The following is a 72,089-nucleotide window of genomic DNA, read 5'->3' as shown; positions in this document are numbered from 1 at the left end:
CATGGATAAAGACCTGACACAAAGGCAGAAAGAGAAAAGATTGGGAAAAAATCTGGGAATCCCTCCTGAACCTACTGAACATTATTTAATCAATGGTGGAGGAAAACCCAGTGAAACTTCCATTTTAAAAATACCAATTCAAAACATTATAGGGAGACTGAGTATAAGTGCTAGCTACTAAAGTGATAGATAGCTATTGGTTTTCCAAGGGTCCAAAAAAGGACCCAAAAATGAATAAATAAAGGAAGAGCAATAGGAATCAAAAGAAAAGGCAAACAAATCATCAAGTAAGATAAGTTATGATGTAAATAAGTGCCGCTTATAAGACTAAAGGAGAATGACAAACTGGTTAAGATGTATGGAATATGTATGAGGATGTGTAAGGATCAGAATTATTTGTACTACATGTTTGAGAATGAGCCCTGGTTCTTCTTTGTTGAAATGGGTATGAATTGAAGTTTCCAAATCTATTGGTGCAATCCCTCATTCCTATAAAATAGAATATTGTCACATATAAATCATCTCCCAGACTAAAATTTAGCTTGCAATGACTCAGATCATTGAAATGCAACAGGACTAGTCATGCCAGCAGAAGGAATAGGAAGAATCTGGCTAGTTACATACGGAAATAAGAATGTATCTGTAAGAGCATAGGGGTTAGACAGCCTGGAACATAGTATAAACAAGTCAAAAGGTAAATCTTGTGATGACCAGCCAGCACTGTCCAGATGAAAGGCCTGGCCGAGGATCCTATTTTACCAAATGTGATGACAGACATGTCCTGGTGTGGAGATACAAGCATTAAATATCAAAATCTGGTATGATTAAATATTTGTATAATCCAGCTAACTCTTCTTGCTCTGATTCCCTGCTCATTAATGTTCGTGTTATCACTTGACTTCCCAGAAATCTTCCTACAGTGAAAGAATGAGTTACACTTATGTGGAAATTCAGGACACTTGACTGATTTTTTGTGGCAGTGTAGTAAATGGGTATCTTGATGTATGTATTTCCATCTAGAATCACTTTACTTAGTATCAAACAGCATTCCCTTATACAACCCACTCTGACACTCAAGAGACAATTGTGATGTCTAAAACACAGTAGATTCATCAAGGTAATGTCTCCTGAGAGACATTCAGCCTTCTCCAGAAGACACTTTTTACCACAAAGCATGCTTTGTCTAACCATAGGCAGTGACACAGTTTCTTAGTTAACATTTCTAAAAGAATCATGTTATTTTAATCTGGGACACCTAAATGTTAACATGGTACTTGGAAACTCCTGATATTAAAATAATAAAAATTCAGTATTACTCCAACACAATAAGGAGACTTCATAATACTTTTGGCATTTAAGAAATCCTTCTGTAAATAATAAATTGACTGAATACTTTCCTCATTGCCACTTTTATTTCTTTGTTCCTGAATGTATAGATGATTGAATTAAAAAAAGGAGTGAGAACTGCATCAAAAACAGCAAGGAATTTGTCTAGGTGTGATGTGGGGTGAGGCCAGATATAAGCAAAGATGCAAGGACCGAAGAACGAAATCACCACCATGACATGAGTTGACAAAGTGGAGAGGGCCTTAGATGAGCTACCTGAAGAGTGTTTCCAAACAGTGATCAGGATAAAAATGTAGGAGACAATCAATATGAAGAATGATCCCAGAGATATAAACCCACTGTTGGCTGTGACCATGAACTCTAGCCTGTAGGTATCTGCGCAGGCAAGTTTGATGAACCGGGGAAAGTCGCAGTAAAAGCTATCTATTACATTAGGGCCACAGAATGGCAATTTTATAACAAAAACCAATTGAACCACAGAGTGAATCAAGCCAATTACCCATGCAGCAACCAGAAACAGAATACACATTTTTTGGCTCATAATAGTCAAATAGTGGAGAGGCTTACATATGGCAATGTATCTGTCAAAGGCCATGGCTATGAGCAGCACCATCTCCACACCACCAATGAGGTGGATGAAGAAGATCTGAGCAATGCAGCCTCCAAAGGAGATGACTTTACGCTTTCTGAAAAGATCATAAATCATCTTGGGAGAAAAGATAGAAGAGACTCCCAGGTCAATGAAGGAGAGGTTGGCTAACAGAAAGTACATGGGGGAGTGTAAGTGAGGGTCAGTCATCACAGTGAGCAAAATAAGGGAGTTTGCCATCATGCTTGCCATGTAGAAAACAGAGGAGAACACAAAGAGGAGAAGTTGGATCTCCCAGGAGTTGGTGAGTCCCAGGAAAACAAATTCTGATACCACAGAGTGATTCATTCCGTCCATTGATTTACTACCTCGAATGTTTCCAGATCAATAAAAAGGAAAAGAAAATAAGAGTGTTGATAATGTTCTATATTGTAATGATTAATTATTCGAGGATATTATACTGTGAAGACTGTAAATCTCCTAAATTCCTTCCCAGGGCCATATCATCACTAAATAAGCATTTTACCTGTGGTCACCTGAAGCAGCTGAGTCACTTCCACATGCAATATCCCTTTCACCACAGCCTCCAGGGCTACTCATCTATAAGTGAGAGAATGGAACAAATATGATGACATAGTAGACATGCATCATAGAGATTTTTAGGGGCAGGGAAGGTGGTACAGTGCACTACAAAGAGAAAAAGAAAGAAGAGATGGAGATGGCATTTGCCAGAACACACTTATTCTATTTTTACATTGTTCATAAAACAATCCTTCAGCCATTCAAGTTGTGTCATTTCTCAACCTCACTCATCTTGGGCACATAATATGTCTCTTGAGTCATTTTATATCACTGCTTACAATCACATTTACAATTCACAGAAAGTCTACATAGTAGAGGTGAGCAGGAAAGAACCAGGAATAGGGCAAAGAGGTGACTCTGGACTATGACAGTTCCAAGGAAAGGATAGAACAGGTTTTCATGATACAGGGTATCTGCATGAGCACTTAGAAGTATAAGTGAAATACTAAGTAGAGTGGTTAGAAGCCAGGACATGGCTGAGATGTGCAAGGTAGGGTTGGTGGGGTTGGTGAGGTTTTGATATGGAAAGTCAAGGAAGTTAAGGAAGCCAATTTGATTTATCTCTCCTGAGTTTTCCCAGTCTCTGAGGTTTGCGATATAGCCTGCTTATAGCTATTGGACTCCTATTTTTAGAACTTGCTAGGGACGAAGAAATGCACATTCATGTCATAGTTGTCCTAGAACTACTGACCCTCTCCTGTCCCTCCCTCTCCCTTAGCCCCTTTTATCCTTCTTATCTCATGTTTCTGCTTTGGAACTCCCAAGTCTGGCTTCTGATGCCAAGTCTGATTCTTTCCTGACCATAATTTCGGGTACTACATGAACCTCTGTAGTTCTTACCCATTTTTGCAGGGAATAAACTGTTACCACATGGAAGATATATCCTCTTGCCTATGTGTCAAATACTTCTGTGTCAAGCCTTCCTGCTCCTATAATATTTAGATGTGCAGCTAAAAGCTGGAGTGAGTTGAGAAAGGGGGAGGCTGGAGGATAAATAGTAAAGGGCTTGTAAAACAAAGGTACATGAATGCACAAAAAGCCTCAGACCTGGAACTGAAGGAGCAAGAGAAACCCAGCAATAGAAAAAAAAGGATCCCAAAGCTTTGCCTTTTAATGTGATTGTTTATGTATACACACACCTCATTGTGCATGAGTGAAATTGGTCATAAAATTAGTATCCCCAAACCTCAGTAGTGATTATTTAGACCAAATGAGAAAATAGTGGTCCAGTGAGGAACATGCTACTACTTATAGACAGAGAATCTAGATTTTCTAGTCCACATATGGCTTCAGAGTCTACATACTAGAAACATAATAAAGTGAGAAGTTAAAGCCAAATCCTAGATCTGCTCAGTGCAAAACAGTAGCCACTAGTTACTTGTGGTTATTAAATGAAATTAAAAATCTATTTCCTCCGTTGCACTAGCCACACACTTACAGTGCTCAATAGCTACATGTAGCTAGTGCTTGTATAATGGATAGCACAATATAGAATATTTCCAACCACTATTCAGCCTTTAAAGGTAAATCAAAATACCATTTCCTCTATGAAAATTTCCCTAGTAACTCTACTTTATATTAATCTCTTCCCTCTATTATCCCTAGAACTCAGGAAACAAATTTTAATTGAGGAATAGTAATTCCCCACATAAAAATAAACCACAATGTATGGCATCAGAGGAGAAGCTCCAGGGGCTTGTTGTTGGCCAGGAAGGACACACGAGTCCACTGGGAAATTCAGAGACAGCTTTACAAAGGAGAAAGGACTTGATGCGAATTTTGAAGCATCAGTAGGAGTTTAATAAGCTGAGAGAAGAGGGGAAAGTGTTCTCAGAAAAGATAATAACTGATCCTTTATTTAGAGCATTTCCTTTGCTATTTATCATAATTCTTCAATACTTTTAATATTACAGATTCTCTCTCCCCAAATATACTGTAAGTTTGAGGAGGATAAAGACCAGATCTCCCAGATTTCTTCCAGCTCTTGTGTTTTTTAAAATACCGAATGGAATAAATAGCAAAGGTTTCTTACTGTTTGGTTAATGACATTTCTCTGAAGTAAGGTCATTTTTCAAGGTGCATAATTTCCACAGCTCCTCCTTTTCTATTCTACCATCTTTTCTCATTAATTCCAATAGGCATGAGGGAAGTTTCCAAAATCAAAAATGAGCATTAACACTTTTTGCAACCACCCCTAAGAGAATGCCTTATATTCTTGCTATAAATTTCCAGCTGTCTAGGAAGGAAGCCTCATCTGAAGGCTTATATTGTTGTCCAAGGTTTAACTTCTGAAACTTTGGAAAACAACAAGCACATAAGAAAAAAAGAGAGAGGAGGGTGCAAGGGGGAGAGAGAGAGAGAGAGAAAGAGAGATCTAAAGAGAAGCAATAGTACCAAGAGCAGCCCACATAGCAGGAAACTTAGTTTCCATCTCCCAGATTTCATAATATAATTAGTAGTCATTTTCCATGCTATTCTGAAAGTCAGAGAAGAAAACAGAGATATTTAAAAACTGTATGTTAAAAGTTACTAAAATAGTTAATGATGAAATTTTAGAGCTGGACAAGCATGCATTATCTGTATGGCACATATTTACTATGTACTTTCACATATTTGATCCTTATGATTACCTTTTGGGTGGATCTTTCCACAGCAGAATTACTTTCATCTATAGATGAGGAATCTCAAGTTCGGAAAAGGTAGAAGTTATCCCAGTATATAGAGTTAGTCTGGAAAAAAAACTCAAGCCTTCTGATTCCAAAGCTATTGCTATTTGAGTACATCAGGCAAATATGGATTTTTGTTCATCATCTAAAGCAATTATTCTTATTATGAATTTCCAATAAGAATTTAAAAGAATGTGTACCTGAAACTTACACAATGTTACATGTCAATTTTATCTCAATAAAGCTGGAAAAAAGAATCCCAATTTACTCAGAAGAATATCCCATCCTACACATGTAAACATTTAACACATATATAAATTAACTCTCCTAAGATTTCATAGCTACTAGTGGCAGAGCCTAGACTTAAATCCACATATTATTTCTGTAACTTAAGGGCAAGGGAGAAAGGCAGTTCCTTATTAGAATGGGAAAGAGCCAAAATACACCAAAGTTTTGGCACCAGTAAAAGATTCATCAAACTTAGGAGGCAATTTCTTCATAAAAAGCTGTAATAATTGACAGGCCAGAAATATCCAAATTAGAGACACAATTTGGAAGGTATCTACAATTTGAAGTCATGAGAAAAAAAGATTTGTTTAAAGGATAACATAGAAAAAGATAAAAGAAAGTTAACGGAGAAACCATATGTGGCCCCCGTAAATGAATACCTTGTATTTGTCATGATCATTTTTATATTAATATTACTACCATTTTTATATGTTATCTGCCTTTAAAAAGCCCTGTTTCTGAGCACAATAACACAAATCAAGGGAGAAAGAAATGTCAAAGAACAAACTAATGGCTGTCACTTTCATATGCTACAAGGAGATCAAAAAGAAAAAGACTAAGGAAAAGGCATGGATTTAGGGCTGAGATATCTTTGGTGCCATTAAGGAGAGCAGGTGGATTCAAAAGTAAAGAGAGAGCCAAGATTGTAGGGAGGTAACAAATGGTGACCAAGTGGAGAAAGCAAAATCAGAAGTGACAAATAATTTCAATAATATAAATAATTTTATATTAAAAATATTATGGATATTGATGATATTTGATAATTGATATGAATTGATAATTTATAATTAAAAATAATATCAATTTTTTGGGTGAAAATGTGGAAAATAAGGCAATATGCTATGTGCACAAAATTTGTAGAAGGCAGAAATCTATAAACAGTTAAAAGATAAATAAAACTTCCAAGCAACTGTGAGAATCTTGTTGAAGATGGGAATCATGAACTTGAACAAAAGCTGGGTGGAATATTTTTGAGGCACCATTAAGAAATACTCAGGGACTTAATACTTAGAATTTTCGAGCAGCACATTTGTTTGGTATAATAAACAGAATAGAGTATCAAATGAGACAGAGATCCTTGGGGGTTAGAGGCCACATTGAAATTGTTTAACCAAACTACACTATGGGCAATAGCAAGTGAAGCCAAAGATGACCTGACATATGGAGAAAACAGAATATGGATCAGAAATTGTAAAAGCAGGGACAGAATTGTAGCAATTGTAAGCTTATAGTAACTCTCTTTCTCCCCTATCTTGATTCTCAAATCTGAATTCTCATTAAAAATCAACTTCACTATAACGTGATAAGTATCGTTAACACTGCTGTAGGATATATAGGGAAGTTGTTAAGAGAGTAGATCCTAAGAGTTCTCATCACAAGGAGAGGTTTTTTTTCTCTTTTTATTTTACCTTTATGAGATGGTGGATGTTAAATAAACCTATTGCAGTAATGACTTCACAATATGTATAAATCAAACCATCATGTTTTACACCTTAAACTTATACAGTGGTGTATGTTAATTATTTTCCAATAACATTAGAAAAAAATCAGCCTCGTTTTCTTTCACGTGTCTTTCTCTTTACAATTTTACCAATTTCTGCTCCTGCTCATTCTGAGGCCTCCCTCTCCGGAAGCCTGGGAACCTGAGAAGGAGATGCTTCTCGTGTGGAGTACAGTCCACCAACCCCTCCACCCTACCTACCTAATCTATCAAAAGATCTCAGATGGCAGCATGGTCAGGGAGTCAGAGACGTTCCACAGAGTAAACTTCCTCTTGTGCATGAGCATTGCCCACATCCTTCCACCCCCTTCCCCAGGACCAGAAGCTATATAACACACTGCTCTTTTGAGAGAATTGACCAATTAGCTTTAGTAGAAGGTGGTGACCAAGTGATGCATTAGAGTTCTGGGATGCTCAGACTGAGGTCATCAGGCCAAGGGAATTGTCCCATAGGATTGTGAGGGAGGGAAAAAAAGCAGTGTATAATTTTCTTTTATAAGAAAAATAAATGTTTACCATTTTAGTTTTTTATATACTTTTTATCCTTATTTTATTATATGACCCAGGGGAATTTCTAATGAAAAGAATATGTATTTTCTCATTTTTAAATGGAAAAAAGTCGAACACATTCCTGAAAAAAACAGAACTTAGATATCTTGACACACTTTGTCAGCTAAGTCTCTTTGTGTGTCCAAAGGTCCAACAACAATTAGGAGCAACAATCATGAATGAATATGAAAGACTTAGAATAACGGGAAGTATGGGAATGCCTGAAGTAGAAACAGAGTAGGAAAGAGACTGTGTGGAAACAGAGATGGTGACAGAGAGATTTGTGCACATACCCTTTACTTCCTGGAGAAATGATAGGAAACCAGCCACAAGAATTGTTAGAGCTCAGCAAATTTGAAAAGTACAGGATAATTCACCAAAACACTGTTAACACAAGGACACACAATTGAGAAATATATTAAGGTTATTTAATTCAAAATAAGGGTCCTCAATATAATTTTATTGGATTTAAAATACATTAAGTATGAAAAGCATTAAAATAAAATACATTTAAAATAATATAGTACAATATAGCTGATCCACTGCTTTACTATGTATTTGCTTTTACCAGTGAGATTTTTATTTCATATATTTTCTTATTTCTAGCTGTGGTCTTTTCTTTTGTGTTTAAAGAAGATCCTTAACATTCTAATAAGGCTGGTTTAGTAGTGATAAACTCTCTTAGGGTTTGCTTGCCTCTGAAACTCTTCATGCATCCTTCAATTCTGATGACACTCTTGCTGGATAGAGCATTCTAGGCTGTAAGTTTTTTTTTTTAATTGAGGTTTCGTTTATTTCCAATATTATATAAATTTCAGGTACACAGTATAGTGATTCACAATTTTTGAAGGTTATACTCCATTTATACTTATTATAAAATATTGGCTACATTCCTGGTACAATGTATCCTTGTAGCTGATTTGTTTTATACATGGTAGTTTGCACCTCTTCTTTTTTAAGACTTTTATTGAGATATAATTAACATACAAGAAACTGCATATATTTAAAGTGTACAATTTGATATATTTTTTCTTACTAGTAATGTATACATGGCAATCCCAATCTCCCAATTCATCCCACCCACCCCCCCACCCCTTGGTGTCCATATGTTTGTTCTCTACATCTGTGCCTCTATTTCTGCCTTGCAAACCGGTTGATCTGTACCATTTTTCTAGACTCCACATATATGTGTTACTACACGATATTTGTTTTTCTCTTTCTGGCTTACTTCACTCTATGACAGATTCTGGGTCCATTCATGTTTCTACAAATGTTCCAATTTCGTTCCTTCTTATGGCTGAGTAATATTTCATTGTATATATGTACCACATCTTCTTTATCCATTCATCTGTTGATGGACATTTAGGTTGCATCCATGTCCTGGCTATTGTAAATAGTGCTGCAATGAACATTGGAGTGCATGTGCCTTGTCAAATTATGATTTTCTCTGGATATATGGCCAGTAGTGGGATTGCTGGGTCATATGGGAATCCTATTTTTAGTTTTTTAATAAACCTCCATACTATTCTCCATAGTGGCTGTATCAATTCACATTTCCACCAACAGTGCAGGAGGGTTCCCTTTTCTCCATACCCTCTCCAGCATTTATTGTTTGTAGATTTTCTGATGATGCCCATTCTAACTGGTGTGAGGTGATACCTCACTGTAGTTTTGATTTGCATTTCTCTAATAATTAGTGATGCTGAGCAGCTTTTCATGTACCTCTTGGCCATCCGTATGTCTTCTTTGAAGAAATGCCTCTTTAGGTCTTCTGCCCATTTTTTAATTGGTTGTTTGTTTTTTTGATATTGAGCTGCATGAACTGTTTATATATTTTGGAGATTAATCCTTTGTCTGTTGATTCATTTGCAAATATTTTCTCCCATTCTGAGAGTTGTCTTTTCGTCTTGTTTATAGTTTCCTTTGCTATGCAAAAGCTTCTAAGTTTCATTAGGTCCCACTTATTTATTTTTGTTTTTATTTCCATTACTCTAGGAGGTGGGTCAAAAAAGATCTTGCTGTGATTTATGTCTATGTTTTCCTTAAGAAGTTTTAAAGTATCTGGCCTTACATTTAGGTCTTTAATCCATTTTGAGTTTATTTTTGTGTATGATATTAGGAGTGTTCTAATTTCATTCTTTTACATGTATCCGTCCAGTTTTCCCAGCATCACTTATTGAAGAGGCAGTTTGCACCTCTTAATCCCCTACCCCTATTTTGCCCCTTCTTCCTTCCCTCTCCCAACTGGTTACAACTGGTATCTTTTCCATATCTGAAAGTCTCTCTCTCTCTCTCTTTTTTTTTGTTATAGTCACTAGTTTCTTTTATTTTTTTAGCTTCCACATATAAGTAAAATCATACAGTGTTCTTCTTTCTCTGACTTACTTCATAAAGCATAATGCCTTCTAAGTTTATCCATGCTGTTACAAATAGCAAATATTTTTTATGGCTGAGTAGTATTCCATTGTGTGTGTGTGTGTGTGTGTGTGTGTGTGTGTGTGTGTGTGTGTGTGTGTGTGTGTATCACATATCTTCTTTATATATTCACCTGTTGATGGACACTTAGGTTGCTTCCATAGCCTGCCTATTGCAAATAATATTGCTGTGATCATTGGGGGGCATGTATCTTTTCAAATCACGGTTTTCAGTTTCTTTGGATACATACCCAGGAGTTGATCTTATGGTAGTTCTATATTTAGATCTTTGGGGAACCTCCATACTATTTTCCCCAGTGGCTGCACCAATCTATATTCCCACCAATAGTGTACAAGGGTTTCCTTTTCTCAACATTTGTTATTTGTAGACTTTTTGATAATAGCCATTTTGACAGGTGTAAGGTGATATCCCATTGTGGTTTTCACTTTCATTTCTCTGGTGATTAAACATATTGAGAATCTTTTCATGATACTGTTGGCCATTTGTATGTCTTCTTTGGAAAAATGCCTATTCAGGTCTTCTACCCATTCTTAATTCAAATTGTTTATTTTTATTGATGTGTTGTATGAGCTATTATATATATTTTGGATATTAACCTTTTGTTGGTCTAATCATTTGCAAATATTTTCTCCCCTGCAGTACGTTGTGTTCTCCTTTGGTCAATGGTTTCGTTTCCTTTGTTGTGAAAAAGCTTTTAGATCCCATTTATTTTTGCTTTTATTTCCTTTGCCTTAGGAGTCAGATCCCAAACAGTTTTGCTATGATTAACGGCAAATAGTGTTGTGTAAGTTTTTTATTTCAGCATTTTAAATATATCCCTCCACTTCCTTTTGTCCTGTAAAGTTTCTGCTGGAAATCAGCTTATATTCTCACGGGGCTTCCTTTCTTTGTGATTAGTTGTTTCTCTCTTGCTACCTTTAAGATTATCTCTTTAACTTTCACCATTTTAATTATAATATGCCTTGGTGTGGTTCTCTTTGGGTTTCTCCTGTTTATTGCTCTCTGTGCTTCCTATATCTTGATGTCTATTTCCTTTCCCAGGGTTGTGACTTTCTTAGGCATTATTTATTAAGAGCAGTTTTTTGTCTCCTCTTTTCTCCTTCTGGGACCCCTATAATATGAATGTTACAACCTTGATGTTGTCTCAGAGTTCCCTGAAACTCTTGCCGTAAAAAAAATTCTGTCTTTTTCTCTCTTCTGATTGAGTGATTTCCACTCTTAAATCTTAGAGATTGCTTATCTGTTCTGTATCATTCAGTCTTCTGTTGATTCCCTCTCATTATATTTTATTTCAGTTATTGAATTCCTCAGATGTGATTGGTTATTTCTTATTTTCTATGTCTTTGTTGAAGTTCTCACTGAGTTCCTCCTTTCTTCTCTCGAGTTTGATGAACATGCTTATAACCATTTTTAGGGGAACTCTTTAACAGATAAATTACTTAGCTCCATTTTATTAGGTGTTTCTCTGCTGTTTCATTTTGTTCTTTTGTTTGGAACGCATTCCTCTGTCTTCTCGTTTGGTTTGACTAATGATTCTTGTTTATGTGAATTAGGTGAAACCACTACCTGTCCTGGTCTTGAAACAGTGGTCTTCTGTAGGAGCATCCTCTGAATGGACTGCTTGTGCCTTGGGTCTTTGGCAGTTGGGTTGGAGTGCAAGCATTTGGTCTGGGCGAAGTGCCTGGGGAGTGCTTCACCTGAAGCCACCTTGGAGGGAAGACTGGGGCTTGAAGAAGTGCAGACAGGGAGTCCCCAGGTGGGCAGTCAAAAATGGGACTTGTTAGCACTTCTGTCCTCCAGGAAGGCTTCATAGTTCCCTGCTTATCTGACAGATGATCTAAGGTTACTAAATGGATTTTTCCCCATACACTCTAGGTGCCCTTTAAACTGCTTTTTTTTCACTGTGTCTAACAGCGGGTGAGTCTGTATTCTGCCCCTCAGCTACATCTCTCTCTGAAGCAGGTTGCCATGATGGTTGTGGGGTTCCCTTGGGTACCATGTTCCATCACTCCTACCTGTTCTTATGTAGACTAACTGTGTGCAATAGGTATTCAATCAGTCCTCAGATCTTCAGCAATAATTGCTCTATATGTAAGTATAGATTCAGTGTTCCTGTGGGAGGGCAGGAGCTCAGGGTCTTCCTATGTTACCATTTGCCCTTCCCCCAGTCAGGGAATACTATAGCTGTACCCATCCCATGGATGGAAAGATGGCCTATGGTACACATCTTACTAATTTGTGGGCAGGGCTAATGGTTGGTTTCTTTGTTTAAGACCAAAGAAAGAACAAGAATATAAATTTCTTGAGATGGACACCAGGGGGAGTTATGTGGGTGGACTTTTCAGAGAGGGCAGAGAGAATGCCCATGTAAAAATCTATTAGAGATTATTCACAATACAGGAACAAGATGACTTGCCTCTGTGATGTACATCAGCCTCTTTTCCTTAGGCTAGTAGTGCTTCATTGATACCACATACTCTTCTTTCTTAATTGGCTCTAAAGAGTGGCTATAGAAGCATAGTTGAAGTTTCTGCATAGACACAACAACAAGAATTTCCCCTCACTGTGAGTGATCTAGCTACCATCATGACTGAGTGCCCAAGCTGGCAATGCAAAAGTAAAGCCTCGGGACACTGGATGGTGCCACACCTCACCATACTTCCAGTAGACTCACTGTCCACCTGTTCTGGAAGGATTAGAGACTTGCCTTCATAGTGATATAAATTTATTCTGGGTACTGATTTTTCTTTCCCAGCTGTGGTGCTTCTGCTAGCACTACCATTATGGATTAACAGAACACTTATCTGCCTTGTCTGTTCCTATGGTGTCCCATGCAACTTTGGCTCTGGACACATTTTTATAAAAAGTGGTGTCTTAACAAGCTTACGCCCCTATAATTCACTAGCCTTAATCATGCTCAATCTCACTGGTGGAGTGGTAGAATGGTCTGATGAATGGGAAGATTTTTTTCTCAACTGGGAGGTGAACAACTCGAAAGTTTAGGAGGCTGCCTATTTGATGCACTACGTATCTTAAACCCGTTGCCACCATATATTGCCCTCTGTCCTATAGCCAGCATATATGAACCTAAGGTGTAAAAAGTCACTTTAACAATAGGATCAAATGATTTATTATGTAAATTTATGCTTTTTATTATTTTAAACGTTGGTTTAGTAGGTTCAGACATCCAAGTGCTCCAGGGAAGAATGTTCCAAACGGAACACAGCTGAGACTGGCCTCTGACAACTCTGGGTTCCTCATAACACTGAATCAATCAATGGAAAATGGCTTGCCTCTGACAATTGTGCAGACTAGGAAAACACTAAAAATGGAAGCCTGTAAACCATATATTAAAATATATGAAGGTTATAAATCAGGGTAACAAAATCTTGAGCACAGTTTGTTCTGTCCTTCAATGTTGATAAACATATGATGTTTCTTCTTTATCTCTAGAGTCTTATTATGAGTCTTAAGGACCTTTGTTCTGGTCAAACCAAATAGGTCCCTAGAGGTAAAGTCCCTTGATCCTTGACTCCTTCTAAACTCTGGTCTTTGCAGTATCACTTGGTCATGGTCCTCTAGAGCTGTCAATAACCTTCGTTTCCACATGTGGTAAGATTTTATGGAATTTTGTGTTAGAGAGCCCAAGAAAATCTAAGACTCTATGAGGATTCTCTTTATTTTGTACAGGTAAAATAGAAGAATGAGAATAAATTTAACATTAAGGAGAGTAGCTATGGTGTCATACATGATTCTGTTTTGGAACAGCTACGGACAGGAGGCATATCTTTAAGTTCATCAGTGGTATCCTAAAGCAGCATAGCTAGTGTCTGGGGTAACAAATGGACCATTAGTGCAGCATAATTGTGAAAAGGGTATTGACATGTTGAATAAGGTAAACTGACCTTGAATTTAACCAGAATCATGCAGTGTTAAAGTGAAAGACATTATGAAAAGTGAAATGACTTTATAATGTTGGGGGTCAGTCCTCTGTTGTCAGTGATGATTATATGAATGATTCTCCTCCTCTGCAATTTGGTAAACAGGTAAGAAAAATTGGTGACACATGAAACTAAGAAAACAAGGGTTCTTATAATCTCCATTAATTTTTCAAAAGAGATAAAGTATAAACTGCTTCTCTTCTGTGAAAGTGAAACCAATTTATTTGGTACTTGTAAAATTTTCAAGAAGGAAAAAGAGTTTAATCAATACATGCATAGAAGAGACACCCAAAGACCCAAAGCTGAATAAATCATTTCCAATGTAAATGTCACTTTAAAATATGATGTGGAAAATATCCAATCAAAATGAAAACTACCAAGAGGGCAAATTGGTTCTCTTCCTCTCTTAAGTGCTTTAATATTTTATAATTTTTTAAATTAATTTTGTCTGTAAACTGTAAATAGAATGCAGAAGGATTTAGAGGAAGTTGACAAATGTGATTTTTTTTGAAGGTGGGAGGTTCATGAGAAAGCGACCCTAAGAGGAAATATAAAAGGGATGTGTTTCTGAGTCTTGGGAACAGAAATCTAAGTGGTCCTTTAGTTTGTTTGAATTTATGTACATAAAAAGTTAATTGAAAATCACACAACATTATTTATATTGCACGCAATTATAAAAAGTAAAAGGGTCTTAAATTAGGGGAGTTAGATTTGTGTTTAGATGTGGAGAAGAATTTATGACAATTTGAAAGATAAAATGCCAGACATTTCAGCTGATGGAAGTTAAAACCTCTCAATATTTTTTAGATTGAGAAGGAAATTTATATGAATGACAGTTTATATTTTATTCTATTATTTGGAACCCCAGCTACCAATATTTCCCTCATCTATAAAGTATCTGGGCATCTCTTTCTGGAATATTGGTCAATTCTATGTCTGTCAGGAAAATGAATTAATCACAATAAAAGGCAAAGAGTTGGGCCTCTTCTTTCATATCATGAATATTAAATTAGTTAAAACAAATGGCTATAATTAAGTGTTTGAGAAAGACAATCTAACAGCTTACTCTTTGGAGCAAAATCAACCTATAAGCGAAAGTGGTTTCAGAATCTCTTCAATCAGAATATTGATTGTAGGTATTTGATGACTTCTAGGTAAATAGACATCATATCCTGGTGTCGCTGTCTAGAATCCGTGAGCTCAGGGCAATAGTCATAGATAGTTACATACTTCAAACTATGAGTTTTTAGAATCTCTGATATTTATTTGGGTATTTCTCTTCCTTTTAGTACATACAGGCAAAATTTACTTTTGACTTCTTCTAACCTTTTTTTCAGTACTCATTCCAGTCACTAAAGCACAGTCAGTGTTGTTCTATTAGGTTCCATATTTATATTTCCCTCCCTTGTAAAATCTTTTTTCCTCAAATTCCCAGTTCTTTATTTTTTTCTTCAGATCTTTATTGGAGTATAACTGCTTTACAATGCTGTGCCAGTTTCCACTGTACAACAAAGTGAATCAGCTATAGGTATACGTATATCCCATATCCCCTCCCTCTTGAGCCTCCCTCCTACACTGTCTATCCCAACTCTGTAGGTCATCACCAAGCACCAAGTTGATCTCCCTGTGCTACGCAGCAGCTTCCCACTAGCAATCTAATTTACATTTGGTAGTGTATATATGTTAATGCTACTCTCTCACTTCGTCCCAGTTCTTATATGAGTGGAAGGTGTTGGAGATCCGAAGGGCAAATAAAGTTACAACTGGATGTGTATAACTGATTAGGCTTATGGAGATAGTCTTCCAAGAGACTGAGTGCTAAAAAGATACCTGTAGACACAGTATTACAAGTTGTTTACGATTATAAACTTTCTGAGGAGTGGATCCAGAAAGTTATAAAAATCACATCCCATAAACTACCTCTTACTGAATTTATAATAGGCCTTGTCCGTTTTCTCTTTGTCATTATACACATATTTTCCTTAGTTCCTCTTCCTTTTTAGTTTTAATTTTGACACAGTTTACTTCTTTTTCCTTCATTCTTCTTCACTTTTACAATCTCTATTTTTTTGGGTTTTTTTGTTTTGTCTCTTTAGAACTCCTCTTACTCTTTTTACCCATCTTCTTAGTTACATAATCATCCATATTTTCTTATTTTTCAATCACCCAGTTAGATTCTCTATATCTTTGTTGAATTATTATATTATAAATACATAATCTACTATACCTATTACTATATGAAATGTAATCTGATTTTCCCATGTTGAAGGGCTACCTTTCTTATGTTTAGGTCATAATTTCCACCTCATTGAAAACTTTAGTCTATATTTGATGGAGGCAGCATTTTTAGTGTCTTCCTCCTTCCTTTTTTATTCTTAGCATGTGTTAGCAATTGAGGTTACAAAAAAGGATAAATGGAATTCCTCCCTGTAATTCACTTACATATATAACTAACTATAATGTAACATGATAAGTGATACTTCAGGGCATGAATGAAGTCCTATGAATAGAAACATAGACAAAGAATGCATGAATCTGCTTAGACTAAGGAGGTCGTAGGAAAGGGAGTCTAAACATTATAGCATGTGTATATGTTGAGGTATGGATTGTACTTCTCTTCCAGAGAGAAGAGCAATGGGTGGAGATGGTGGAAAGGTGGAAGGGGAGTTGAGGAAGAAGAACCAGTATATTTAAAGGCATGTGGTGTATGGTTGTCAGATAATAAACAGGTGATGTCAGATTACTGGGTGCAAGAAAGGAAGCAGGAAAAATAAGATGCAAAATGAGGTTAAAAAGAACCAGATTCAAGCAGCTTTGATTGCTCTGTTAGGAGTTTGAGATTCATCTGGAAGCAAAAAAGGACTCATTAAATTATCAACACTATCATTCAGTCTGTTTTGAAAGCTGCTGGATTTTTGTTGGAAAGGCAAAAACAGTTGAATGAGAGGATCCTGATGAGCTTTCACAGTAGATGAGAACTGATGGAAGTGGGGCAGGGAGAAGAGAAAGGAGCAGATAAAGATACATGGCAGATGCATTAAAATAAAAAAGAAATTCTGACATAGAAAGTACCCCTTTAGAAAGTACCCCAAACTGTATGATTGGCATTGTTAAATATTTAACAATGAACATGTGTTATTTTTCCATCAGATATTTTTGGTAGTAAATTATTAAAAATAAAATTGAATTCACTCCTCCTGTAAGATTCTTGTTTTTCCCTCCCCAGAGAAAACCCCTATTCTGAAGTTGTTGAATAGTCTGATTGTTTGAACTTTTATACTCTAATATAAATATATATATATACATATATAAAAATATGTGCTTCTACATATATTTACTACAAAGTAATAATTACTGTTTTTTGAAATTCACGAAATTATATCATTTTACATGTATTATTTTATAATTTGATGTTTTTCATTTAATATGATACTTTTGAGATCTTTTCATGATGACAAGTATAAATATGATTAATTCAGTTTCCTTTCCAAATAATTCATTGTAGTAATTTATAATAAATTACTTATGTATGACAGCATAGTGGACATACATGTTTTTTCCATTACCAAGGGCATTAAAGAGAAGGTATTAACTAGATTTGATGACAAATATTATCTCACTTCCTCAATTCTATACAACATTAATTTCTACATTTTACAGTTGGGAAAAGGGCTCAGGGATGAAATGGATATTACCCAAGATCACCAAGTTATTAGGTAACAGAATATGAAATATGGTTTTTCAGATACTGAAGCCTATACTCATTTTATTATCTCATGCAGCTTATTTAAAAAAAATAATGAAAATAATTGCTGTGAGATATTGTAAAAGCTAAAATAGAGACAAATTCAAAGAATGATGCAATCATGCACAAAGTCTATCTTTAATATAAAGTTCCGGGAGTCTAGAGTTCCTGCATCCACACTGAGGTTGAAGAGTAACCTCAATATACTTTGACTCGAATTGGGCGCTGAAAGTTTTTACAAATACCTGTTATGTCCTCTAGCACTCTTCAGGGCACTGAGGAGCTTATAAAGAAACATGATGGGTAGAATTGTCTTATAGCCTATCTGAGGACTTAAAATGAAATGCTAGAAATCAGAAAACTACTCAGGTTGGAGAAATCATCAGTGATTTCATAAAGTTGCTTGTATTCATGGAGGCTTTAAGGAGGCTTCTAAGTACTGTAGTTTAGGGCACGCTGATCCTCTTTAGGTGTCTGAGGCCACTATGGAGATAGAGAGGTTCAGTAGAACAAATTAAACTGGCATTTTATATCATGAGTCCATCCATGACTCTGTTCCAAATCAGAGTACTTGCCTGAACAAATAGAGTAAGAACAAATGTTTTAGCCAAGTTTCCCAGGACACTGAGTACATTAATTAGTGATAGGAAGTTGTCGGGATGACAAATCATGGAGACCAAGGCAGCAGTTACCAGCATGACAATAAATGACAGTCATCAGCTGTAATAGGGGCTTATCTTTCCCCCAACAATTTCTTCTATCACTCTGTCACATGTTTTTGTTCAGGTTGTTTCCTCAGGAAGTCATGAATAGAGGAAAAAAATAAAGCAGAAAATTGGGGAGGTGACTATCTTGGAGCCAGTAGATTTGGGTTCTAGTATAAGCTCTAACACTAAGTAAACTTATGGTTTTGGTCAAGTTATTTAACATGTTTGGGTATTTATTTCCTGATCTATAATGACTAGTGATTTTCCCAAATAAAGAATGTTGAATTTATTAGTAGTTTCCAAAGTTGACCTCACTGATTTCAGTCTCTTCGGCTAGATTGAAAACTTTCTTTTAGCCTTATTCCTACTTTCAGATTCCCTCCAGACAAAATTTTCACTTTCCTAATTCCCCAGACTCTTGATTTTTCTGTGTTGTACTCATGTGGTCAGTGTCTAACACAAGCAAATAAATTTGATCCTCTAAAAAACTTGCTGGTAGGGGCACCAGACCAATGGGCAGTGAAAAAGTATAATTTTTGTCTCCCCCCGAACTTAGGTACTAATAGCCTATTGTTCACTGGAAGGCTTACCAATAATATAAACAGTGGATTAACACACATTTTGTACATAGTATATATTATATACTATATTCTTACAATAAAGTAAGCCAGAGAAAGGAAAATATTATTAAGACAATCATAAGGAAGATAAAATATATTTATAGTAATGTAACTTTACAGTACTATATATTTACATCTGCTTAAAAGATAAATCATCTGTCTGTCAGTGATCACATCTATATATCTTATAGGATACCAAACACTTTGGATTTTATGTGTATTACTAAACCTAGACATCAAAAATGAAAAGTTAATGTGAAAAAAATTCATATTTAATTATAGTTATAACAATTTATGTATTGTTAACAAGAAGCAGCAATCTAACTGGTTTATGGTAGCTTAGGGTAATTGACACAGTTGTTTCATGGTAGCCTTGCCTATACAATAGTTAATAAATTATTATAAAATTTTTATGGCATATAGTTTTATAATCATATTCCTAACAATGTTGGAAACATTGTTATATTTTTATAACACTCACTTACCTGTGACTATAGGCTGATTTGCAGTTTCTACAACTGAGAGAGAGAGAGAGGCATACTGTACGGTAAAGTAATTTTTGAAAGCAGTTATAAAAGAGTAATAAAACTAACAAATGATCAATTTTATATTAAATGTTAATCCCCTTATCTCTAGATAAGGATAGGCTATCCACTTCAATATAAGTCATGCACACAATGATCTACATGTATATTTTCATATATTTATTGCAAAAATCCACATTTATGCGGACTCAGACTATTCAAAACCAACTTGTTGAGGTGTCAACTGTACATATTTTTACTCTTTCAGCAAAAAATTATTTGTGATTGCGAATTATTTTTGATACATTGGATTGAAGAAGACAGGTGTGGTTCTTAACCTTATGGGGCCTGCAGCCTAGTTGGAAAGGAGAAACTGAATAAATAATAAATTACATTTATGTAGAGTAGTACTAAGAAATACAGCGTTCTTTGAGAGGAAATCCATTAAAGTTATATGAGAAGAGAGTTTTATTTCTATCAGGAGGAAAATGTGAATATTATATTCATCATAATGATTTATTTATACATTTTTTTCTAATTTATTTATTAATTTTTGGTGGTACACCAATTTCAATCATCTGTTTTTATACACATATCCCTGTATTCCCTCCCTCCCTCGACTCCCCCCCTCCACGCTCCCTCGAGTCCCCTCCACCCTCCCCGTCCCAGTCCTCTAAGGCATCTTCCATCCTCGAGTTGGACTCCCTTTGTTATACAGCAACTTCCCACTGGCTATTTTACAGTTGGTAGTATATATATGTCTGTGCTACTCTCTCACTTCGTCTCAGCTTCCCCTTTGCCCCCCGCCCCCCCCAAACCTCGAGTTCTCCAGTCCATTCTCTGCATCTGCGTCCTTGTTCTTGTCTTGTCACTGAGTTCATAAGTACCATTTTTAGATTCCGTATATGTGAGTTAGCATACAATATTTGTCTTTCTCTTTCTGACTTACTTCACTCTGTATGACAGACTCTAGGTCTATCCACCTCATTACATATAGCTCCATCTCATCCCTTTTTATAGCTGAGTAATATTCCATTGTATATATATGCCACATCTTCTTTATCCATTCATTTGTTGATGGGCATTTCGGTTGATTCCATGTCCTGGCTATTGTAAATAGTGCTGCAATAAACATTATGGTACATGTTTCTTTTGGGATTATGGTTTTCTCTGGGTATATGCCCAGTAGTGGGATTACTGGATCATATGGTAGTTCTATTTGTAGTTTTTTAAGGAACCTCCAAATTGTTTTCCATAGTGGCTGTACCAACTTACATTCCCACCAACAATGCAGGAGAGTTCCCTTTTCTCCACACCCTCTCCAACATTTGTGGTTTCCAGATTTTGTGATGATGGCCATTCTGGTCGGTGTGAGGTGATACCTCATTGTGGCTTTGACTTGCATTTCTCTAAGGATTAGTGATGTTGAGCATCTTTGCATGTGTTTGTTGGCCATCTGTATGTCTTCTCTGGAGAAATGGCTATTTAGGTCTTCCGCCCATTTGTGGATTGGGTTATTTGCTTTTTTGGTATTAAGCTGCAGGAGCCGCTTGTATATTTTGGAGGTTAATCCTTTGTCTGTTGTTTCATAGGCAACTATCTTTTCCCATTCTGAGGGTTGCCTTCTAGTCTTGTTTATGGTTTCTTTCACTGTGCAAAAGCTTTTAAGTTTCATGAGGTCCCATTTGTTTATTCTTGATTTTATTTCCATGATTCCAGGAGGTGGGTCAAAAAGGATCTTGCTTTGATGGATGTCATAGAGTGTTCTGCCTATGTTTTCCTCTAAGAGTTTTATAGTGTCTGGCCTTCCATTTAGGTCTTTAATCCATTTTGAGTTTATTTTTGTATATGGTGTTAGGACGTGTTCTAATTTCATTCTTTTACATGTTGCTGTCCAATTTTCCCAGCACCACTTATTGAAGAGGCTGTCTTTTTTCCATTGTATATTCGTGCCTCCTTTGTCAAAGATAAGGTGCCCATAAGTGTTTGGGCTTACTTCTGAGTTCTCTATTCTATTCCATTGGTCTTCCTTTCTATTTTTGTGCCAGTACCATACTGTCTTGATCACTATGGCCTTGTAGTATAGTTTGAAGTCAGGAAGCCTGATTCCACCAACTCCATTTTTCCTTTGCAAGATTGCTTTGGCTATTCGGGGTCTTTTGCGTTTCCATACAAATTGTAAGATTTCTTGCTCTAGTTCTGTGAAAAATGCCATTGGTAATTTGATAGGGATTGCATTGAATCTGTAAATTGCTTTGGGTAGTACAGTCATTTTCACTATGTTGATTCTTCCAATCCAGGAACATGGTATGTCCCTCCATCTGTTTGTGTCGTCTTTGATTTCTTTCATCAATGTCTTGAAGTTTTCTGCATACAGATCTTTTGCCTCCTTAGGCAGGTTTATTCCTAGGTATTTTACTCTTTTTGTTGCAATGGTGAATGGGAGAGTTTCCTTCATTTCTCTTTCTGCTCTTCCGTTGTTAGTGTATAGGAATGCAAGAGATTTCTGTGCATTAATTTTGTATCCTGCTACTTTACTAAACTCATCAATGAGTGCTAGCAGTTTTCTGGTAGAGTCTTTAGGGTTTTCTATATATAATATCGTCTCATCTGCAAAGAGTGACAATTTTACTTCTTCTTTTCCAATTTGTATTCCTTTAATTTCTTTTTCTTCTCTGATTGCTGTGGCTAAAACTTCCACAACTGTGTTGAATAATAATGGTGAGAGTGGACACCCTTGTCTTGTTCCTGTTCTTAGAGGGAATTCTTTCAGTTTTTCCCCATTGAGAACAATGTTGGCTTTTGGTTTCTCATATATGGCTTTTATTATGTTGAGGTAATTTCCTTCTATACCCATTTTCTGGAGAGTTTTTATCATAAATTGATGTTGAATTTTGTCAAAAGCTTTTTCTGCATCTATTGAGATGATCATATGGTTTTTATCCTTCAATTTGTTGATATGATGTATCACATTGATTGATTTGCATATATTGAAGAATCCTTGCATCCCAGGGATAAACCCCACTTGATCATGGTGTATGATTTTTTTAATGTGCTGTTGGATTCTGTTAGCTAGTATTTTGTTGAGGATTTTTGCATCTATATTCATCAGTGATATTGGCTTGTAAGGTTCTTTTTTTGTGACATCTTTGCCTGGTTTTGGTATCAGGGTGATGGTGGCCTTGTAGAATGAGTTTGGGAGTGCTCTGCTTTCTGCAATATTTTGGAAGAGTTAGAGAAGGATAGGTGTTAGCTCTTCTCTAAATGTTTGATAGAATGCGCCCGTGAACCCATCTGGTCCTGGGCTTTTGTGTGTTGGGAGATTTTTAATCACTGCCTCAATTTCTGTACTTGTGATTGGTCTGTTCATAGTTTCTATTTCTTCCTGGTTCAGTCTTGGAGGATTGTCCTTTTCTAAGAATGTATCCATTTCTTCCAGGTTATCCAATTGATTGGCATATAGTTGCTTGTAGTAGTCTCTCATGATGTTTTGTATTTCTGAGGTGTCCGTTGTGACTTCTCCTTTTTCATTTCTAATTCTGTTGATTTGCATCTTCTCCCTTTTTTTCTTGATGAGTCTGGCTAATGGTTTATCAATTTTGTTTATCTTCTCAAAGAACCAGCTTCTAGTTTTATTAATTTTCGCTATTGCTTCCTTCCTTTCTTTTTCATTTATTTCTGCTCTGATCTTTATGATTTCTTTCCCTCTGCTCACTTTGGGGTTTCTTTGTTCTTCTTTTTCTAATTGTTTGAGGTGTAAGATTAGGTTGTTTATTCGATCATTTTCTTGTTTCTTAAGGTATGACTGTATTGCTATAAACTTCCCTCTCAGAACTGCTTTTGCTGCGTCCCATAGGTTTTGGGTTGTTGTGTTTTCATTGTTGTTTGTTTCCAGATTTTTTTGATTTCCTCTTTGATTTCTTTAGTGATTTCTTGGTTGTTTAAGAGTGAATTGTTTAGCCTCCATGTGTTTGTATTTTTTGCAGTTTTTTTCCTGTAATTGATATCTAGTCTCATGGCGTTGTGGTCTGAGAAGATGCTTGATATAATTTCAATTTTCTTGAATTTGCTGAGGTTTGATTTGTGACCCAAGATGTGATCTATCCTGGAAAATGTTCCGTGTGCACTTGAGAAGAAAGTGTATTTTGTCATTTTGGGATGGAATATCCTATAAATATCAACTAAGTTGAGCTGGTCTAATGTGTCATTTAAAGCTTGTGTGTCTTTATTTATTTTCTGTTTGGATGATCTGTCCATTGATGTAAGTGGGGTGTTCAAGTCTCCCACTATTATTGTGTTACTGTCGATGTCCCCTTTTATAGCTGTTAGCATTTGCCTTATGTATTGAGGTGCTCCTATGTTGGGGGCATAGATATTTACCATTGTGATATGTTCTTCTTGAATGGATCCCTTGATCATTATGTAGTGCCCTTCCTTGTCTCTTTTAATAGTCTTTGCTTTAAAGTCTAACTTGTCTGATATGAGTATTGCTACTCCAGCTTTCTTTTGACTTCCATTTGCATGGAATATCTTTTTCCATCCCTTTACTTTCAGTCTATATGTATCCCTTGGTCTGAAGTGGGTTTCTTGTATCCATTCAGCCAGTCTGTGTCTTTTGGTTGGAGCATTTAATCCATTTACATTTAAGGTGATTATTGACATGTGTGTTCCAATTACCATTTTCTTAATTGTTTTGGGTTTGTATTTTTAGGTGTTTTCCTTTTCTTGTGTGTCCTACTTAGAGAAGTTCCTTTAGCACTTATTGTAAGGCTGGTTTGGTGGTGCTGAATTCTCTTAACTTTTGCTTGTCTGGAAAGCTTTGGATTTCTCCCTCAAATCTGAATGAGATTCTTGCTGGGTAGAGTATTCTTGGCTGTAGGTTTTTCTCTTTCAGGACTTTCAGTATATCCTGCCATTCCCTTCTGGCCTGCAGAGTTTCTGTAGAAAGGTCAGCTGTTATCCTTATGGGTTTTCCCTTATATGTTGTTTGTTGCTTTTCTCTTGCTGCTTTTAATATTTTTTCTTTGTGTTTAATTGTCATTAGTTTGATTAATACGTGTCTTGGTGTATTTCTCCTTGGGTTTATTCTGTATGGGACTGTGTGTGCTTCTTGGACTTGGTTAATTATTTCCTTTGCCATGTTGGGGAAGTTTTCCACTAGAACCTCTTCAAATATTTTCTCAGACCCTTTCTTGTTTTCTTCCTCTTCTGGGATGCCTATAATTCAAATGTTGGTGCGCTTAATGTTATCACTGAGGTCTCTGAGACTGTCTTCTATTCTTTTTATTCTTTTTTCTTTTTCCTGCTCTGTGGCAGTTATTTCCCCTATTCTATCTTCCAACTCACTTATTCGTTCTTCTGCCTCCGTCATTCTGCTGGTTATAGCATCTACAGTATTTTTAATTTCAGTTATTTTGTTATCCATTGCTGTTTGTTTTTCTGAGTTCTTATGAACTGTTTCTTGTACTTTCTCTATTTTGTTATCGAGATTTTGTATCATTTTTACTATCATTACTCTGAATTCTTTTTCAGGCATTTTTCCTATTTCCTCCTCATTTATTTGGTCTTGTGGGTTTTTTTCCTGCTCCTTTGCCTGCGTGGTGTTTCTTTGTTTCCTCATGGTTGTCCAGACTTTTGGGGTTGCTTGTCCCGGCGATAGAGGTGTTTATAGAAGACTGTCCAAGCCTCAGACTAATGTCCAAGTGTTGGGTTAAAGAAATACTAAGTCTAGGAAACACACACATGTATAAGACACACTATTACTGAATCCATTAGGACATAAGGCTCTGGAAAGACCTGACAGAACCCCAGTATGCTATCAGATATTCAAAGAGAAACCCAACAGAAATTGACAACTGAAACAGAACAATTCAGAAACAAAAGCAAAAGCAAACGAACAAACAAATAACACCTTACACATACAAACACTAATCCAGGGAGATTTTGTAAGCAATGATCAAATATAAAAAAGAGCTAGAGTATCACCAGAGAGAATGGAGATTCTCAGAATGAAATTAGACAATTTTACTAAGAACTAAGATAAAGACAAAAACCTAATATTAAATACCAAGGTGGTGGGTCATCTGGAGAATAGAGCAAGGAGTCTGAGCAGATCGATAGTGTTGCTTATAAGCATGTTAAGATAAAATAAACTGAAAATGGATGGAAGAAAGGGGAACAGAAGAGCGTAGTGTGATTCGAAATATGCAAATAAAAAGAAAGGAATAGAAATGTATAAAAGATAGGGATGAAAGGAAAGTATGAGAGATATATTGTCCATACTACCAGAAAGTTAGCTAGAAATAGAAGTATACAAAAAAGGCAAAAAAATAAAAATAGAATAAAAAATAGCATTAAAAAATTATGTTATAAAACTTGTAGATCCCTTCAGACTCAGATCGTAAATAATAAAGGAAAAAAAAAATCCAGAACTGATCCCAGAATTGACCAGTTCAATAGGATTGATACTAATATTTCTGTTTCCTTAGAGTCTCAGCTGTAAGTGCCCTTCTACTCGCCTTGGGTTTTTTTGCATTATTCTGTGGCCAGCAGAGGTTCCTTTATTGTTCGTCTGTAAGCGCTGGTGTGTGGGGAGGGAGAGGGTACAATAGTGCCTCCATTCCCTGGGAGTGAGTGAGCAGTGGCGCACTGTTGTTTCAGTTGGGCTTGGAGGTGCTTGTTGCAGAGGGACACTGGTGGCTCTGGTGTGAACAGAAAGTCTCAGAGTTGGGCCTCTCTCGGGTTTTCTTTTTTCTTTCTCGGCAGCCTCGCTGCTGCCAGGGTTCCAAGGGGTTTTAATGCAGCCCCGCCCGAGTGCCTGAGGGTACTTGTTATCCCTGAGTGCCTTAGGTGGCCCACAGGGCATCTCTCCACTGCCTGTTGCAGAGGCGCTGAAAGAGAGAGAGAGGCTATGCCCGTGGCTCCTCCTCCCGGCCCGTGAGCCTGCAGCATCCAGCCGCCATCATGGCCGGGCAGCTCTCAGGGGCAGGCACTCCTCGACGCAGACCTCTTCCCGCCTGTCCTCTCGGTCCGTCACCTTACTGGCAACAATGTTTCTCACGCTGAACCAGCTCTCCAGTTCCCACGCTCCTGCTCCCGGACCCTCTGTTCAGCTGTGAATCGACTTCTCGGTCTGGGAACGCTGAGCTGCAGTGCGGACCCTCGGTATGTTTCTCACTCCCTCCCGTCTACCACAGCTCCGCCACTTCACCCTCTTTGAGCTGTCGTAGATGCCTCCCTACTGGTTACGTCGGGCTCCTTGCGGTCCTTTCTGGTGTCCGAGGCCGTCTGCTGGTGTTCAGCTGGTTCTCTGTGGGAATTATTGCGTCCTTCGGTGATATGATAAGTCCTCATATAGAGATTTGTATAAAGTGGTTTCCACTACATGATGCACTTCATAATTTTGTTTTTCAGATCATGTGTAAGAACCTTAAAGCAATATTTCTCAAATTACTTGTGTTGAAGGATAGGTTTTTTTTTTAATTTATAGTTTCAGTGGACTATTTTTTTTTCTTTGACCCTCAAGACTCAGATAGTTGATTTATTACTTTCCTAATGCTGCACTATGAATCATCAAAAATTTAGTGGCTTAAAACAATATTCACTTATTCATTCACAATTCTGTAGGTCAGAAGTCAGGCATCGAGTGGCTATAATCTCTTCTTAGGGCATCACGAGGCTGAAATCAAAGTGATGGCTAAGCTCAATTCTCGTTTGAAGGCTATGAGGAAAAATGTCCTTCCAAGCTCATTCCTATTGGTGAATTAGTTCTTGGAGGTTGTAGGACTGAGGCCTTTTTTCCTTGCTGGTTGTCGATCTGGGTGCTGCTCTCAGCTCCTAGAGCACATCCACATTCCTTGTCATGTGGCCTTCTCTATCTTCAAGCCAGTGATGATGTGCCAAACCCCTCCCATGCTTCCAAACTTTGACGCCTTCTCTGCTTTTAAAGGGCTCAAGTAGTTACATTAGGTCCATCTGGATAATCTCCCTTACTTCAAGTCAACTATGCCATACAACGTAACTCAATCATGGGAGTACAACCCATCATGTTCACAGCCCCAGGGATTATAAAGGGCAGTATACTAGAGTGGGGACATCTTCGAGTTTTGCCTGTCACAGGTGGCGACACAAATGAGATGATGGATACTGGAACAGGAAGAGGCAAGAGAGACAAAGCTGAGTTCCACTTTGGAAAAGTTGGGTGAGGAACCAGTGAATATTCAAATGGAGATGTTAAGTGTGCCATTGGAAAGGCCTGGACTAGAGAAAGAGATATGAGAATGGTGGGCATGTAGTCAATAACTGAACTCATGAGAATGGGTTATAAATACAAATATAGAAACCAGTGCCACTGTAATGTCAAATTGCTCGAGAAGTTTCTATATATTCACTCACAAATGCTGTACCAAATATGATACAAACTGGTAACAGACAGTTCATGGACCTGCACCTCTCTGTATGGACCACTTTTTCTTTGCTTCAAGGAATTCAAATATGAATGTTCATAGTCTCTACCTTCAAGAACTTTACAGTCTACTTGGTGAGTTAGAACTGTACTCAGTTCAGTATAATACAAGGGATAGCAAAATAAATGCTAGTAATAATAAAACAAGACTTTGTAGATGTGGTAAACATTTAAGTAATAATGAAGATGAAATGTTCCCACAGGTGGGGCCAGAGGAAGGTTTATAGGCTTGAGAGATTGCAATAGTGATTAGTTCTATATGAATGGGGCAGATCATATTAGTTTTGAACCCAAAGTTGAAACGTTTGGAGTTGAATTTGGAGTTGAATGACAGCAACTGATTTTTCTGTGTGATCACATTGTGAAGGCTGTGAGGTAGTTTTCATGCTAAGGTAGAAATAGGCTTCCATAACTTGGCCTCTCTTCTAATTTATTAACATAATTATCATAATTTACATTTTTCCTATTGTCCTCCTTCAGGCAGCAATGCTAACAAAGCCAATGGATGGAGCAAATCACTCTGTGGTGTCAGAGTTTGTATTCCTGGGACTCACCAATTCATGGGAGATCCAGCTTCTCCTCTTTGTGTTCTCCTCTAGTTTTTACATGGCAAGCATGATGGGAAACTCCCTCATTATGCTTACTGTGACCTCTGACCCTCACTTACACTCCCCCATGTACTTTCTGTTGGCCAACCTCTCCTTCATTGACATGGGATTTTCTTCTATCTTTTCTCCCAAGATGCTTTATGACCTTTTCAGAAAGCGTAAAGTCATCTCCTTTAGAGGCTGCATTGCTCAGATCTTCTTCATCCACATCATTGGTGGTGTGGAGGTGGTGCTGCTCATAGCCATGGCCTTTGACAGATACGTTGCCATATGTAAGCCTCTCCACTATCAGACCATCATGAGCCCAAGGACGTGCATCTTCTTTATAGTGGCTGCCTGGATGATTGGCCTTATCCACTCCACGGTTCAACTAGCTTTTGTGGTAAACTTACCATTCTGTGGCCCTAATGTGTTGGACAGCTTTTACTGTGACCTAACTCGATTCATCAAACTTGCCTGCGTAGACACATACCAACTAGAGTTCATGGTCACAGCCAACAGTGGATTCATCTCTGTTGGCTCCTTCTTCATTCTGATCATCTCCTATATCATCATCATTCTCACTGTTCAGAAACACTCTTCTGTGGGTTCATCCAAGGCTCTGTCCACACTTTCAGCTCACATCACTGTGGTAGTCTTGTTCTTTGGTCCTTTGATGTTTTTCTATATATGGCCATTTCCCTCCACACATCTGGATAAGTTTTTGGCCATCTTTGACGCAGTTCTCACTCCGTTCCTGAATCCTGTTATTTACACATTCAGGAATCACGAAATGAGGGTTGCAATGAGGAGAGTATGCAGACAGCTAGTGAGTTACAGGAAATCTCCTAAATGATGACTGTTTTGTGAAGAGCTCTTGTTGATTACCGATGTTCATTACTGATGGTCAAACTCAGAGAGAAGCTCTTGTTTGTCCTACCTTGATTTGATTACAGAAAGATATTGAGTCCATTTTGTCTTTCACTTAGGAAGGAGGGACACACTTTTGAAAACAGAGACTTACCATAAAGTATTTTTAATCAAAGTTTATAGAAATCTTGAGCCTAAATTCCTAAGGAATAATGTTTATAAGAAGTAATTTTTAGAAATATCTGAGACGGAAGGTTTCTTTAAAGCCTTCAGAACAGGGAGAAGTATCTACCAATCTACCCTAATTCGGGATAACCGCATTTTACCTTGACTACATTTGCAAATACCCTATTCACAGATATTAGGCCTTAGGATTTCAACTTGTCTGTTTGGTGGACACAAATCAAGCCACAACAGTAGTGTAGGTGGTATAGGTATCTGAAAACAAAAATGATCGTAGGATGACCACCTATTAACCAGTGCAAATATACTTAAAATAAATAATAGAAGAAACATTACTTCTTTCATAGTCAGTTAACTATATTTTTAAAGTAATGAAGCACATAAAGTCAGCATAAGGCACAAAAAGTTATTTTTTTCAGCTAAAGAATCTCCGCTAAGCAGGAAAATTATACATAGGTAAAGAGTAACACTTACTCCTTTTAGTCAAGAGCAAAACAAATACATCAAGATAAAGTTGCCATGTCATTCTAACAGAGAAAACCAAATTCTAGTCTTCATTCAATATAGTATTTGGTCGTAAAGCATTCCAAGGTTTTAAAAAACAGCTATCAAAGCTGAAGTATGCAAACTTTGCTAAAATATTGACATGCATCATTTTTCTTTCAGTTCCATTACTTAAATGCTATATATATACATATTTATTTATGCTTATATTCATATATGTATATATATGACCAAGGCAAACAGAATTTACTTCTTGAAACTTCTACAGCTTTCGATCACCGTCGTTTTTCGTCTTTTACTATCCTCTTTCAGATTTTGGAATAAGCAGACATTTTATGGTAGGATAAATTTGTCCTTTTATTCCCCTTGATGAACAAAACCAGATCTTAGTACCTTGAACTGTTACTCATATTTTGGGGGGGGGGGTGCCTATAATTAATTCTAATACAGTTTCAATCACCCACTTTATGACTTTAACCAAAGTAACTAACATTTATTTTACAGAGAGGACTCTGTTAAAAAAAAAAAAAAAAAAAAAAGCCTGACAACAGTTTAAGTGGCAAAAACTGATTTTTTTTTTCAAATTTAAAAAAACCAAAAAAATTGAAGTATAGTTGATCTTCAAAATTGTGTTAGTTTCAGGTGTATAGCAAAGTGATTCTGGTTTGTGGGTATGTGTGTGTGTGTGTGTGTGTATGTGTATATATATTCTTTTTCAGATTCTTTTCCATTATAGGTTATCACAAGATATTGAAAATGGTTCCCTGTGCTATATAGTAGGTCCTTGTTGTTTTTCTATTTTATATAGAGTAGTATGTATATGTTAATCCCAAACTCCTAATTTATCCCTCCTCCACACTTTCCCCTTTGGTAACCATATGTTTGTTTTCTATGTCTGTGAGTGTATTTTTGTTTTGTAAATAAGTTCATTTGTATCATTTTTTAAGATTCCATAAGTGACAGCATATGATATTTGTCTTTCTCTGTCTGACTTACTTCACTTAGTATGATAATGTCTAGGTCCATCCATGTTGCTGCAGATGGCATTATTTCATTCATTTTTATGGCTAAATAATACTCCATTGTATATACCACATCTTCTTTATCCATTCATCTGTAAATGGGCATTTAGGGTGCTTCCATGTCTTGGCTATTGTAAATAGTGCTGCTATGAACATTAGGTACACGTATCTTTTCAAATTACAGTTTTCATCTTTTTTAGATATATGCTTAAGAGTGGGATTGCTGAATCATATGGTAACTCTATTTTTAGTTTGGCAAAAACTGATTTTAATTGGAAACTACTGCAATACGGAAAAAGAGATCTCTGTATATAAGCGGGGTCAATTTCCAGTACAATTAGAACTAGTAGGAATTTACCAGCTGGGGTAGGAGGCCATGGCAGTGGATGGAAATAACTAAGAGGAGACACTAAAGGTATGGAGAACTGTTGCTCAACTGAGTTAACAAGGTGCTTGCTGAGGCAGGCCTGGGTGATCAGATATCAAGAGTAGATGTTTAGAAAATTTATTAGATATCAAGGCTGGGAAATTTCCTTTAAAATAATTCAGTAGGATTCTCGCTACAACTGGTTGAGGCCTAGTGGAAAAGAGGGCTCAGAGGCGCCTGACTAAAATGTGGTCAAGGACAGACTCCTTGTCAACTTAGGGGTGGGCAACTGAGAATCGCCTGTCGTATATACTTATGTATTGACTAATAAAGATGAGGAACACTCAAAATATAACCCCCTACTGCCACCAACACCCTATTTACACCTTCTTAAATCTAGTAAACATTATTCTTAAGTAGCAAAAATGAACACATTTGCTAATATGATCCAAAGAAATAGACGCCCTACCAAGGTATAAGTTAAATCACACACACATACACACACACACACACACACACAAACACACACACATATGCACCATCACCAATGTTTCCAGACTTAATCTTATTTAAAAATTACCCAGAAAATATGCACTATTTTATTAAAGTTAACCAAAATTTTAAACAAGTAAGCATCATAGAGGTTATATTCCAGGGGACTCTGTATAAAGCAGTCAGAATTATAATTCCAATTTGATTAATAAATAATTTTACACTTTCCATAATGTTAAATGCTTGTTTTATACTCCATTGTGACAAGAACAGAGAGAGGACCTATAGCTATTTTGTGAAAAAAGTTATCAAACCCATCTGTGTTGTATAAGAATTTATTTTGAAAAGAAAAAAGAAAAAAAAAGAATTTATTTTGATTATTTGAATTTGGATTCTCATATTCTTATAAATGAACCATAATTTCTATGAGAATTTCTGAAAAAGATGGCATATATAAAACAGTAGAAATTCAGTTTATTTTTGGAGAATTTGGGGAATATTAGATTCCAGTCAGCACTTAACTTCCATAAAGCAATACTAACAGAATTCCTTTAAGAGGCTTTATTTAATTTACTAACATATCCCTGAAGTAGGAAAATATTTCATACTTATGCCGTGAGGAATAAAACCTCCTCAATTACATAAACACAATCACACATAAAATTAGTAGGCTCAGTTCTAGAATTTCAGCCATGGATCAAGATTTAGATATACCAAGAAATTAAAATTAAAAGTATAGATGGATACACATAATCTCACACTGAATCTCTAATTGAATTTTTATCCTACTTCCAAAGGAAACAAGACAAACAGATCAAAAAAAAAAAAGTAGACAGACAAATAAGTTGAAAAATAAGCCAATTAACAAACCAAATTCTCTATCTTCTCTTATCTGATAGAGAATATGTTGCCATTATCCCAAGAAAGATACCAAAAGATCAGATGTTCCTGAGGTATTTTAGGGTTTATAAGGGATATAAACCCTAAAATGATGACAATCAGAGCTCCTCTGATCTGGTAGTTAGAGTCTTGCTGGTTGTGAGTCTGTTAACACAGCAGAAAGGAAGGCATCAATAAGCTATGTCCATTTTGTAATGTAATTTACCCTTTGCCCTAATTGGTAAATATCTCATATGACTAAATAACAATGCATTCCTCTGTTTACCAATTAAGTTGTTATATTATGCAACTTCTATGTGGTCATGAGACTATTTAACAGTATATATTGAAAACGAAACTGTGTGAACAGTATTTCCTAAAAGCTCCACTTCTCATTTTGTAGACCTTGGAAGCATTTACACATTTGTATAAGAACACATGGTTCTAATGACTATTCTTTAATTGCCTTTTCATATCTAATTTTCACTGTGTCCACTATGCTCTGTGCCCTGTAAAACTGAACTTTATAAACGGATCAACCAGTGGCTCTTGCCCTCTGGCTTCTGCTTGGGTGTAGCTATTGGAAGCTATTGCAGGGATTTTTTTAAAGTTCTTTATTGGAATATAATTGCTTTACACTCTTGTACCAGCTTTTGAGGTACACCAAAGTGAATCAGCTGTATTTATACATATATCCCCACATCCCCTCCCTCCCGCAACTCCCCCCCACCCTCCCTGTCCTGGCCCTCTAAGACATGACCCATCATTGAGTTGATCTCCCTTTGTTATACAGCAACTTCCCACTAGCTATCTATTTTACAGTTGTTAATGTATCTATGTCTATGCTACTCTCTCACTTCGTCCCAGCTTCCCCTTCACCCCCCGCCCCCCCAAACCCTGTGTCCTCCAGTCCATTCTCTGCATCTGCATCCTTATTCTTTATTGCAGGGATTTTGAGGACAAGAAGGTGAAATCGGGATATTAATTCCCTCAGCCTCCTTCATTCTGAGCTTCATCTGGGCAATTACTGCATTCCTCCACCCAAGCCCTCAGCTCTCGTGGGTGGCCTTCTCCTGTCGCTGTGGCTCTTTCTCTGGGTTCTGGTAGTGTCCCTCCCATTGCCCCTCAACTTTAGGGACAGTAAAGCCTCCCTGTCATTGCTATTCCTGGATACGTAACCATTCCTTACTGGCTCCTCCAAAACTGCCTACACCTTTATACCTCAGATTTTCTTCATTTACACCATTTGAATGTGACATGTTTTCCTGGTCAGAAAAGAAGTCCAGTACCAGGAAACAACCCCTCAAAACTGGATTCAAGTGATGGTTGGTTCGCGTATTTGAGGGGTACCTCTATATCTTCCTCATCTGGGGGATACTGAACTTTGATCCTAAGTGGCACACAGTTACACAATGATTACTCAAGTCATCACTTGGGATTGTATAAAATGGAATTCAGGTGAAAGGCAAGGCACTATAGTCCACATACAACTAAATGTCACAGTAGCTTGATCTCCCAACACCTTACCCTTTTTGCTGGTGGAGCAGCACCTCCATCCAAGTCTGAATGAACCAGGCTTTTCTTGTATAAAAACATATTTTGGCTTTACATGGAAAAGTTGCCTCTAGGACTATAAAGAATGTTAGGTCCCAACCTAATCTGGACAGAGAAGTTCAAGGACTTCTCTGATGATATACAGTTTTATACTGAAAGAATTACAGAATCTTACCAATATTGGCTAGAGTCTAGAAAACATGTATTTGAGTGAATTCTAAGGATATTACACTGAAAAAGACAAAATATGATACTAAGTCAGGCAGAAGTTATTGACATATAACTGCTTACCTGAGGTTTAGGTATTAATATATTAACACGAGTAACTGGAGTAGTGTTAATGGTCTGCTAGATTGGTTATTTAAATTCTGTACTCAATAAATGTATCTCATGTAAATGCTTATCATGGGTATTCATTTTAGAAAAGACTCTTAATAATCAGATGGACTAGATATCCATCCAGTGAATTGCAGTCAGCTCCTGCCCCTAACCACTCCAGGGCTTGATCAATAGGCACATGTGCAAAGCAGCCATGGTAACAAGGATGGAGGCTATGCATGGGCTCAATACCACAAACTTCCCCTCAACACAGCTGACCTGTGTACCTCCATCACAGAGTCCTAACCTGCCAATGGATGAAACCAATCTAGCATCGTTTCTGGGGGAAATTAGTGAGCTACCTGGTGGCACATTGATTATATTGGACCTTTTTTATCATGGAAGAGGCAGGGATTCATCCTAGCATGAATAGTTATATATTTCACAATGGATTTGCATTACTAGTCTGCTGTCATGGCTTCATACTGTGTCAATGTGCTAAACCAGAACTATGTTTTCAGAATTCCTTTCCATGTACGTTTCCATGTTAGGATTCACCACAATAAACATTTTTGTTTACTTTGGAAGAAGGAAGTGAAGCAGTAGCCATTTATGGTCTGAAGGCCACGACAGGGCAAGTACCGTTGCAGCTCACGCATGCTGCTGGCTCACCTTGCTGGTGTGGGACATCAGCTTGTGTCTGCAGCTCCTCTAGCCCCTGCTGGATTTCCACCTCAGTTCCTCCAAGTCCTGGGCCAGGTGCAAGTGCATCTTTATGATGAAGAGCATCCGCTTATTCAGCAGATCACCTGCATCATCCAAATTGGAAGTAAGGAGAGACAGACACAGTTCTAGTTTATCCTCGGTCTCCTTCATGGCCTGTCCACTTCCCTTCCAGACTGCTGGTTCTGCAGGCTTCAGGCTCAGCATGAGGTTCAGTGGCAATAGACTTGTACTGCTTAATGGTCTCTACAATTGCATAAAGTCTAATCCTTATAAGAACTCCCTTATTCTAGATCAGTCATGTGGTTCTACTTCTCTGATCAAACTCTGAATGATACACCCTCAACATGTCTGCCAGCCCAGTCATTTAAATATTTACAGAATGCCTTTGTTTTTTTTTTCAGAATGCCTTTTTCCTTTCAATGATATCTATACAACACTGCATCTGACCAGGGGACACATTTTATCGCAAATTAAGTAAAAGTATGAGCTCATACACATAAGGAACTCGTTATTCTATTTACATGCACTATCACTTAAAAGTAAATGACCTAATTCATGGAATGACCTGCTGAGGTAGAGTTACAATGATAGTTGGGACAGTACTTGGGAGGGTGATGTGCTGTACTGTAGAATGCATCAGAAGCCTGTGATAAGCTACAGAAGCAGGCTGTTATTTTCCTCTTCACAGCTCCTGTTGGGTTACCCTCCTCTGCCCCTCAGCTTTTACTTGTGGTTCCAGAAACCACTTCTTCCCCATTTCCCTGTGGCCCCAGGAATAAGAACTCACTGGTCTTGCCAGCCCTGGGATTGTTTACTGTTTTTTTGTTGGTTCTTGTAACTCTACCTAAACTCTTGTATGTAACTCCTTCAATCAACTCTCTTCAATCACCCATATAAATGTGACATCTCTTCCTGTCTGGACTATGATTAATGCCCCCAAAATGTCTGTAAAACAATTATGAGAAGTAAACTAGAACCATATAAATTTTCATAGGTAAACACACACAAAAGTAGAGCATAACAAGGCATAGAAGAATACATACCATACAATGTCTACCCCTACAGAAGAGGGCAGCGGCCCTCAGTCAAAGGTCATCATAGAATGGTCTTTGTCTTTATTTGTGATGTTCTAATTTTAAACGTAAGGATAGACTCATGTGCCTTGTGTAAAATTAAAAATTATTTTAAAATAATCTATGATTTTCACTGCTATCAAGTCATTTTATGAGATTTTAAGATTTGAAAGTATCATTTGTTCATATTAAAAATTAAAATTTTATCAACTCTTACATATTATACACTTTTTTTTCAGCTAAAATGAAACAGATGATAACATTATTTGAAATTGCTCTGTTTCAGGCTACTCTGGATATTAAGGATGATGCACCCCTGAGCTGAGTGATTACAGCCCTGATTTATAAAGCATATGCTCTCTGTCTTCCCTGATACTTGAACGGGGGTTCGTCAGTCATGGGCATGAATGGCCTTTTGGGAGACACTGGGAGAGGCCAACATTTTAGCTTTGTTCTAATTTTATCCTTCATATCTCAGTTTTTCTCCGTTCAACAAATATTTATAGGGTATCTACTTATGTGCCAGAACATGTACAAGGCAGTGGAAATTTAGAGAAAAATAAGAGTACATCCCTGTCATTGAGGAGCTTCTATTCTGTGGGGCTGGAGAGAGAAACATTCAACGTCATGAGATAAGTGTAGTGATAAAGTTTGAACAAGAAGCTGTGGAAGCACAAAGTGAGGGAAGAGTAGAGCAATGGTTTTCAACAGTAGCTGTGAATCAGAAACACCTGGGCTGCTTTCAGAAAATACTGAGATTCTTAGCCCTTTTCTCAGAGGCTTTGATTCAGCTGGTCTGCGGTGGGCACAATAGTATTGAAGTCTCTCGGTCTCTTTTTCACCACTCTCCACCCTGTACTTACAGCTACATTAGTACTAAATGACTACAGTTTCTCACACATGCCAAACATGCCATGTCTCCTGCTGCATGTTGTTAATTCCATCTGGAATGTCTTCCCAGGTACACTCCCGCCCCACCCCCCCAACCCTCTCTCAAACTGTTTAGCCTCTACTCAGGTGCTATGTCCCCTGCCCAGATACTTATGCTGGTTCAGCCTGCAGAGCCAGCAGTCTGGAAGGGAAAATGGACAGGAAGTGAAGGAGACCAAGGATCTGCCCAGCTCCCCCCAAGTGATTTAGGTGTTTTTCTTCTGTCTTCCTACCCATGGCATTGAACATGCATTAGTACAGCTATTATTCAGGTTGGATTTAAAATGCTTGTTTCCATGTGTGTATCTCCTCACTGGGCTCCATGTTCCTTGTCTAGAGACGGGTTTGTGGGTAATGGTCAAAAATGGTTTGCATGAATAAGTGCCATGTATAGATCCCAGCTTTCAAGGGACTTTCCAATGAAATTTTTTTTTCCTTCAGATGTCTTTAGGTGTCATATTGGAGACTGCAAATTGATTGACCTTTTTTGGTAGAATCTCATCACTTTATTATTTATGTTCATTCACTCCCCCTGTAATACTTTATTTTGAAAGCATTTCAAACATACAGCAAAGATGAAAAAACTGTATGTGAATACCTGCACACCCACTATTTAGATTCTACCATTAACATTTTAATCGCTGGAGTAAAGACAGTTTCTTTAATAAATGGGTCTGGGGAAATTGAATATTCCCAGGCAAAAGAATGATGCCAGGCCCCTATCTTAACACCACTCACAGAAATTAACTTCAAATGGATTAAACAGTTAAATATAAGACCTGAAACCTTAAAACTTCCACAAGAAAAGATACAGAAAATCTTCTTAACTTTGGTCTTATCAAACACTTTTTGGATATGACACCTAAAGCACAAACAACAAGAACAAAAACAAGTGGGGTTATAACAAACGAAAAAGTTTCTGTGCTGTAATGGAAACCATAAATAAAATGAAAAGGCAGCATATGGGATGGGAGAAAATATGTGCAAACAACATATCTGATAAACCACATATCCAAAATATATAAGGAACCCATACACAATAAAAAAAACGCCAAGTAATCCAATTTAAAATTTGAAGGACCTAAATAAATGTTCATATAAAAAAGATATCCAAATGACTAAGATTCTTGATATGATACTCAACAAAACTAAACATCAGGGAAATGCAAGTCAAAATGACAAATGAGATATCACTTCATATCTATTAGAATGTCTATTTTCAAAAAGACAAAAGATAATATATGTTATTGAGAATGTGGAGGAGAGGAAATGCTTGTACACACTAATGGGAATGTAAATGTGTATAGCCCTTATGAAAACCAGTAACGAGGTTTCTCAAAAAATTAAAGCTAGAACTACATATGATCCAGAAACTCCCCTTCTGTGTGTGTGTGTGTGTGTGTGTGTGTGTGTGTGTGTGTGTGTGGGTGTGTTTATGAAGGAACTGAAATACCTATCTTGAAGAAGTATCTGTACCACCATGTTCATTGTAGCATTATTTACAGTAGCCTAGACATAGAAACAACCTAAGTGTGTGCTGACAGATAAATGGAGAAATAAAAAGTCATATATGTATACACACACACACACACACACACACACACACATACACATACACACAGAATGTTATTCAGCCATGGGAAAGAAGGAAATCCTGCCATTTTTGAGAACTTGATTGGACCTAGAGGGTATTATGCTAAGTGAAATAAGTCAGATAGAGAATGACACTATTGCATGATCTCACTTGTATGTCATATCAAAAAAAAAACAAAAAAACAACCAAAAAACAACGCATAGGAACAGAGAACAGATTCAGATTGATGGTTACCAAAGGTGGTTTGTGGGTGGTGGATGACATGTGTGAAGATGGTTCAAAGGTACAAATATTCAGTTATAAAATAAATGTTTGGGGAATTTAATGCAGAGGCATGGTGACTATAGTTAACAATACTGTATTATATCAGATGTTCCCCACATGTAATGGTGTGAGTTATGATTTTTTTGCCTTTATGATGGTGTGAAAGTAATATGAGTTGGGTAAACGATACTTCCAGTTTTGAAACAGGATCTTTTCCTGGGCTAGCAATACATGATATGATGCTCTCTAGTGGTGCTGGGCAGTGGCAGCCACAGCTCCCAGTCAGCCACGTGATCACAAGCGTGAACAACTGATACACTTACAACCATTCTGTATCATACAACCATTCTGTTTTCACTTTCCATACAGTATTCAGTAAATTACATGAGATAGTCAACACTTTATTATAAAATAGGCTTTCTGTTAGATGGTTTTATCCAATTGTAGGCTAATATAATTGTTTTGAGAACATTTAAGGCTAAGTTATGATATTCAGTAGGTTAAGTGTATTAAATGAATTTTCAACTTAGATGTTTTCAATTTATGATGGGTTTATTGGGACATAACCCCATTATAAGTTGAGGGAGATCTGTAATTGAAAGTTGCTAAGAGAGTAGATATTAAAAGTTCTCATTACACGAAGACAATTGTATGTTAAGTGATGGATTTAATTAAACTTATGTGGTAACCATTTTGTAATATATACATATATCAAATCAGTATGTTGTATATCTTACACAGATGTTATATATATATTATATACAATGTCATATGTCAATTATATCTCAATAAAACAGGAAAAAGCCACCTTACTATATGTGCTTTCTCACACATCTGTTCATCTAGCAACATATCAATACATGTTTGAGGCATTTCAAAGTGAATTGTGGGTACATATATACAATTGAATATTACTCAGCTGTAAAAAGCAATGAAACTGGGACATTTGTAGAGACATGGATGGACCTAGAGACTGTCATACAGAGTGAAGTGTATTAACTTCAAATATTGTATATTAACACATATATGTGGAATATAGAAAAATGGTACAAATCAACTGGTTTGCAAGGCAGAAATAGAGACACAGATGTAGAGAACAAACATATGGACACCAAGTGGGGAAAGCGGGGAGGGTTGGGGGGGAATGAACTGGGAGATTGGGATGCCAAATTGTACACTCTAAATATATGCAGTTTATTGTATGTTAACTGTATCTCAATAAAAGTTCTTAAAAGAAAACAAAGTGAATTGTGGACATCAGTTTCCTGCATTTTAGCAAATACTATTCATTCATATCAAAGATTTATGGAGAGCCTACTCTGTGCTGAACATTGTTTCATATGCACTGGAGGAGTCCCTTCTGAAAAGGGCATATTCAAAGGAATCATTCTTTTCTAAAGTAAATTTTTCATTGATATTATTGTTATGCACATTTTCTTGATGGATTTGTTTAGATGAAGGTCCTAAAAATGCCAAAAAGATATGGAATATTTGCTACATTGATGGGAGTCAATCCTGGTAGGCATCTGGGAATGCAGGACTCTGAGCAGGTTTTGAAGAGTAGTAGTTTGAAGAGTAGCTCTCTCCTGCCTCCAGGACTTTGTCTGCTGTTCCTTCTGTTAGAAATATTGTCAATGCCCTTTACTCTGCCTTCTTTTAAACCACCTATGAGTGAGTAAGTATTGACAGATAAAATTGCCAGAGGTGATGCTCTTAATACATCCATCATCATTTTTCTTTCCTGTCCAGCGACTCATTACAAGATTTCTCTTTCAGTTGTTCTTTCCAAACCAATCAGGTTCCAGGGACAATTCCCCTGACCACAGGAGCTAATTTAACAAATGTAAGTATCTGCAGCAGCACGTGGTCACAATTTTCCAGTGTTGTTAATTAATTACGTTTTTATATTTTCTCCACTTTTTTCAAGTATCAGTGGCATAAGCAGAAGTTCAGTTACTAAGATAGTCTAGTTCTCTGAAGATGCTATGTCCTAGGAACAGATAGGTGAAAAGATGGAATGTCCAGATAACAACAGGAAAAAAATTGAACTTGAGCTATTAAATTCAGTTTCTGAAAAACAGTCGTAGTGGCAGAAACTTCGTTTGCAAATGTCAAATAAATTTTTGGTTATGGTTAGATAGATTATAATGTAGGGAAGAAGGAACAGATCTCATTAGGGACTATATAAGGGGCTACAGATTACGGAGAAAGGTGAATAAGTGACTTTGACTTTTATCTGATGCTTAGAAATGTGCCCTATGCTCACAGAGTGAAACTAAAACCGTGAAGGAGAGTCAGGGTCAGCACAATGCAATATCTTTAGCGTACACAGGCATTTGGGGCTTCAAGTGATGATTCAGAAAAGAGTTTATTTACTTTCTTTAACTTATTAGGCTTTTTGATAAGAGTGGACCAAAATTAATAACCCACAGAAGTTAGAAGTCAAGACCACTTACCCTGTTTTATATCTATATTTAAAGAAAAGATAAAAAAATATGAAATATTCTAGAGTCGAGTCCTCTATGGTGTTTCTTGGGGCTAAAACCAAATGGTGCACACAGAATCTGGAGAAGGATAGACTGGTAAATTGTCTTCCTGAGAGCAAACCTGACTGTATCTGCATGTCTAATTATACACCTAATATTATTCTCAGGTATGATGTAGAAAAACTACTATAATGGTATTGAAGGAGAATTAAACCTTATGCTATGATCTAGGTTTGTTGGGCATTTGGTCGTTGTTGTTTTTTTTCTCCCTCTCTACTTTTGGCCACCACAATGTCAAATAGATGTAGATAATGTTGAGAGAAAATAACAGATTTAGGAATTCAGAGGTATAGAAATTGATCTTAAATGGAAAGGTGAAAGAATGGAACAACTTAATTTGGTTACTTAACTCAAGAAAAGTAAGAAAGGATTCTTGATAACATCTGTATTTCAGTTCACAGAGTAACAGACAAGTGGATATAGGCTAAAAATAAAGAACTCGAAAGTTGATTTGGAGGCAGAGAAGTTTTGCACTATCATATTGATAAAGCATAGGGATGGACAAACTAGAGAGATACTGAATTACCAAATACTTTGTCTTAGATGATTTAGATATACCACTGATGTATCATCTGTGCTGCACCAGAAGTTCACTTTATATACTTAATGGTTTATTTCTATGGGTTTGTTAATAGGACACTCATTCTCTCTATTGTCTTCAACTATAAACTTGAAGTGGATGAGAATCTCTTCCAGGAGACTAAATCCATGTAAATCTTCAAAACAAATGATTATGTTTAGAGAGTAATTGTTAAAGGGTCACTGTAACTTTAATGGCCTTTAATTAAGACAATTTTGGTGGTACATGAAAGTCCCAGAGAACGAAAGATTTGAGGTTTTCTTTTAGAACAAGCTCAGCTTAACTCAGAGCGAAAAATAACTTAGTATTGCTCTTTCATGGAAGTTGGATGCCTTCCTCTAGGTTTGTGTATTCAACCAGGAGCAACTCTTGTCTTTGAACTCTGAAGACACAAACAGTATAAATGTTAATGTCTTCTGGTATTTATTTCTTTGCTTTGCTTCCTTTCCTTTTTAGAACATCAGACCCATTTCCAGACTCCCTATTTTTATTATTTCCTTGTCCCATGCTTCCTTCTGATGTATCTGATTGACTCATTATACTTGGACAGCACCAGATGTTCCAAATTTATGTGGCTTTTTATGCTATAAAAAATCCCAGTTGCTTAAAGAGCTGCATTTGAGTTAGCTGCTACCCTAATACGTGATCTGAAAAAGTAATTTAAGTAACAATATGAAGGACTTGTTATTTCTTATTGACTAATCCTTGGGGACATTAGTATATTATTCCACAGATTTATTGCTTGTGTGCCTAGGAAAATTCTAATTCTATCTACAAATTGGGGAATACATTAAGTACATAGCCAAATAGTTTGTGTAGAAATAATGAATTCCTCCGTAATATTTACATTTTTTATGGAGTGCAGTCATTATTGGCTCCTAGTCTTTCTAAAAATGACTAGTTTCTATTGTTTAGAAACCCTTCTTTCTTTGCTTCTCTTCCACCCATTTGTTCATTTATCCATCATCTTTCCCTGTCTCCATCCACCCATCCATCCATTCAGCAGCACTAAATCAGTTTTACAACAAATGCTAAAGGAACTTCTATAGGGAAAAAAAGAAAAGGCCACAACTAGGAACAAGAACATTATGAAATGGGAAAGCTCACTGGTAAAGCCAAACACAGTAAAGTTAGAAAATCATCCACACACAAATATGATAACTAAAACAATAATCATGAGAGGAGGAAAGTTAGCAGGACATTTGAAATGCACTTGAAATGCAACTGAAAACAATCATGTATATATAGAGACTCATATTTTAAAACCTCATGGTAACCACAAACCAAAAATCTATAATAGATACACACACACACACACACACACACACACACACACACAAACAAAAGGAATCCAAACACAATACTTAAGAAATTCATCAAATCACAAGAGAGGAGAACAAAAGAGAAAATGAAGAAAAAAGACCTACAAAAACAAATCCAAAACTATTAAGAAAATGGCAATAAGAACATACATGTCAATAACTACCTGCAATGTAAACAGATTAAATGCTCCAAGCAAAAGACATGGATGAATGGCTACAAAAATAAGACCCATATATATACTGCCTATAAGAAAACCACTTCAGATTTAGAGACATATGCAGGTTGAAAGTGAGGGGATGAAAAAAGGTGTTCCATGCAAATGGAAATCAAAAGAAAGCTAGAGTAGGGATACTCATGTCAGAGAAAATAGATTTAAAGACTGTTATAAGATACAAATAAGAACACTACATATTGATCAAGGGATCAATCCTAAAAGAAGATGTACTGATTGTAAATATATATGCACCCAACATAGGAGCACCTTAATATAGGAGACAAATGTTAAGAGAATTAAAAGGTGAAATTGACAGTAACACAATAATAGTGGGGGAATTTAACACCCCACTTAAATCAATGGACAGATCATCCAGACAGAAAATCGATAAAGAAACACAGGCCTTAAATGATGCATTAGACTAGATGGACTCAATTAAGATTTATAGAGCATTCCATTCAAAAGCAGCAGAATACACATTTTTCTCAAGTGCACATGGAACATTCTCCAGGATAGATCACATGCTGGGCCACAAGGCAAGCCTCAGTAAATTTAGGAAAATTGGTATTTATCAATCATCTTTTCTGACCACAATGCTATGTGATTAGAAATCAACTACAAGAAAAAACTAAAAAAACCCCACAAACACATGGAGACTACACAATATGCTCAATAGTGTTTATTTTCCTATTCATTCATTCATTCATCATGTCTCACATATTGAATGCTGTTAGGGCAACTGAAATAAAGAGAATTAGACCTAATATTTACCGATGGGCAAGTGAAATAAAGAGAAGTAAATATAACATTTACTGAATACTTAATATAGCCATATGATTAAGATGTACCAATTATTTTACTAATTACAGTGCCCCATTTGAGTCAAAGTATATTGAGGTTACTCATCAATCTCACTGTGGATGCAGGAACTCTAGACTCCTGGGACTTTATATTAAAGATAGGCTCTGTGCATGATTACATCATTCTTTGAATTTGTCTCTACTTTAGCTCTTAAAATATCTCATTGTGGTTATTTTTATTATTTTTTAAAGAAGATGAATGGATAATAAAATGAGTATAGGCTTCAGAATATTTCATATTCTGCTACCTAATAATCTGATGCCCTTTGGTAACATAATTTCATTTCTGAAGCCTTTCCTGTTTGTAGAATGGAGAATATTCATGTCTGACAGAACTATGAATGTGAGATAATATTTGTCACCAAATCCAATTAATTCTTCCTCTTTGATACCCCTAGAAATGGAAATAACATATGTGTCCACATTGAGGTCATATGTAAGTAAATTATTATAAATTAGTAAAATGTAATGAACTATTTGGAAACTGAATGAACCAGACATATGTGTCATCATGAAAAAACTAATGAAAAACATCAAATCATCTAATAATACATGTAAAATGATATAGTTTTGTGAATTTAGAAAAACAATAAAAATAAATAAGTACATAAGTACAAAAGTTTGAAGAAGGGTATCCAACAACTATAGCATAGCAATTTTCTCTGGGGAGGGAAAAGGAGGAATCTTATAGTATGAGTCAATTTAATTTTATTTATAATAATTTACTACCAAACAATCTGATTGAAGATTGATTGAATATTGCCAATCATAGTTTTGAGTACTTTTTAAATAAGTGAAATACATCACAATTCCTTTTTTAATTTAATGCATCTGCCATGTATTTGTTCCTTTCTCTTCTCACTGCCCTACTTTCATCAGTTCTCACTCAATCTACCACAAAACATCATCAGGGGCCTCTCCTTCAAGTGTTTTTGCTGTTTCAACAAAAATCCAGTAGCTTTCAAAACAGACCCAATCATAGCATTAATGGTTTAATGTGTCCCTTTTTGCTTCCAGATAACCTTCAAACTCCTAACAGAGCATCAAAGCCCTCTGGTATCTGGTTCTTTTTAACCTCATTTACTTTCTTGTTTTTCCTATTTCCTTTCTTGCAGCTCATAATCTGACACTACCTGTTTATTACTGATAATGCCACACATCACATGCCTTTAAATATACTGGTTCCTCCTCCCCAACCCCCTTTCCACCATTCCATCTCCATCAACTGCTCTTCTCTCTGGAAGAGCAATCCACACCTCAAAGTAAACACATGCCATAATGTTTAGACTCTCTTATTTACCATCTCCTCACAGTCTAAGCAGATTCATACCTTCCTTGTCTGTGTTCCTATTCATAGTACTTTATTCATGCTGCAGTGTTTCACTGATCACGTTATTTTATATTTAGTTTTGTATGTAAACAGGTTGAGAAAAGAAATTGTGTTTATCCTATTCTGTAACCTCAACTGCTAACACATGCTTAGAATAAAAAAAAGGACAGAGGGAGATACTGAAAATATTGCCTGTGTGAAAAATTGGCTAAAGGTTTCAGTGATGTGAAAATTATGATGTAAACAGGTAGCCTTCAACATGGGAGAATCAGATTGCAATTCATATAGTAATAAATATAGCAGATTATGTATTTATAATATGAGAAGTCAACAAAGGTAAAAGAGGATATAATTGGATGTTTAAGACCATGAAAATATGCCTGATTATATAACTGAGAAGATGCATAAAAAGGCTGAGAAGAGATCTCAAGAGACAGAAAAAAATGGAGACTAGATTATAAAAGTAAAGGGATACACCATGATCAAGTGGGGTTTATCCCTGGAATGCAAGGATTCTTCAATAAATGCAAATTAATCAATGTGATACATTATATTTGAAAATTGAAGGATAAAAACCATATGATCATCTCAATAGATGCATAAAAAGCCTTTGACAAAATTCAACATCCATTTATGATAAAAGCTCTCCAGAAAATGGGCGCACAAGGAAATTACCTCAACATAATAAAAGCCATATATGAGAAACCAAAAGCCAACATTATTCTAAATGGTGAAAAACTGAAAGAATTCCCTCTAGGAATAGGAACAAGACAAGGGTGTCCACTCTCACCATTATTATTCAACACAGTTGTGGAAGTTTTAGCCACAGCAATCAGAGAAGAAAATGAAATAAAAGGAATCAAAATCAGAAAAGAAGTAAAATTGTCACTTTTTGCAGATGACATGATATTATACATAGAAAACCCTAAAGACTCTACCAGAAAACTGCTAGCACTAATCGATGAATTTAGTAAAGTAGCAGGATACAAAATTAATGCACAGAAATCTCTTGCATTCCTATACACTAACAGCGAAAAAGCAGAAAGAGAAATTAAGGAAACTCTCCCATTTACCACTGCAACAAAAAGAATAAAATACCTAAGAATGAACCTGCCTAAGGAGGCAAAAGACCTGTATGCAGAAAACTATAAGACACTGATGAAAGAAATCAAACACGATACAAACAGATGGAGAGACATACCATGTTCTTGGATTGGAAGAATCAATACTGTGAAAATGACTATGCTACCCAAAGCAATTTACAGATTCAGCACAATTCCTATCAAATTACCAACGGCATTTTTCACAGAACTAGAACAAGAAATCTTATGATTTGTATGGAAACGCAGAAGACCCTGAATAGCCAAAGCAATCTTGAGAAGGAAAGACGGAGTTGGTGGAATTAGGCTTCCTGACTTCAAACTATACTACAAGGCCACAGTGCTCAAGACAGTATGGTAATGGCACAAAAATAGAAAGGAAGATCAATGGAACAGAATAGAGAACTCAGAGGTAAAACCAAGCACATATGGGCAGCTTATCTTTGACAAAGGAGGCAAGAATATACAATGGAAAAAAAAGACAGTCTCTTCAATAAGTGGTGCTGGGAAAATTGGACAGCTACATGTGAAAGAATGAAATCAGAACACGTCCTAACACCATATACAAAAATAAACTCAAAATGGATTAAAGACCTAAATGGAAGGCCAGACACTATAAAACTCTTAGAGGAAAACATAGGCAGAACACTCTATGACACACATCAAAGCAAGATCCTTTTTGACCCACCTCCTAGAATAATGGGAATAAAATCAAAAATAAACAAATGGGACCTATTGGAACTTAAAAGCTTTTGCACAGCAAAGGAAACCATAAACAAGACAAGAAAGCAACCCTCAGAATGGGAGAAAATACTTGTCAACAAAGCAAATGACAAAGGATTAATCTCCAAAATATACAAGCAGCTCATGCAGCTTAATACCAAAAAGCCAATAACCCAATCCACAATAGGGCAGAAGACCTAAATAGACATTTCTCCAAAGAAGACATGCAGATGGCTAACAAACACATGAACAGATGCTCAATGTCACTAATCCTTAGAGAAATGCAAGTCAAAGCCACAATGAGGTATCACCTCACACCACTCAGAATGGCCAACATCAAAACATCTAGAAACGATAAATGCTGGAGGGGGTTTGGAGAAAAGGGAACTCTCCTGCAGTGTTGGTGGGAATGTAAGTTGGTACAGCCACTATGGAAAACAGTTTGGAGGTTCCTTAAAAAAACTAAAAATGGAGCTACCATATGACCCAACAATCCCACTACTGGGCATATACCCAGAGAAAACCATAATCCAAAAAGAAACATGTACCACAATGTTTATTGCAGCACTATTTACAGTAGCCAGGATATGGAAGCCACCTAAATGCCCATCAACAAATGAATGGATAAAGAAGATGTGGCACATATATTCAATGGAATATTATTCAGCCATAAAAAAGAATGAAATTGAGTGATCTGTAATGAGGTGGATAGACCTAGAGATTGTCATACAGAGCTAAGTAAGCCAGAAAGAGAAAAACAAATACTGTATGCTAATGCATATATGTGGAATCTAAAAAAATGGTACTGATGAACCCAGTTACAGAGCAAGAATAAAGATGCAGATATAGAGAATGGACTTGAGGACATGGGGTGGGGAGACCAAGGGGAAGCCGGGACAAAGTGAGAGAGTACCACTCACATATATATACTACCAAATATAAAATAGATAGCTAGTGGGAAGTTGCTGCATAACATAGGGAGATAAAGTCGATGATGAGTGATGACTTAGAGAGCCAGGGTAGGAAGGGTGGGAGGGAGTCGCGGGAAGGATGGGATATGGAGATATATGTATAAATACAGTTGATTCACTTCGGTGTATCTCAAAAACTGGCACAACAGTATAAAGCAATTATATTCCAATAAAGAGCTTTAAAAAAAATGAGACTATAAAATCCTAATTTTGTAAATATATATATTTAGGCATAGAACAACACTAGAAATTGATATACTGAGATATTACTAATAATTATCACCGTATAGTGATTTCTATTTTTTCATCTCTAATTTCCAAGTAATTCTTACATAACGAACATATTTTCTTTTCATTTGAAGAAAAAGTAATATTTTCTTAAGGAAATAAGAAAACAATGGAGGACTTCACATCAGAATTAATTAAAAATACAGGGTCCTTAGAAAAAGAGCTATATGTGTCAATATCCTTTTGATTATAGATGGTAGAACTGCAACCTAAACAAATTTAGGGAAGAGGATCTGGTTCATTTATTAGCTCAGTTAGTGACCAAATTGACTGCAGGGTTAGAATGAAGCTGAATGCCCAAGACAGCTGGAACAAAGAACTTGAACACCACCAACCTTCTGTGTTTAAATCCTACATCTTTTTCTCTCATGTATATTTTAATAATTATCCCAGATTCAATTTCTGACAGCTGGAATTATGATCTACACATCACAGCTCCAAAAGGGACTGAGGCTTGCTTTCTCTCTATTCTCAAGTCCAACAGTTTAAGAAAGAGTTACACTTATGTGGAAGTTCAGGCCACTTGACTGATTTTTTTGTGGCAAAGTAATAAATGGGCATCTTGATGCATACATTTCCATCCTAGTATCAATTTACTAGGTGTTAGCATTCCCTTATATAACCCACTTTGACACCGAAGAGGCTCAGTTGTGAAGTCTAGACTATAGTAAATTAATCAAGGTAATGTCTCCTGAGAGACAAGCAATTGACCTTCTCCAGAAGACACTTTTTACCACAACACATGCTTCCTCCAACCATAGGCAGTGACACAATTTCTCAGTTAACATTTCTAAAAGAATCATGATATTTTAATCTGGGGCACCTAAATGTTAATATGGTACTTGGAAACTCCTGATATTAAAAGAATAGAAATTTAATACTACTCCAATTCAGTAAGGAGACTTCATAATACATTTGGCATTTAAGAAATCCTTCTGTAAATAATAAATTGACTGCATACTTTCCTCATTGCCACTTTCATTTCTTTGTTCCTGAATGTATAGATGATTGAATTTAAAAAAGGAGTGAGAACTGCATCAAAAACGACAAGGAATTTGTCTAGGTGTGATGTGGAGTAGGGCCAGATATAAACAAAGATGCAAGGACCAAAGAACAAACTCACCACCATGACATGAGTTGACAAAGTGGAGAGGGCCTTAGATGAGCTACCTGAAGAGTGTTTCCAAACAGTGATCAGGATAAAAATGTAGGAGACAATCAATATGGAGAATGATCCCAGAGATATAAATCCACTGTTGGCTGTGACCATGGACTCTAGCCTGTAGGTATCTGTGCAGGCAAGTTTGATGAACCGGGGAAAGTCGCAGTAAAAGCTGTCTATTACATTAGGGCCACAGAATGGCAATTCTACAACAAAAACCAGTTGAATCATGGAGTGAATCAAGCCAATTATCCATGCAGCAATCAGAAGCAGGATACACATTTTTTGGTTCATAATAGTCAAATAGTGAAGAGGCTTACATATGGCAACATATCTGTCAAAGGCCATGGCTATGAGCAGCACCATCTCCACACCACCAATGACGTGGATGAAGAAGATCTGAGCAACGCAGCCTCTAAAGGAGATGACTTTACGCTTTCTGAAGATGTCATAAATCATCTTAGGAGAAATGACAGAAGAAACTCCCAGGTCAGTGATGGAGAGGTTGGCTAATAGAAAGTACATGGGGGAGTGTAAGTGAGGGTCAGTCGTCACAGTGAGCAAAATGAGGGAGTTTCCCATCATGCTTGCAACATAAAAAAAAGAAGAGAACACAAAGAGGAAAAGTTGGATCTTCCAGGAGTTTGTGAGTCCCAGGAATACAAACTCTGACACCACAGAGTGATTCATTCCATCCATTGATTTATCAACTGGAATGTTGAAAAGGCAACTAAAGAAAAGGAAAAGGAAACTAATATACTAATAATTCTTCATATTATAATGATTACTATTCAAGGATATTCACACTGTGAAAAATATAAATCTCAATTTCTTCTCAGGGCCATATCATTACTAAAGAAGAATTTTACCTTGGTCATCTAAAGCAGTTGAGTCACTTCCACATGCAATATCCCTTTCATCAAAGCCTCCAGGATTATTGATCTAAAAACAAACATGCCAGCATAGTAGATGTGCATGGCAAGGATTGGGAGGGTCAGGGAAGGTAGTACAGTGCACCACAAAGATGTGGAGTTGGCATTTGCAGAACAAACTTCTACTTTTCTATTTTCATTTTTAAATTGTTTATAAAACAATCCTTCAGCCATTCAAGTTGTGTCATTTCTTAACCTCAATTCACCTTAGACACATTATACGTCTCTTGAGTCATTTTAGATCAGTAGCTACAATCACATTTGCAATTCACACAAAGCCTACAGAGTAGAGGTGAGCGTGAGAGAACCAGGCACAGGCCATAGAGGCGATTCTATAGAGTATGACAGGTCCAAGCAAAGGGTAGACTAGATATTCATGATACAGGGTATTTGTATGAGCACTTCAAAGTATAAGTGAAATACTAAGTAGAGTGGTTAGAAGCCAGGACATGGCCAAGATATGCAAGGTGGGGTTGGTGAGGGTAGGGAGGTTTTGCTATGGGAAGTCAAGGGAGTTAAGGAAGCCAATCTGATTTCTCTCTCCAGATCCTTCACAATCTCTGAGGTTTGCCATATAGTTTGGTTATAGCTGTTGGAGCCCTACTTTTAGAACTTGCTAGGGACGAAGAAATGCACATTCATGTCATAGTTGTCCTAGAACTACTGACCCTCTCCTGTCCCTCCCTCTCCCTTAGCCCCTTTTATCCTTCTTATCTCATGTTTCTGCTTTGGAACTCCCAAGTCTGGCTTCTGATGCCAAGTCTGATTCTTTCCTGACCATAATTTCGGGTACTACATGAACCTCTGTAGTTCTTACCCATTTTTGCAGGGAATAACTGTTGCCACATGGAAGATATATCCTCTTGCCTATGTGTCAAACACTTCTGTGTCAAGCCTTCCTGCTCCTATAATATTTAGATATGCAGCTAAAAGCTGAAGTGAGTTGAGAAAGGGGGAGGCTGGAGGATAAACAGTAAAGGGCTTGTAAAATGAAGGTACATGAATGCACAAAAAGCCTCAGACCTGGAACTGAAAGGGCAAGAGAAACCCAGCAATAGAAAAAAAAGGATCCCAAAGCTTTGCCTTTTAATGTGGTTGTTTATGTATACACACACCTCATTGTGCATGAGTGAAACTGGTCATAAAATTAGTATCCCCAAACCTCAGTAGTGATTGTTTACACCAAATGAGAAAATAGTGGTCCAGTGAGGAATGTGCTACTACTTGTAGACAGAGAATCTAGATTTTCTAGTCCACATATGGCTTCAGAGTCTACATACTAGAAACATAATAAAATGAGAAGTTAAAGCCAAACCCTAGATCTACTCAGTGCAAAACAGTAGCCACTAGTTACTTGTAGTTATTAAATGAAATTGAAAATCTGTTTTCTCAGATGCATTAGCCACATTTCCAGTGCTCAATAGCTAGTGGTTGTGTTTTGGATAGTGCCAATATAGAACATTTCCAACCACTACTCAGCCTTTAAAGGTAAATCAAAATACCATTTCCTGCATTAAAATTTCTCTAGTAACTCTACTTTATATTAGTCTCTTCCCTCTCTTATTCCTAGAATTCAGGAAACTTAAATTTTAATTGAAAAACACTAGTTCCCCACATAAAAATAAACCACAACGTATGGCATCAGAGGAGAAGCTCCAGGGGCTTGTTGTTGGCCAGGAAGGACACACAAGTCCACTGGGAAATTCAGAGACAGCTTTACAAAGGAGAAAGGATTTGATGTGAGTATTGAAGCATCAGTAGGAGTTTAATAAGCTGAGAAAAGAGGGGAAAGTATTCTGAGAAAAGATAATAACTGATCCCTTATTTAGAACAAATCCTTTGCTATTTATCATAGTTCTTCAATAGTTTTAATATTACAGATTCTCTCTCCCCAAATATACTGTAATTTTAAGGAGGATAAAGACCATTTCTTCTGGCTCTTGTGTTTCTTAAAATACCTAATGAAATAAATAGCAAAGAGCTCTTGACTGTTTAGTTAATAACATTTCTCTGAAGTAAGGTCATTCTTCAAGGTCCATAATTTTCCACAATTCCTGTCTTTCTAGTCTAACATCTTTTCTCATTAAGTCCAATAGGCATGAGGGAAGCTTCCAAAATCAAAAGTGAGCATTGCCACATTTTCCAACCACTCCCAAAAGAATGCCTGATATTCTTGCTATAAATTTCCAGCTGTCTAGAAAGGAAGCCTCATCTGAAGGCTTATATTGTGGTCCATGGTTTAACTTTTGAAATTTTAGAAATCAACAAGAAGCACATAAGAAGAAAAGAGAGAGGAAGGAGCAAGGGGGAGAGAGAGAGAGAGACAGAAAGAGAAGCAACAGTACCAAGAGCAGCCCACATAGCAGGGAACTTAGTTTCTATTTTCCAGATTTTGTAATACAATTAGTAGTCATCTTTCATGCTATTTCTGAGAAGAAAATACAGATTTTTAAAACCATATTTTAAAAGTTTCTAAAATAGTTAATGATGAAATTTTAGAGCTGGAAAAGCATAAATTATCTGTATGGCACGTATTTACTAAGTACTTTCACATATTTGATCCTTATGATTAACTTTTGGGTGGATCTTTCCATAGTAGAATTATTCTCACTTATAGACAAGGAATCTCAAGTTCAGAAATTTATATGTTATCCCAGGATATAGAATTACTTAGTTTGGAACCCAAAATCAAGCCTTCTGATTCCAAATCCATTGCTATTTTGGTTCATCAGGCAAATATGGATTTTTGTTCATGATCTAAAACAACTATTCCTGTTACGAATTTTAAATAAGAATTTTTTAAAAACTGTGCACCTGAAACTTATACAATGTTATATGTCAATTGTATCTCAATAAACCTGGAAGAAATCCCACTTTATTCGGAAGAATATGCTATCTTACACACATCAACATTTAACACATGGACAAATTAACTCAGCTAAGGTTTTCCTAGACACTGATGGCAGAGCCTAGACTTAAATCCACATATAAATGCTATAACTTAAGGGGAAGGGAGAAAGGTGGTTGCTGATTAGAATGGGAAAGAACCAAAATACACCAAAGTTTTGGTGCCAGTAAAAGATTCACCAAACTCCGAGTCAATTTATTCATAAAAAGCTGTAATAATTGACAGGCCAGAAAGATCCCAATTAGAGACAATTGGGAAGGTATCTAAAACTTGAAGTCATGAGAAAAAAAGGTTTGTTTAAAGAATAACATATAAAGAGAGAAAAGAACGTTAATGGAAAAAGCATACACCAAAAAAAGAAAAAGCAAAAAAAAAAAAGGCATACACGGCCCCCATGAATGAATACATTGTATTTGTTACCATCATTATTATATTACTATTATTACTATCTTTATATACTATCTGACTTTAAAAAGCCCTGTTTCTGTGCACAACACCAAAAAAAAAAAGGGGAGAAGGAAATGTCAAAGAACTAAGTAATCGCTGTCACTTTTATATGCTACAAGGAGATCAAAAAGAAAAAGACTAGTATAAAGGCATGGATTTAGGGCTGAGATATCTTTGGTGCCCTTAAGGAGAGCAGATGAAATCAAACAGTAAAGAGAGAACCAAGATTGTAGGGAGGTAACAAATGTTGACAAAGTAGAGAAAGCAAAATCAGAAATGATGAATAATTTCAATAATATAGGAGAAAAAATTTTTAGGGGTAAATGTGGAAAATCAGACAATATGCTATGTGCACAAAGTTTGCAGAGGGCAGAAATCTATAAACAGTTAAAAGATAAATAAAATCTCCAAGCAACTGTGAGAATCTTGTTGAAGATGGGAATCATGAACTTGGACAAAAGCTGTGTGCAATATTTTTGTGGCACCATTCGGAAATACTCAGGTACTTAATATTTAGAATTTTTGAGTAGCACAATTTATTTAGCATAATAAGCAGAATGGAGTATCAAATGAGACAGAGATCCTTGGGGTCTAGAGGTCACACTGAAATTGTCTAATCAGATTACACTCTGAGCAATACAGCAAGTGAAGTCAAAGATGACCTGGCATATGGAGAAAATAGAATACGAATCAGAGACCGTAAAAGCAGGGACAGCAGTTGTAAGCTTATGGTAACTACTCTTTCTTCCCTATCTTGAGCCTCAAATCTGATTCCCCATTGAAAATCAACTTCACTATAACACAATGACTATAGTTAACACTGCTGTATGATATACAGGAAAGTTGTTAAGAGAGTAGATCCTAAGAGTTCTCATCACAAGGAGAGTTTTTTTCTCTTTTTATTTTACCTTCATGAGATGGTGGATGTTAAATAAACCAACTGCAGTAATGACTTCACAATATATATAAATCAAACCATCATGTTTTACACCTTAAACTTATACAGTGATGTATGTTAATTATTTTTCAATAAAATTAGAAGAAAATCAGCCTTATTTTCTTTCACATGTCTTCCTCTATACAGTTTCCTGTACAATTTCTGCTCCTGCTCAGTCTGCTACAGCCTCCCTTTCTGGAAGCCTGGGAACCTGAGAAGGAGATTCTTCTCGTGTGGAGTACAGTCCACCAACCCCTCCACCCCCACCTACCTAATCTACCAAAAGATCTCAGATGGCAGCATGGTCAGGGAGACAGAGAAGTTCCACAAACTAAATTTTCTCCTGTGTTTAAGCATGGCCCACATCCTTCCACCCACGCTCCCTAGAACAAGATGCTATATAAAACACTGCTATTTTAAGAGAGGTGACTAATTAGTTTTAGGAGAAGGTGGTGACCAAGTGATGCACTAGAGTTCTGGGATGCTCAGGCTGAGGTCATCAGGCCAAGGGAATTGTCCCATAGGATTGAGAGGGAGGGAGAAAAAGGGTATATAATTTTCTTATAAAAATAAATATTTACCATTTTGGTTTTTATACACATTTATCCTTATTTTATTATATGACCTGGGGAATCTCTAATGAAAGGAATATGTATTTTCTAATTTTTAAATGGAAAAAAAGTCGAACGCATTCCTGAAAAAAACATAAGTTATATATCTTGACACACTTTGTCAACTAAGTCTCTTTGTGTGTCCAAAGGTCCAACAGCAATTAGGAGCAGCAAGCATAAGTGAATATGAAAGACTTAGAATAACAGAAAAGGATGGGAATGCCTGGAGTAGAAACAGAATAGAAGAGAGACAGGGTGGAAATAGAGAGGGTGACGGAGAGATGTGTGCACATACCCTTTACTTCCTGGAGAAACAACAGGAAACCAACCACAAGAATGATTAGAGCCCAACAAATTTGAAAAATACAGGCTAATTCACCAAAAAACTGTTGACACAAGGACACGCAACTGAGAATATAGTATGGTTATTTAATGCAAAATAGGGGCCCCCAATATAATTTTATTGGATTTAAAATATATTGAATATGAAAATCATGAAAAGAAAATACATTTAAAATAATAAGTATAAATTTATAATTGTTGACATCTTCCGCTCTAGTAATTCAAATATTTTAGAACTGTAGAAAGCAAATAAATAGAATGAAGTGACGATTCATCAAGGAAGAAAATTAAGAGGCCAATAAATATATAAAAAGTACAAAAGTTGAAGGGAAAAAGTTTGGGGTACATCCTTTCAATATTATATGAGGGCAAAAGCCACTAAAGAATTATCTAGGAGAATGTACTGAATTTATCTCACTGTTAAGTATTGATTAAAGTGTATAGATTTAGTGAGGTTCCCTTTTTGACTCAGAGCTTTTTGCCTAGTACAGATGCACATAATTTCTATCCAGTGAAACAACTAACCCCAGATAATGATGGCCTGTTGACTATTAACCAGATTTATATCTAATTCAGCAATCATGCTAAAATTTCTTTGCAAAAATACCTATAAATACAGTAGCTTTTCCCCCAGCTTTATTGAGATATTATTGACATACAATATTTTCTGTTTAAAGTGTATAATGTGATGATTTGATAAACACACCCACTGTGAAATGATTACAAGTTAGTTAACACCTCATCATCTTGATAATTACCATTTTTGTGTATGTGGTGGTAACATTTAATATCCTCTTAACAGCTTTCTGTGTATAATAACATACTGTCAACCATTGTCACCCTGCTGTACATTAAATCCCCAGGACCTTCTCATTTTATTGCTAGAAGTTCCTATACTTTGAATAGTATCTCTCCATTTCCTTCCTTCCCTCTTCCCTCCCACCCCAACCAGCCCTTTGACAACCACCATTCTAGTCTCTATTTCCATGAGTTTGGATTTTTTTGATTCCACATATAAGATAAAACTATGGTGTCTTTCTCTACCTAACTTATTTCACTTAGCATAATGCCCTCAAGGTTAATCCAGATTGTTGCTAAAGATAGGATTTTCTTCTTTTTTATGGCTGAATAGGATTCCACTCTGCGTGCCCCCCACCCCCACCCCCACCCCCAGCTCCTTTTGATCCACTGATGGACACTAAAGTTATTTCCTTGTCTTGGCTATTGTGAGTAATGCTGCAGTGAACCTAAGGGTTCACAACTAAAAATTGTGAGGATTCATTAGTGTAGGAGTCTTAAAGCATGTGCCTTCACATCTAACTAGCCTCAATTTCCATTTTGTTGGTGTGGTGAAATAAAAATTAAGAGACAGAAAAAAAGTGCTGAATGGAAATATTTATTAAATTCAATTCAGCAAAAGACAAAAATGAAAGATTTGTAGTTTGGAGGAAAAGTGGAGAAAGGGAATAAAGTTGAAATTCCATGATCTGACTCTGTCCCTAACTGGGAAAACACTGCCTTAATTTTGTTATTTGGTTGGCAGTATCCAGGTAGATGGATTAGGAAAGCAGCAACCTACTGGGCTAGCTGTTGGTGGTCTACTACAGGTAAGATGCCAGAGTCTAGGTTGTATTTTTATTCAGGTCTGCACAGCTGTCTGCAGGGCTAGTTGCCAAGGATAGAAAGGTTAAGGGACAATTTCCAAAAAGCAAAAATCATGATGCTCATACAAATTTATTAACCAGTGAAGGAATTAGTAACATGTTAAAACCAGTTCAAATGGGCATTTGACTCACAGAGACTCATATTCTTTACTGGAGACACATGTGTTTGCATTGTCATGAAGAGAAATCATTTCCGTTGCTTGAACAGGACACTTGTGCACTACCATCAGCTTTCTGCATGTTAACGTCTGTCTCTATAGGATTGTAATATAGCCTAGTCAAAGACAAAGGCCCATATACCTATAGAACCATATAATCCCAGAAGATCCCAGTATATTGATAATGCCCAGTATTCCACTGAAACGGCACCCAGTAATGTCTTTGCCCACTTCCAAGTCATTCTCAATATTTCCTAACAAATTATTTCCCTGTTGCCCAGGTAAGACCTGATTACTTGAGGTAAAAAAGCTAGTGTTTTCTCCAGTGCAATCAAGTGATGTTCAAAGGAGAGAAAAAAATCCTCCTCTGGGGTAGTCATTGGCCAAATCTAACTGTCTCGCTCCAAAGCACCTGGTCTGTAAGAATATCGAAAGTGCTTTCCCAAGGTGGTTTGCTTCAAGTGCGTTCTTCATGAAATAAAGTTATAAACACTCAGTTGAATCCTGAGGCTGACCCAGTATGAGTCAGGTTTCCCTACTCTACCTTGATACAACAGAGATAAACAGAAACATGTTCAAGGTGTTTTACTGATTGAGGTGGCTTCACCTCAACCAGCCTGAATAAGCGGAAGTTGATTACGAAGGTGGTGGGGGGAGGAGGTGGTCTAGGAAGAGCTAGCCCTATAAAGAATTTGTCAAGTCACAAATTCTTGAGAGGAAAAATTATTTTGCTTCAGAATGGATACTAGGCATTCATAAAAAAACACACAAAATTGCCAGATTATCAAGAAAAAACAATCACATTAGAAAAGAAACAGTGCATATATATAGAATAAGTATCAGAAAAACCGTAGAACAAATGATAAAAATGCACTGTGGAAAAAGAAATGTTTCTTTATTTTTTCCTCTCTTGCTCCTTCTCTTGCTAGGAGGATTAACTATATTCCCTGTCTTTGCAGCTTGGTTCAATTGTAGGAGAAATTGTTTATAATCAAAATTTTCTTCCCTTTTCCTTTCTTGCTAGGCTGGCAAATCACAGTTAATAAATATCTTACCTGAGGGTTATTTATTCCCATTCACAACTAGTGACCTACAAAAATGAAAACCCAGTAAGGATGCAGCCACTATGTTTGACTCATATGTATAAAACACAGAAATAAACTAAAAAACCAGATAATATAGACAAATTGGTATTTAAACACTTTGAAAATATAGAAAGTAATAGCTGAAATAAGAGAGAACAAAAAGGATAAGTAAATTATTAAATAAGTCATCATTTGGCCTCTAACCGGACAAGACTGACTTACAACATAAACTGATAAAATTTTCTCATTTTAGCTTAAAAAATCACGGATGAACTTATATAAAATTGAAAAAAGGTTCTGTTTGAAATAATCTGGGACTACAAGACGGGTAACCTGGGAATGCCAGACATAGATTATCTACACATAATTTACATCTATATCACTTCCAATATTCTTTCTTTGATGTTGGACACTAATTTTGCATTCTATAATGACTCCTGTGAACGTCTCCAAAGTCCTATTTGGGAGGAATATCAGAGGAGCAAGTACCTTTGTAAGGGCTGTATACTATTACTTTTTGCAGTGGGACAGTCTCACAAAAAACTTCATTGTTTACACCATTTCCAATCTTATAGAGTAGTAGAAAAGAGACATGCAGTTCTCAAATTAAAATTATTCAGAGTTTCATGTTGTGGTGGCCAAGATAATGGAGAAGGAAGACCTTGAGCTCACCTTCTCCCACAGGCACACCAAAATCACAACCATTTACAGAGCATCTATTGATGAGAAAGACAGGAAGACTAGCAGGAAAGATCTACACACAAAGATATAAAGAAGGAAACACAAGGAGATGGGTAGGAGAGGTGGAGATACAGTACAGTCAAAGCTCACACCCTTGGGTGGGCAACCCACAAATGGGAGGATAATAACAATTGCAGAGTTTCTCCTCAAGGATTGTGAGGCATGAGCCCCCACATTAGGCTCTTCAACCTGGGGCTCCTGCACCAGGAAGGCAAGCTCCCAGAACGTTTGTCTCTGAAGGATTGTGGGGCTCACTTTGGGGAGAGCCAGAAGGCTGTAGGAAATAGACCCTAGTTGAAGGTCACATACAAAATCTCATACCTCTGGACCCAAGGCAGAAGCAGACATGTGAAAGGAGCCTGGGTCAGACCTACCTGCTGTTCTTGGAGAGCCTCCTGGAGAGTTAGGATGCAACTAGAGCTCACCCAGGGGACAGAGACACAGGCAGAACCCATTTTGGGGAACTTGTTCTACCACGAGGACACTCATTTGGGCAAGCACCATTTTGGAATCCTCCCTCTGGCTTATTAGAGGAGGAACCAGCCCCACTCAACAGCCTGTCAGCGCCAGCACTAGGATGCCTCAGGCCAAGCAACTAACCAGGCAGGGACATAGCCCCATACACCAACAGGCTGGCTGCCTTAAGATCCCCTGAGTCCATAGATATCTCAGGACCTGGCCCTACCCATCAGAGGGCCCAGGGCCTGGCCCTACACATCAGTGAGTGGCACTTGTCCTGGGACATTCTGGGCTTCAGTTTCAGACTGGTGCAACTATGAAGGCCACCATGGCAAGACCCAGCCCACCTAGGAGCAGGATGGCACCAGCCCCAGGATTCCCTGTGCCCCAGCCCCACCAAACAGCAGACCAATGGGACAGCCTGGAACCTTCAGCCAGCCACCCCAGATGTGGACCCACACATAAGCTGGCTGATAAAAAGTTTAGGAAACCTGAAACTACATAGTGAGGTATGTTAGGAACAAGCCCCGCCCAGCATCTGGTTGAAACCAGATCCAGGACCCCCTTGGGCTCTGATCCCACCAACCAGCAGGTCAATACAAGCTCTGAGGCACCTTGGAAGCCCCAGGAAGTCATCCTGTGATCCAGCCCCACTCACCAGTGCGCTGACATCAGCTTTGGGAAATCCGGGATTCCACAGCCAGTCATCTCAGGAACTGAACCTGCCTAGCTGCAGGCAGACCTTAGCTCTTGGACGCTTGGCTATGTAGCCATGTACCTCAGAACTCAGCTGCATCCACCAGTGGGCTTGCACTAGCTCCAGGACCCCTCAGGGTTCTGCAGCCACCTGCCTCGTAACCTGGCCCCACACACTAGCAGCTGGCAGCCTCCACACAAAGCAGGCCTGGCAACCAACTGGACTGGGGGCCATCCACACCTATCAGACCACCTACAGTAGTAGTCCCACCATAGGACATCTCCTACAAAAGGTCTCTTTTCTAAGACTGGCAAACATAATCAACCTACAAAATACACAGAAATAAAAAAAGTGAATTATACAAACTGAGGTGACAGAGGAATATGTTCCAAATAAAGGAACATATATAAAACCCAAGAAGAAAAATGAAGTGAAGTGGAGCTAAGAAATTTACCCAATAAAGAGTTCAAGGATAGACAAAAAAAAAAAAAAAAAGAGTTCAAGGTTATGATTATAAAGATGCTCAAAGAATTCAGGAGAAAATTGGATGAACAGAGCGAGAATTAGAAGTTTTTAACAAAGAGTTAGAAATTCTAAAGAAGCGCCAAACAAAGCTGACAAATACTGAATAATAACTGAAATGAAGAAATACACTAGAAATGATGATACAGAGGACTAGATCAGTGAGCTAGAAGACAGAGTAGTGGAAATCACTGAAGTTGAACAGAAAAAACAATAAGAAATGAGGGCAGTTTAACAGACCTCTGATAACATCAGGCGTATTAATATTCACATTATAGGGGTTCCGGAAGGAGAACAGAGAAAGGGACAGAGAATATATTTGAAGATATAATAGCTGAAAACTACCCTAACCTGGGGAAGGAAACAGACATCCAAGTCTAGGAAGCATGGAGAGTCCCAAATAGGATCAAACCAAAGAGGACTACGCCAAGATACACTGTAATTAAAATGGCAAAAATTAAAGAGTGACTATTAAAAGGAACAAGGGGAAAGCAAAAGTTATATACAAGGGAACTTCCATAAGGCTATCACTTGACTTTTCAGCAGAAACCCTGAATGCCAGAAGAGAGTGGCACAATATATTTAAAGTGATGAAAGGGAAAAACCTACAACCAAGAATAGTCTACTTGGCAAGGATTCATTCAAATTTGATGGAGAGATCAAATGTTTTACAGACAAGTAAAAGCTGAAGGAGTTCAGCACCTCCAAACCAACTTTAAGAGAAATGTTAATGAGACTTCTCTAAGTGAAAAAGAAAAAGCCACAACTAGAAATATGAAAATTACAAAAGGAAAAATATAACTGGTCATGGCAAATATACAATCAAGGTAGTAAGTAAACCATGTATAAAGCTAGTAGGAAGGCTAAAAGACAAAAAGAGTAAAATCATCTATATCCACACTAACTGGTTAAGGAATTCACAAAACAAAAATTTCTAAAATATAATGTCAAAAACAGCCAACATACAAGAAGTGGGAGTTATAATGCAGGGTTTTTAAAATCCATTTGAACTTAAGAGATCAGCAATTGAAAATAATCATGTATATACAATAGATTGCTATAAATAAACCTCATGGTAACCACAAATCAAAAATGTATAATAGATATACAGACAAAAAAGATTAAAAAAATCCAAATATAACATTAAAGATAGTCATCAAATCACATGGGAATCAAATAAAAGAAGAAGAAAGGGGGAAAAAAGAACTACAAACAAAACTCCAAAACAATTAACAAAATGGCAATAAATACGCAGCAATAATTACTTTATTTTGTTATTTATTTATTTAAGTTATTTTTTAAAGCTCTTTATTAGAATATAAATGCTTTACACTGTTGTGCCAGTTTTTGAGGTACACCAAAGTGAATCATCTGTATTTATACATATATTCCCAAATCCCCTCCCTCCCAGGACTTCCTCCCACCCTCCCTATCCTGGCCCTCTAAGTCATCACCCATCATCGAGTTCATCTCCCTATGTTATGCAGGAACTTCCCATTAGCTATCTATTTTACAGTTGGTAGTGAATATGTCTATGCTACTCTCTCACTTGCTCCCAGCTTCCGCTTTGTCCCCCTATCCCCCACCCCGTGTCCTCAATTCCGTTCTCTACATCTGCATCTTTATTCTTGCCCTGTCACTGGCTTCATCAGTACCATTTTTTTGGATTCCATATATATGAGTTAGCATATGGTATTTGTTTTTCTCTTTCTGGCTTACTTCACTCTGTATGACAGACTCTAGGTCTATCCACCTCATTACAAATAACTCAATTTCATTCTTTTTTATGGCCGAGTAATATTCCATTGTATATATATGCCACATCTTCTTTATCCATTCATCTGTTAATGGGCATTTAGGCTGCTTCCACGTCCTGGCTATTGTAAATAGTGCTGCAATGAACATTATGGCACATGTTTCTTTTTGGATTATGGTTTTCTCTGGGTATATGCCCAGTAGTGGGATTGCTGGGTCATATGGTAGTTCTATTTTTAGTTTTTTAAGGAACCTCCAAACTGTTTTCCATAGTGGCTGTACCAACTTACATTCCCACCAACAGTGCAGGAGGGTTCCCTTTTCTTTGCACTCTCTCCAGCATTTATTGTTTCTAGACTTTTTGATGATGGTCATTCTGACTGGTGTGAGGTGATACCTCATTGTGGCTTTGACTTGCATTTCTCTAATGATTAGTGATGTTGAGCATCTGTTCATGTGTTTGTTAGCCATCTGCATGTCTTCTTTGGAGAAATGTCTATTTAGATCTTCCACCCATTTGTGGATTGGGTTATTAGATTTTTTGGTATTAAGCTGCATGAGCTGCTTGTATATTTTGGAGATTAATCCTTTGTCAGTTGCTTCATTGGCAAATATTTTCTCCCATTCTGAGGGTAATGATTACTTTAAATGTAAATAGACCAAATGCTCATAAAGATTACAGCAGAAAAAAATGAAATAGAGACAAAAAAAATAATAGGAAAGATCAATGAAATTAAGAACTGGTTCTTTGAAAAGACAAACAAAATTGAAAAATCTTTAGCCACATTCCTTAAGAAAAAATGAGAGAGGGCCCAAATCAATAATATCAGAAATGAACATGGAGAAGTTACAACTGACTCCACAAAAATACAAAGAATCATAAGTGATTACTACAAACCATTATATGCTAATAAAATGGACAACCTACAAATAACAGACAAAATCCTAAAAGTATACAATCTCTCAAGAGTGATTCAGGAAGAAACACAGTATAAACAAATCAATTACCAGTAATGTAACTGAATGTAATTTAAAAATACCCAGCAAACAAAAGTCCAGGACTAGATAACTTAGAGGAGAATTCTATCAAGCATTTAGAGCAGAGTTAACACCCATCCTTCTGAAACTATTCCAAAAAATTGTAGAGGAAGGAATGCTTCTGAATTCATTGTACAAGGACAGCACTACCCTGATACTAAAACCAGAAAAGATATCACACACAAAAAAGAAAGTTACAGGCCAATATTACTGATAAACATAGATGCAAAATCCTCAATCTATTAGCAAGCTGATTTCAACAGTACATTAAAAGGATCACATAGCATGGTCAAATGGGATTTATCCCAGGGATGCAAGAATGATTCAATGTCCACAAATCAATCATGTGACATACCACAATAACAAACTGAATGATAAAAATGATATATGATCATCTCTATAGATGTGGAAAAGCTTTTGACAAAATCAGATATCCATTGATGATAAAAACTCTCAATAAAGTGGATACACAGAGAACATACCTCAACATAATAAATGCCATATATGACCACTCCACAGCCAACTTTCTACTTAATGGTGAAAACAATTAACTTTCTATTGAACAGTGAAAAGCTGAATGGATGACATGGAAATCCTACAGATGCCACCAAAAATACTGTAACTCATTAATGAATTCAGTAAAGTTGCAGGATACAAAAGTAATACACAGAAATCTCTTGCATTCATACATACTAACAATAAACTATCAGAAAGAGAAATTGAGGTAATAGCTCCATTTGCAATTGCATTAAAAGAATAAAATACCCAGTATAAATCTAACTAAGGAGGTACAAGACCTGTACTCAAAAACTATGAGATGCTGGTGAAAGAAATTGAAGATGACACAAATGAATGGAAAGATATACCATGTTCACGGATTGGAAGAATTAATATTGTTAAAATGATCATTCTACCTAAGGCAATCTATAGATTCAATGCCATTCATATCAAAATATCAATGGCATTTTTCACAGTATTAGAACAAATAATTCTAAAATGTGTATGAAAAAGCAAAAGACCACAAATAATCAAAAAAATCTTGAGAATAAAGAACACAGATGAAAGTATCACATGCCTTGACTTCAAAATATACAACAAAGCTACAGTAATCAAAACAGTATGTTTCAGGGATAACCAAAGACACACAGATCAAGAGAACAGAATAGAGAGCCCAGAAATGAACCCACACTTATATGGGCAATTGTTCTGTGACAAAGGAGGCAAGAATATACATCATCTTCAATAAATGGTGTTGGGAAAACTGCACTGCTATGTGCAAAAGAATCAAACTGGACTGCTCTCATACTATACACAAAAATAAATTAAAAATGGATTAAAGACTTAAATGTAAGACCTGGAACCATAAAATGTTTAGAAGAAAACATAGGCAGTATGCTCTTGGACACTGATCTTAGTTATATTTTTTAGACATATGTCCTCAGAAAAGGGAAACAAAAGCAAAAATAAACAAATGGTACTACCTTAAACTAAAATGCTTTGGCATAAAAAAAGAATCAATGTAATTAAAAGACTGCCTACTGAATGGGAAGAGATATTTGCTAATAATATATCCAATAAGGGGTGAATGCCCCCCAATATTTAAAGAACTCATGCAATTCAACATTAACGAAATAAACAACCTGATTTTAAAAATGGACAGAAAGGGATTTCCCTGCTTGCGCAGTGGTTAAGAATCTGCCTGCCATTGCAGGGGACACGGGTTAGATTCCTGGGCTGGGAAGATCCCACATGCCTCAAGGCAACTAAGCCCGGGCGCCACAACTACTGAGCCTGTGCTCTAGAGCCCGCAAACCACAACTACTGAGTCCATATATCACAACTACTGAAGCCTGCACGCCTAGAGCCTGTGCTCCAAAACAAGAGAGGCCATCGCAATGAGCAGCTCGTGCACCACGAGTAGCCCCTGCTCTCCGCAATTAGAGAAAGCATGCACGCAGCAATGAAGACCCAACACAGCCAATAAATAAATAAATAAACAAATAAATTTATTAAAAAAAATGGGCAGAGAATCTGAATAAACATTTACCCCAAAGAAGACATACAGATGGCCAACAGGAACACGAATAGCTATTCAACATTACCAATCAGCAGGAAAATGAAAATCAAAACCACAATTAGATATCACTGCACACTTGCCAGAATGGCTATGATCAAAAAGACAACAAAGGAAAAGCGTTGTTGGTGAGGATATGGAGAAAAGGGAAACCTTCTGCACTGTGATGTGAATGTAAATTGGTGCAGCCACAATGGAAAACAGTATGGAGGTTCCTCAGACAATTAAAAATAGAGTACTGTATGATGCAGCAAATCCACTTCCCGGTATTTTTCCAAAGAAGACAAAAACCCTAAGTTGAAACGATATATGGACCCTTATGTTCATTACAGCATTATTTACAATAGGAAAGATGGGAGCAATCTAAATGAATATTAGCCACAAAAAGAATGAAATCTTGCCATTTGCAACACCATGGATAGACCTAATGTGTATTATGGTAAGTGAAACAAGTCAGGCAGAGGAAGACAAATACCCTATGATTTCACTTATATGTGGAATGTAATAAAGAAGAGAAATGGATAAACATAGCAAAACAGAAAAGAGTTATGGATACAGAGAACAAACAGGTGGTCACCAACCTGCCATCAACAGTGGCGGAGAGGAATGGGGAAGGAAAGAAATAGGTGAGGGAAATAAAGAGGTACAAACTTCCAGCTGCAACATAAATGAGTCATGGGTGTGAAATGTACAGTGTGGGGGTATAGCAATAAATATGTAATATTTTTGGTGACATATCGTAACTAGATTTATCATGATCATTTTGAAATGTATAGAAATATCAAATCACTATGCTGTGTAACAGGAACTAATGTAGTGTTTTAGGTCATTATAGTTCAGAAACAATAAATAAACAAATTCATAGAAAAAAGAGATCAGAAAAAATCTATGAGGCTATGAGGGAGGAAGAATTGGATGAAGGTAGTCAAAAGGTACAAGCTTTCAGTTTTAAGATAAATAAGTACTAGAGATATATAGTACACCATGATAAATAAAATTAACACTGCTGTATGTTATATATGAAAATTAAGAGTAAATCCCAAGATTTCTCATCATAAGGAAATTTTTTTTTCTCCTGCTTTAATTTTATATCCATATGAGATGATAGATGTCCACTAAACTTATGGTGATAATCATTTCATGATGTATGTAAGTCAAATCAAGCTGTGCATTTTAAATTTATCCAGTGCTATATGTCAATTATATCTCAATAAAACTGGAAGAAAAAAGTTAATGCTATAAAAGGTATATCATCATTAAATAATTTTGTATAAAAATTATTCAAACTTTCAGAAACATTTGAACTTCTCTGGCTTCCCGTCTCTCTCCTTATAACTAATTGCAATGATTTTTTATTTAATATGCTTCTTTAAATTTTACCTGGTAAGGAGACAAACAGAATTTTCAAATCCTTGATCAGAATGGATGAGGCAAGATTCTAAAAATGTTAGCTCATACAAGCTTAAAGCAAAATAATCTTAAATACCATACATCAGAGACTCATGTTTCCAGTCTTCAAATAGTAATTTTAATTAAATGACTACTAAGAGATGAAAATACAGGTGCCTATGCTACATCCAGATCTAGGGATTTTCACAAAATTCTTCTGTATATTCTCCTCATTAATGAACTCGTTCCCTTTGATCTTGGAATTGTATTAATCTAATCAACTGGCTCTGTATAGACTGATCAAAGAGCATAGGTCAACTTGCTCTTTACTCCAACTGTTGCTAAATCCACATGAAGAAAGCCTTTATTTCATTTCATTCTTTATCTCCCTTCTATTAACTTGCAATGAAAATAGACTATCTTTCCTTCTCCAAAAACCCAGTTCCCTTGGATTGTTAATTTCCAAAGTGAAGGGCAGTTTATAGCATTTACACACCATGTATTCATAACTACTGGAACACTGTGCATACAGTAGACAATCAATTATCATTAGGAGGCACACAGAATAAACTAAATCCACCATACTTTCCCACATAAATATTGTCATATTTGACCACTTTGTAAAAAATGCCAAGAGGAGGTTAACTTTATTTTGTGTAACTGGCTTTCAGTGCTTGCCTCTAAGTCAGCCTGCAGAACATTCTTAGTGGAGAGAGAAACATTCAATGTCATGAGATAAGTGTAGTGATAAAGTATGAACAAGAAGCTGTGGAAGCACAAAGGGAGGGAAGAGTAGAGCAATGGTTTTCAACAGTAGCTGTGAATCAGAAACACCTGAGCTGCTTTCAGAAAATACTGAGATTCTTAGCCCTTTTCTCAGAGGCTTTGATTCAACTGGTCTGCTTATTGAAGTCTCTCTGTCTCTTTACACCACTCTCTACCCTGTACTTATAGTTATATTGGTACTAAATGACTACAGTTTCTCACACATGCCAGACATGCCATGTCTCCTGCTGCATGTTGTTAATTCCATCTGGAATGTCTTCCCAGGTACACTCCCGCCCCACCCCCCCAACCCTCTCTCAAACTGTTTAGCCTTGTCTTAGTGACAATTCCAATTGGTCTCACTTTTATCTTCAAAGCAAATAACTCAAGATTAATATCAAGCACTCCAAAGTGTATTCTCTCATGAATTATGCAGAGAATTAGGAATTGCCATTGTAACCTCCATTTTTAAAAGGTCCAGCGATTGCAAGAGAAAGCATGTAGTATGCCCAGTAGTACCAAACTCAGAGGCTGACTCAAACTCGTTCAGTGAATGAAGGATCTCCGGCCCACTTATATATGCTTTCCTATCAGAGCATGATAAATTATATAACAATCTCCAGGTTCACCAAAGGCATACTAGGAGAAAGGTAATGTATTTCTTGAGACTAAAAATTATGACTGTTAGAATTGTTTTAGAGGTCACTTATGAAGGCAAATAAATTACCGCCAATGATTAAGATTCATATAGGTTAGCAAAATCCCTTTGTTAACATTCAACATCAAAAAAATCTGTGAAAAATACCAGAGTTTAATTAGAGATTTTTTTGTATGTATTTGAGGATTTTAGTAGCTTCTTTCATTATTACATTACAATATTTGTTATAAAAATATTAAAGTTAGAGATAAGCACAAGGAGGTAATAAAAACCAGCTATATCCTCCCAAGGAAGAAATAGCACCATGAACACTTTAGCTTATACACATACATTATTTTAAAAATAGATCAAGTTCTGAATCTTTTGTTATTGCCTTTTTTACTTATTAGTCTATCTTGAGCAATTTTTCATATTATTAAATATTCATTACATAATAGTTGAGCTATATGTATCTAATTTCACTGTGTTAACAACATTTATTTAATTTAGAAATGTTTTACCATTAACAGGGAACTGACAAATATGGGGGAAAATAATATAGACAAATAGGTTCTACATGAAGAAAGGTAAACTAGCAGTCTCTAGCAATCGATATTAAACCTATTATATAAGAATAAAATAACATAATGATTAACAATCCAGCCTCTGGATTCAGACTGCCTGGATTTAAACTCAAATCTACCATTTACTAACATTAGACAAGTTATTTAACCTATCTGTGCCTTCATCTTCAAATCTGTAAAATAGGGATGTTAATAGTATCTTTCTCAAAGACTGCTATGAGGATTAAATGAGTTAATACAAGTAAAGCTAAGAGCAGTGACTGATTCATAGTAACTCTGTAAATACTTGCTATTATTATTTTTACCAATGAACTTAAGAAGAAAGTATTAAATGTTCAATTTGGCAGGTGACATGAAGTAATGAAAATACATACTACAATACTATGAAAAGCCAAGATAATGTAGATACATCACAAGATATTTGTGTGTATGTGTATGTGTGAGAGAGAGAGAGAGGTGGGGGCGGGGGAGGGAAGTACAAAGAGAAGGCAAGTTTAATGTGCATTACAAGAAAAACACATTTTATTTTTAAGCTGATAGACTCCAAGCAAATGATTGCAGTCCAGGAAATGAACCCAGGCTAATTTTTAAACTGATAAAATTTTTTCAAATATCATCTCACTTAGTCATAACCATAAACCTGTGAATTCTATTGTATCCTTTGAGGAAACTGAAATTCAAGGAGGTTAAGTGACTTAGGTAAGATAACATAGTAAATGTGTTGATGTTGTTGGGACCAGAATCTCTGCATTTTAACTGCCAATTCTGTGAGATGCTTTGTTTTAAGACAAAGACTGATAGTTGGGGGAATAGCAAAATCTATATGCTGGGTACTCTAAATCTGGCCTGCCTTCTGTTGTTATAAATAAAATTTTATGAGAACTCAGCAATGCCTATTCATTTATGTGTTGACTATGGCTATTTGCACTACCATAGCAGAACTGAGTGGTTGCGACAGAAATCATATAGCCCACAAATCCAAAACTATTTACAATCTGGCCCTTTACAAAATAAGTTTGGCAATACCTGATCTATCTGTCTAGAAATAAAGCCAAGAACATTCTTCGATATGGAACAAAACATGAAAATAAGATTTACAAATTAGAATCTGTAAGTAACCACAGATCTGAAAACTGTTTTCTTTTTACGCATTACCAAAAGACTGAAATAGCAAACAGAACAAGTGAAAAGGAAGATACTGGATACAAACAAATAATGAAGTATGATGTTAACAAATGTACCAATTATAGGGCAGAATAGCTTGAAAACAGTAGTATGCTCATCCTGAGAAACAAGCTTATTTACATCATTATTTAATATGTATGAAAGGTTACGGACACTCAGTGATGTATACTAGTGATGGCAGAGATTTTCACATATTGAGGTATGGGGAAGCCATTCTGGCTTATGCATGATTTAACTCGAACTTTTGATGAACCAAAATGCCTTATCTGTAGCTCATTAAACATGCATTATACATCTGCTTTAACCATTAAAGAAAATAATGCAATTGAAAAATCAAAAGGGAGTAACTATGGTTCAGGCATTGAAAATGGAGCTGAGTGACCATTGTGGATGTGGTTTCAAGCACGTTTCTGTATTACTGAGAACTTTAATTTTCTGAACTGTATCAGACAAGGACACCACCAGCTATTAAAACAATATCTCCTAGCACCTGCCAGCTGCAACCTTATAGTCTCAAGGTCTCCCCTTTTAATTATGCAACTATTTCGAACCCCAAACAACCCTTGCTTAACAAGCACCTTACTTCTTGCCAGCTCCAACCCCAATTCTTGACAATTCATGTAATTTTGTACTTTTTGCCTTTATAAGCCTCCCCATTTTGTAGTCCATGTAACACAATTAAGTGCTTCTTGAATCTGTATCTGCCAGGCTATAGTCCCACTTTCGTTCACTGAAACTCA

At 36.6% G+C, this 72,089-nt stretch overlaps 3 protein-coding genes across 3 annotated transcripts; 1 reads left to right on the top strand and 2 right to left on the bottom strand.

The window, feature by feature from the left end:
• Positions 1-1,354: 1,354 nt before the first annotated feature.
• Positions 1,355-2,305, bottom strand: LOC130845770 (olfactory receptor 4F3/4F16/4F29-like). Its single transcript, XM_057723477.1, has one exon. The coding sequence runs from the start codon at positions 2,291-2,293 to the stop codon at positions 1,355-1,357; it is 939 nt and encodes a 312-aa protein (XP_057579460.1). The 5' UTR covers positions 2,294-2,305.
• A 26,140-nt stretch (positions 2,306-28,445) lies between these two features.
• On the top strand, positions 28,446-29,402 carry LOC130845684 (olfactory receptor 4F3/4F16/4F29-like). Its single transcript, XM_057723248.1, has one exon. The coding sequence runs from the start codon at positions 28,446-28,448 to the stop codon at positions 29,400-29,402; it is 957 nt and encodes a 318-aa protein (XP_057579231.1).
• A 20,777-nt stretch (positions 29,403-50,179) lies between these two features.
• LOC130845694 (olfactory receptor 4F3/4F16/4F29-like) lies at positions 50,180-51,118 on the bottom strand. The gene has a single exon (XM_057723267.1). It carries the CDS (start codon positions 51,116-51,118, stop codon positions 50,180-50,182), a length of 939 nt encoding a protein of 312 aa, XP_057579250.1.
• Positions 51,119-72,089: the final 20,971 nt, after the last annotated feature.

Source organism: Hippopotamus amphibius, chromosome 2 (assembly GCF_030028045.1).
Source record: "Hippopotamus amphibius kiboko isolate mHipAmp2 chromosome 2, mHipAmp2.hap2, whole genome shotgun sequence".
Classification (NCBI taxonomy): Eukaryota; Metazoa; Chordata; class Mammalia; order Artiodactyla; family Hippopotamidae; genus Hippopotamus; species Hippopotamus amphibius.
The sequence above is the reverse complement of the archived record's forward strand: the minus strand, read 5'-3'. Positions and strand labels throughout refer to the sequence as shown.

Excerpts from the sequence above, each read along its gene's own strand:
- LOC130845694 (XM_057723267.1), bottom strand. The coding sequence starts at position 51,118 with ATGGATGGAATGAATCACTCTGTGGTGTCAGAGTTTGTATTCCTGGGA.
- LOC130845684 (XM_057723248.1), top strand. The coding sequence starts at position 28,446 with ATGCTAACAAAGCCAATGGATGGAGCAAATCACTCTGTGGTGTCAGAG.
- LOC130845770 (XM_057723477.1), bottom strand. The coding sequence starts at position 2,293 with ATGGACGGAATGAATCACTCTGTGGTATCAGAATTTGTTTTCCTGGGA.